The 72,089-nt window shown below is 36.2% G+C and overlaps 2 protein-coding genes and 1 pseudogene across 2 annotated transcripts; 2 read left to right on the top strand and 1 right to left on the bottom strand.

Moving 5' to 3' along the window:
- Window positions 1-21,166: 21,166 nt before the first annotated feature.
- On the bottom strand, window positions 21,167-47,198 carry LOC110691633 (annotated as a pseudogene).
- A 2,403-nt stretch (window positions 47,199-49,601) lies between these two features.
- Window positions 49,602-50,393, top strand: LOC110691631. Its single transcript, XM_021868587.1, has 2 exons — window positions 49,602-49,919; window positions 50,037-50,393. Exons 1-2 carry the CDS (start codon window positions 49,602-49,604, stop codon window positions 50,391-50,393), a joined length of 675 nt encoding a protein of 224 aa, XP_021724279.1.
- A 9,638-nt stretch (window positions 50,394-60,031) lies between these two features.
- LOC110691630 (uncharacterized mitochondrial protein AtMg00810-like) lies at window positions 60,032-61,296 on the top strand. The gene is made up of 3 exons (XM_021868586.1): window positions 60,032-60,533; window positions 60,645-61,039; window positions 61,123-61,296. Exons 1-3 carry the CDS (start codon window positions 60,032-60,034, stop codon window positions 61,294-61,296), a joined length of 1,071 nt encoding a protein of 356 aa, XP_021724278.1.
- The last annotated feature ends 10,793 nt before the right edge of the window (window positions 61,297-72,089 follow it).

The following is a 72,089-nucleotide window of genomic DNA, read 5'->3' as shown; positions in this document are numbered from 1 at the left end:
GTGATATACCGCATGATTGGGATTGTCCACACTTAGCAAAAAAGGTTCAAAATAAAAAAAAAATGCAAGAGCAAAAAAAAACAAAAGAAAGAGCTCAAAATTGAGAAACCTCAAGCATAATAATGCAAAGATTCAAAAGCAAGGTTGCACACCTTGGGGGCTACTCTAGGGTCTTGAGCCTTTATCCCTTTATTCTTCCACATTTAGCCTACCCACGTTACAACCCTTAAAAGACCTCTTTGAGGTATACACATACTTGTGCGAGGTTCGGCTAGAGTTATGTTCGGCCTGATTCCTAACGGATACGTAGGCAAGCTCACAAAGGGGTGCGGCCGTAATAAACATCCATTCATATTCACATTCACACACTTACACCATGATCATATTAAGGGAACCCTTATGCTCATCCCTATCTAGTTAGAGCTAGACTTGGGGGTTTGATCCTTACATTATTAGCCTACCCAACCTAAGAGTGATCACCATTTGACTCTTTTCAATATATTTTTCCATACACTTAACCCTTGTGGCCTAACTTTAGTGTCACTATCACACACATCACATATTCATGACCAAATATACTCCCCTTAGGAACCCTTTGTCATGAAATCTTAACACAACGCTGAAGCATGGCTTGTCATATCAACATCAATAATCATTGCATCACAAAGTATGAAGTACTTAGCCTCCGTGCCTAAGTTACCTAAATACTTTCATTATCAAGTCAACTAGGGTAGTTTAAAACGTTACAATCCTTGTACTGTGAGAGACAACGTTAACAGATTAAGCACATTCAAAAACTCCGGTTCTTTCTTTTTCACGTCCTTCTTTTTTGGGAGAAAGTCGGTACCCTCCACAAAAATGACAGAATTTTTTTTTTCTGCATGAGTCAACACTCCGCACACACGAGTCATATTGAGTCGAGTCAACCTCGAGTCAGTCAATCACAGTGAGTCAAGTTTATAGCTTGAGTCATGCCAAACAATGTATGTCAAAACACCTTGAATCATGTCAAGTCAATGAGTCAAGCAACACTAAGTCTTAGGACAACCCTAAAGAAAGATAAGCAAAGTCCTATAGTCCAAAATATAAATGAAGGTACATTCTAGTGAGAAAGAACATTCCCGGATTTTTTCGAAAAACCGCGAATATAAACTGGATTCCAGCACCAGACGACAAGGTTGTCGCCTGGCGACAGAGCAAGGACGCGGCGATAGCGGTTTCCAGCGTGCGCCGATGCAGCGACGAGATGCGTGGCCCCCATATTAAATTATGAGGACCTCATATAGAAATTTCGGGTTCCTTGGTACACCAGTTAACCCCTATAAGCAAATTGACATGATTATTAGTCGGCTCGATTACAATCGTAGTAAGTGATTGACCTAACAAAAAATCGTCTCACTTAGATTAAGCGCCTAAGTATTGCCTCATTACAAGAACCAAGGCATTGGTTCAAAAGCAAGCACTTATACGACAATTTTTCCAAGATTGAATTGTCATCCCCAATTGACAATATTTCAAAATGTGGATTGTCGCGCATCTTCTTCAACGACAATTTTTCCAAGATTGTATTCATCTGTTTATCCTGATATTTTTTAAAATTCTAATTATCTCTCTATAAGCATCAATAAATGTCCTAAATGACATCTTAAACACAAAATTTGTTCATCAGCTGGGCCAGTAATTATAGATGACTAGATGTTATAAATGGCTAGTGACCACCAGTAGCCTTTTGTTTTTTTTTTGTTTTTACTATATTTGGGTGCTTTATTTTGACAGGAATGATACTCCCTTAAAAAAAAAAAAACTTGACAGAAATGATAGGATTTTCCTTTCTTTTTCAGTGCTTATGGATCAAGTTGTTAATATTGCTCAAATACACAATTGGTTCATCAGCTAGGCAACAGCAAAATCAAGACAAAAACTAGGAAACAACAAAAACAAGACAGCAACCCGGCAACAAAGCTAATTAAATAAAACGAAAGAAAGGAAGTCAAAGTAGAGAGAGAAAGTCTCAAGAACTAGAGAGAGAAAGTTGAAAAATCGATTGAAACCCATAAATCCGAGCTTCGATTTTCAGCCCGATTTCAATGGCAAAGAGGAAGAAGGGTAAGGGAAGCAAGAGCTCAGGATCTAAATCGAAGAAAAAGCAAAAAGAAAGGCAGAATTCTGGGCCCAAAACAAGGAACTATACGAAGAGGAAAGAACAGAGCATTGCTTCTGGGGACGTTTCAGTTGAGAGCTGGCTTAATGAAGTAATGGAGAACTCTAGTCCTATGAAGGAAGTAACTCTAGAAGACTATGGTGAGCATAAGCAGGAGTTTAATAACTGGCTTCAGGTAATTCGTTCATCTTCATCCGCCATTGATGATGAGCTTCGTATTGTTGCTTGCTGTGATAATGTCTTAAGTTTTGATAACCCAACTCCTATTTTGATGCTTGAGAACTCTAGGATAATTTGAATGTATTTTCCCCAATTTTGAGAACCCCGATTTACAATCCCCTGTTTTTCAATCCCCAATTTCTAATAGTGTTGCTCGATTGAATTGGAGGGAGAGTTTGTTCCAAGGGACTAGGGATGAGGGGGTAGACCTATCTGAGGGTGTAAACCTTTCTGAGGGGAGAAATGTGCCTGTAAGATAGTTGTGATAAGGTCCAAATCAATTTTGAAGATGTTCAACGAGAGATTGATTTCTGGAATTCAGCAATTGTTTGCCATGTGATTGGAATCAAGCCACCATTGTCTGTTATTAATGAGTTTGTCAGAAGATTATGGGGTAAATTTGGTGTAGACAAGGTATCATTAATGGCAAATGGAATTTTCCTTGTTCGTTTCAAGACAGGGGATGCAAGGGATCGAGTTTTGGGTCTAGGACCTGTATGGTTTGATAATAAGCTGGTAATAATGAGAAAATGGGTGGAGGGAATGGATTTGTCTGCTGAATCAGTGGATCTAGTCCCTATTTGGGTAAGGATGCCTGGCCTGAATCTGAAATATTGGGGACAAAAGGCTCTTATGAAGCTTGCTTCTCTGATTGGGAAGCCTATTAAGACTGATAAGGCAACTGCTACTAAGGAAAGACTGGAGTATGCCCGGATTATGGTGGAGGTTAAGTTCAATGCTGAGTTACCAGAATGCATTGAATTCCTGGATGAGCTTGGTAACACAGTTAAGCAAGAGGTGAAATATGAATGGAAGCCTAGGGTGTGTAGGGTGTGTGGTGGGATTGGAAATGATGATGTTCAATGTCCTAACCATAAAGTGCAAGCTAAGAAAATGGAGGGGTTGCAGGCTGGGAGGAATCAACAGCTCAATAAACAAAAAAAGAAGCCACAAAGAGTGTGGAAGCCAATTCAAAAGCCTGATATTAAGAGCTAGAATGATGGGAGCAGGACAAACACCTTTACTGGTGGTTTGCAGACTGATGATATTTGTCAAAAACCTCAGTTAATGCAGTCAGGTGTGTTTTTAATTAGTAGTAGTGGTAACAGGTTCAGTGTCCTGGAAGAGGGGGAATGTTCTCACTCTTACCATGGATAAGTTTGGATTCTGGAATATAAGAGGTCTAAATAAAGCCAGCAAGCTCTGTCATCATAGTATTATAAGAAACAGATTCTCCTAGGAATCGGGAAAACAATAAATCAGAGGAAAATTCTTCAACATGATTATTCCTTTCATGTTAAAGAATTTCCCTCTTTTGAAGGGGATAGAAATATTTGATCAGATGAAAAGAACTCACCTTACCAAATAGAGCTATGGAAAAAACCAACACAACAATACAACCATGAAACTACAGTTCAAGTGAAACCCAAGACTTATTACTTCACAACAAAATAAAATCATGAACAATGACCACCAGCATTGTAAGAAAACTATTATTGCCAAAGTATAATTTTAAAACAAAGTCCAGTTTTTGTAGCACATCGAATGCTGTCCAGAAAGTCCAGGTGAAATCTTATTCAAGTTCAATAATCAAGTTCGTTTTTTGGAGCTGCATTACATAATAATGAACCAAAACTGACACTACTAATCAGCTTTATCACCATACAACCCACCATAATCATGTTTACTAACTGGTGAATATAATTTTAAAGATTTTCTATGCGCTCTAATTATTAATATTATTATTAATAATTAATCTAAAAGTTTAGAATAGAACCATATCAAACGAAACCAAGAACATGAAGAAAGAATAATACAATGCTACTTCATAAAACAAAGGTATATATAGAAGAAGATGGCAAGGTACACTAAAAAGGGTTCTTTATTAAAAATTGTGTAAATCCTGAACACAAATGTGCTAAGTAAGACAAGCTCGCACCAAACAAGGAAAGCCTCTCACTGTTCAATGAACAGTTGAGGTATGGGCAAGCCACCCTAGCATTAAGCAGCCACCCTAAATGTACCCTTCACCATATGCTATAATTTAATACCCATTTTACCCGCACAAATTATTCAAACAGGAAATTAGACACTAAACTCCCCTTGTTGCCTAATGAAGCACTTAAACATTTCTAACCTCTACTAATTGTAAATTAAATTAGCCAATCAAAGAAATTATTTATCTAATCAACGAATAAATTCCTTAACAACCATAGGAGAAAACAACTCAAATTTAAACTGATCACTCATAAGTATCACAATTTGATCACTCAAAATTTATACATAAATAATTTATCATTCCAAATTTGATCACATTCATGCGTAATGAATTAATCACTCCTAAGTGAAAATGAAATTGATCATTCCAAATAATGCAATGATCATTCCAAATTTGATCACATTTATGCGTAATGAATTAATCACTCCTAAGTGAAAATGAAATTGATCATTCCAAATTTGATCACATTTACGCGTAAAAATGATCTTGATTAATCAACCTTAATTATCTTGATTATATAAGCAAAAAAGATCTTCAAATTGATATATACAAGCAGAAATGATCATTCCATTAATTTACAGTTCAAGTAGTATATCATTTTATTTCATCAATTTAGATTAAATTTGATCACATTTATGCGTAATGAATAAATCACTCCTAAGTGAAAATGAAATTGATCATTCCAAATTTGATCACATTTATGCGTAAAAATGATCTTGATTAATCAACCCTAATTATCTTGATTATAAGCAAAAATGATCTTCAAATTGTCTTATACAAGCAGCAATGATCATTCCATTAATTTACAATTACAATTCAAGTAGTGTATCATTTTATTTCATCAATTTAGATTAATAATTCATGCTAATAGTGAGTATTAAACTTGATTATAAATCCTTAATAGCAATATCATAAACAAATTAAGCTTAAGCAAGTGGTACGATTTTATTTTAGATTAATAAAATAATTCATGCTAATAGTGAGTATTAAACTTAAGCAATAATTATTAACAGTACCAACCATTGTTCATTGCCAAGCAAGTTGTACAATTTTATTTTAGATTAATAAAATAATTCATGCTAATAGTGAGTATTAAACTTAAGCAATAATTATTAACAGTACTAACCATTGTTCATTGCCAACCAAGTTGATAGCTCTACATAAATTTGCCAACTCTACAAAAATTTGCCAACTCACCAAATGTCACAAAATGAGAATGGAATGACATTGAAATGCAAGTTGGTCAAACTCTTGCAATTTTGCAACTTAGGAATAGTGAATTTCATTGACTTGTGACTCATATCACTATTCCTTTCATTTGGAGAAGTTCCCTCTTTTTAAAGAGTTAGGGATGGAGTAATAGGAAAGTGAGTTTGATAGAAAGGCAAACTACTACTCCTAAACCCACTAAAACTAGATCCTAAACCGACACAATCATCAGCAAACAAAACCAAGTGACCGGCCCAATTGCATAAGACCAAGAAGTAAGACAGCCTAACGTGTTGCTGGACACATCAACCCGATCGGGCCCATCTGTCTGGCAGCAAGATGGCCTTCTTCACACGCGGGCTCGAGTGTTCTCCTTGGTATTGGATCCTCAAGCTTTGAGCCCAATCTCCTCTTTTTAACTAAACTTGATCATGATATTAATTTGGGACCTCTTCACTTAATCGAGCCCTTAATCACCAAATTAAATTCCTCTAACTCGGTCTTGGGCTTAAAATATATATTCATAAAATACATTTCGACTCTAATATCTTCATAGTGGCTCAATAAACTCAGAAATTAGTATAAATATGCAAATTCCTACAAAATAATACCAACTCTACAAAAATACTAGAAAACGTATTTTAGTAATAAAAATAGCTTCGCAGAGCTCAAATAAGCACAAATATGACCATGGGACAGGAAATATATATATATATATATATATATATATATATATATATATATATATATATATATATATATATATATATATATATATATATATATATATATATATATAGACTCATCAAACTCCCCCAATTCAAACATTTGATTGTCCCTAAGCAAAGCAATGAATAAAATAAATCAATACTTCACCTCCAAAATAATTTAAACCAATAGATACAATTAAAGGTAAAGCCGACAAACATGTATCAAAGTCAACCAATGAAATCTATCCAACTACCAATCTTACCTAACAATTGTCAAGTAGAGCAAACCACAAGAGCATATAGAATTCAAGACTAGTGCTCACACACTCAACTCTCATTTATGTGGCGAATAAAAGATGTACTCGATCGCTCTCCAACCAACCCCTTTAATGTGAACAATGCCCTCCCAAACTCACAAACTCGTGTGTTTAAAAGACATACACTCAACCTAGTAGTCGACTCGGAATATGTCAAATCATTCTTTGCATTGATGATAAACAACTAATTTCACATTCACACAACTCTATACACAAAGGTCAGAAAGCCTTCAAAGCTTGTAATGTAAGGCTAGGGTAAAGGGTAGGATAAATTTGGGAAAATGTGAGAATAAAGCCATGCTTAAGGGAGCCAAATCCTAGTAAAACCAAGGTCAAAAGCAAGTAATGACCAAACATCTCCAACATACTCAACTCCAACAAAAGTTCACCAAATAACTCCAAACATATCAAACAATCCCAACACTTACAAATTTCACTCATAAAGATATAATAATGTAACACTTCAGCGAATAACAAACTTTAACTCTTCAAATTTGATTTTTCATTGAAATTTAATTTTTCTTTCTTTCTTTTGATCAACCTTCACTTAGAACACTTGAACATTGAACATTTGTTTTCTTTTTTGCTCTTTTTTTTCTTTTTATCTCACATTGAAATTTTTTTCAACTTTGAACAACAATTTTTCTTTTTTTTTTTCCAATCAACAAATAAGAACAAATAACTCCACATATCCACCCACATTGAGCAAATTATGTGCACACTACAACTCCCTCACCTCACCAACTATTAGCTCCCCCAAGCCAAGCTTGGGACTAGTAACCAATGGGGCTCAAATAGGCTTGTAATGTGGCTAAATAATCAATAAAAGGGCACAAGCAACAACATGAGTAGAAAGAAGGAAACAAATGTATCTAATATCGTTTGAAGGCTACCTAAAAGAATGAAAGCCTTCGTCCTCCACATTGTGTATAATAATGATTCATACAAACATTACTCAAAGTTAAAAACCAATACTCAACTTCATTGACATACCAGGAACTAACACACATTCCTTACCAAATCAACTAGTCAAGCACTATATTCACAAGTAGTTGGACAAAATTGACGAATGTTAATATTTCAAGGTAATTAAACATCAAATCATGACCAACTAATCCACAATGTTCATCATCAATAACCAAGAGTCAAAACAATTTCGAAAAAAATTTCATCAAGGGGCACAGGGAAGCATAATTTATAATTCATTGGAGCATATTTTTGGATTTTTTTTTAAGCAATAAAAACTAACCTATATAAAATCAATAAAATATATACCAAGTACACCAAGAAAAATAAATAAATAAATAAAAATGAGAGAGTGAAAGATATACCATGCGAACACGAGAACCTTCCCCCAAGCTAAATCAGACAATGTCCTCATTGTCTTAAAGGGAAACTAGTAGTCAAGGTGACTACTCCTCAACATCACCACAATAATGTCACCAAATCCTCGAGGATTGCAATGCATCTCTTTGGAACAAATTTGGGCAAGAAAGAAACAAAGTGTTGGTGGGAGAAAGTCCAAATTTGAGTCAGGTGTACTCTTTCGATCATAACTTTTGATATATAAGTGATAATGCAGTGATTTAACTGCATTGGAAAGTAGACTTGAATAAATTTCCAATGATAGGTCACATGCCAAAATCCGATAAGAAACGCAAAAGTTATGACCTATTAAAGTTGACAAATTTGCTGACGCTATGCGCGCCCGATCGGGCGTGCTCTGCCCGATCGAATACGAGTGTTGTTCCAACGTAAATGAAGCCTTATCTAGCTCAAAATATGCACAAAAATAAACTTCCTCAAGCATTAGTTACACTCTCCTTACCTCTCTAAAAAAGAAAAATAAAATAAATAAAATAAAACACACACACAAAATAAATAAGAAAAAACTAAACTAAAAAGAAAAAAAAAAAAGTACGGGTTGCCTCCCGCAAAGCGCTAGTTTATCAAGGTCCCGCTCGACCATACTCCTTCTCTTAATCGAAAGAATTAACGCCTTGAGTAACTTATCAAACGCTCCTGCAAACATTTCATTAAACACTATATAGGGCTTAATTGCAAGCACATTAATCCCTACAAAGAAAAGGTTAGGAGCACATAAAGAGAACTCAAGGTAGAAGGAAAAATCAAAAGATAGAAATGAAAATACACCACAACCTTCTACTTCCTCCGTTAAAAATTTAGAATTAATAGAACGAACATGGAGGTAGTCATTGTCTTTATCATCCAATAATGACTTGAAAATTTCACCCTTACAAATAACCTCATCATCATCAAAGGAATTTTCAACCACCGTTTGTACAACTAATGATTTTTCAATCACCGATTCGTCAACCAATGATTTTTCAACCACAAATTCTATAACTGATGGTTCTTCATCCTCAATAACATTTGTATAATTATAGTGTCCATAGACTTTTTCATCAAGAGCCGTCCAATAACTTTCATTAGCAACTAATCGTTTCCGAATATGATCATATGTATATGGAAAGACTCTAAAATCATCCGGAGCACGCACAAAAAACTCACTATAAGGGCATTCAGGATTTTTATGACAAAGACGATATTAACAAAGACAGTATTTAGGTGCTGCATAAAAATCATATAATTCTTGTAGTGGCGTAAGCATGGATATTTTCAACTCATAAAAAATATAAATAAAAATAAAAATCTAGACTTTAATAATAATTAGAAATAAAAATAAAACCGTTTCCCCGGCAACGGCGCCAAATTTTGACAAGCTAAAGTCGTATCACCTAATTAAAAGTATTACCTAAATTCTCTAACTAATGAAGACAGGGAAGTAGGGTCGAATCCACAGGGAAACAAGTCTTTCTATTCCTAATTAATTAATATAATCTAGATTATCAAGCAACCAAAATTGTTGTTATTAAAAAGGAACTAAACTAAGGAGATTAAGAGTAGGGAGAAATCAATAATAAAAGGCCTAGGGTCACAGGTTCACCAATAATTAATATTCCGGGATAAAACATAACAACCAATAATTAACATTGCACAAATAACATGATTAACAGGCTCTCGCAATTGATTAATCAACATAGATCTAACAGGCTCTCGCAATTTACTAGATCTAAGTTCCTATTGAAAATATCCTTTAATATCAAATTAACATCTGCTCGATTCATCAATTCAATATTGCTATACTTTTACAAGAAAATCACATCTGCTTGATCGATTCATAATCTGGTTGTAAAACGTTAAAACAATTCAATAAGAAATTATCATGCAATATCAATAATCAACAATAACAAATTATCCCTTCATATAAATTATGGATTCCCCAAAACTCTAGAATTAAACTACTCACACATAATTAAATCTAAACTAAACAAAGCAATTAAAGAAAGCATGATTAAAATCAAGGATTAAGATAAAGAGAATAATAGTATTAAAGTAAAAAGAAAACCAAATAATAAATCTTGATATGAAAAGTAGAAAAGAAAAGAAAACTAAACTAAAAGAAAAGAGAATAAAAAACTACCTAATCTCCAGCTTCTCCTACGTACTACTACTCCTTTTATATCTAATGGAGTAACAGGAAAGTGAGTTTGATAGAAAGTCAAACTACTACTCCTAAACCCACTAAAACTAGCTCCTAAATCGACACAATCATCAACAAACGAAACCAAGTGACCGGCCCAAAATTGCATAAGCCCAAGAAGTAAGACAACCTAATGTGTTGCTGGACACATCAGCCTGATCGGGCCCGTCTGTCTGGCAGCGAGATGGCCTTCTTCACGCGCGGGCTCGAGTGTTCTCCTTGGTATTGGATCCTCAAGCTTTGAGCCCAATCTCGTCTTTTAACTAAACTTGATCATGATATTAATTTGGGACCTCTTCACTTAATCGAGCCCTTAATCACCAAATTAAATTCCTCTAACTCGGTCTTGGGCTTAAAATGTATATTCAAAAAATACATTTCGACTCTAATATCTTCATAGTGGCTCAATAAACTCAGAAATTAGTATAAATATGCAAATTCCTACAAAATAATACCAACTCTACAAAAATACTAGAAAACGTATATTAGTAATAAAAATAGTTCCGCAGAGCTCAAATAAGCACAAATATGACCATGGGACAGGGCATATATATATATATAAAATAGACTCATCATGATGATAATGACCATGTCAATAATGAAGGTGAATTCGAAGATTTTGTAAACGAAAATGAAGGTAAATTGCTTAATCGGTTATCTTTTCGTTTGTCATTTCAGCCTTTTTATTGTTCAATTTAGGTTTTATTGCTAATTAAATTTTTTTTATCGATTTATGAAAATATATTTATTTTTACATCAATAATTTTAAAGTTGAAGATGAAGTTCTTTTATCATTTAGTTATGTTCTTTTATGTAACTTATATTTAACTTTAATATATTATTAGTGCTATAAAAAAAGTTGATATTATTTTAAAAACGCATGTACATTTACTAAATATATATGTACTCTGTTTGACTCCTTATTCACTTTGTTGAAATCTAGTTGCTTAAATCACTGTTATATTTACGTCTATACATTTTGATATGTCCATTTTATATAGTATTTTACCCCCGTCCCTTGGTCATAATTGGTAGTGTTTTCTAGTGTTTTTATAGTTTTGGTTGACTTTGTAGGGATTTGCACTTTTGGAGCATTTTCCCGAGATATTATGAAGTGACTACAAGCATTGGAGGAGCACGACCAGTTTTCATAGCCCAGGGCCGGTTAGAGTCGTCAAACCGGCGATTAAGGGCTTAGCATTTTAGATTCTGAGTCATTTGGACCAAGTATTCAAGACCCAAAAGGAAATTCAGATTGGGCTGAAGAGTCGGAGCCCAATCGAGAAGTCCAAGCTTGCCCAAGTGTCCGGGCCCAACCAAAATAGGCACCGCCTGAAGGCGCGCTCATCCGGGCAAGGAAGTTCGTTTCAGAGTTCGCGCCCTACCGGGCGCGAGAGATGCTCATATTGGAAAAAGGCGGGCCCGATCGGGCGGCCCTTCGCCCGATCAAGCGCGAGGTTTTTAGGAGCTAATTTCGGCGATTTATCTTAGTTTTAATTAGGAGTAATTATTTTTGCATAAATAGGATTTTAATGCTTTCGATTAGTACTTCTTCTCTTAGACTTTCTCTCTCTACTTAGTTTTAGATTATTTTCTCTCTCTACAACTTTGTTCTCTACTTTGTTCTTAATTCAAATCCTTAATTCTGATTACTTTGGTAACGATTTCTTCTACTTTAATCTCAGCTATTTACTTTATTTCTTTCATCGTGTTTCCTTTAATTGCTTTGTTTAGTTTATATTTAATTATGTCTGAGAAGTTTTCTTTCTAGAGTTTATGGGGATCCATAAATAATATGAAGGGGTAATTTATTGTTGTTGATTGTCAATGCTAAATTAATTTCCTATTGATTGATTTAATGCTCTCTAACTAGATTAGGACTGATCTTTTATGCATGAGTTTGACAATATTGATTCGAGATTCAAGAGATGAGAATTGATGTTTAGGTCTAGTTTCAATATGCATGTTAATTTATAAATGGTTAAGTCGAGATTCGAGAGATGAGATTTAATACCGGTAGATTAATTCTGTGATTGTAATAAGTAGCGAGAGCCCTTTATGATCTGATTAATTGATGCATTGATGATTGATTGTTATGTTTTACCCTGGAATATTATTTATTGGTGAACATATGCCCTAGGTCTTTTATCCCTTGATTTTCTTCCTACTTTTATTCCTTCCCACTTTTACTCCTAGTAGTTTAGTTCCACTTTTTAATAACAAATTGGTTACTTAATAATTTAGATTGCTTTAATTAATTAGGAATAGAAAGACCAGTTTCCCTGTAGATTCGACCCTACTTCCCTGTCTGCATTACTTAGAGGATTTAGGAATTACTTTTGATTGGGTGATACGACTTTAGCCTGTCACATTTGCTAATCATATATGTACTTTGTTGTACTCTTTATGTACATTGCTGAAATCAATTTGTATATATTAAAGAACATCATTGACATATTAAAGAACATTATTGATGATTAAAGAACATCATTGATATATTAAGGGGAGATGGGTTTGGGACATGGGTGGGTGGGAGTTCACATTTATTACTATTATTATTTTTTTTTATGATCAAACATTTGTTCAAGTGAATATTTATATGAGGAACTCACGTGGCACAAAACATGTTGTGTAATTTGAGTAGAGTAATCTAAAAGTATGAATGCCTAATTGCCTATTGTATCCCATAAGATAAATTTACAAAACATATCCAGAGGCAAAATATGTTCAAAATAAATGTGTATATATTGCTATGTTGATAGATTCATATATTGGTATACTATTTTAGGTTTTACTGAGGCAAGTGAATCAGAATTGTTGACAGAAAAGTTAAGTCCGATGAAGAGGCTTATGAGTTGTATAATAGTTATGCCTTTAAGCATGGTTTTGGTATACGTAAGGATAAGTTGAATCGTAGAGAAGACAAAGTTACAATTCGACAACGCTTTTTTGTATGTTCTTTTGCTGGCTTTAAACACGAGAATAAACCTGGTGAAGAGCCAAAAGTGTACCAAAAGAGGAATTTTCGCACAGGTTGCAAAGCTCATATTCAATTTGATGTTGATAAGAAATCTGGCTTTTTTGTCGTGGTCAATCACACTATGGATCATAATTACAGTAGGGTCCCTGTTTCAACGAGACATTTGATAAGATCTCATAGGAAGGTAAAGAAACGTTCTATCTTTGTTCTTTTTCCATGCAAATAACTTCATACTTTCTTTTTCTAATAACATTATGTTCACTTTTGTAAGTAATATGTTCTTTTTGATACAGGTAACTGAGGAACAAGTCGTCATGCTTAGCAGTTTGACTAAGAGTAGTATACCTGTTGCTGATGCAGTGTGCGTTTTAAAACATCAAGCTGGTGGTGAGGAAAATCTTAGTTTCCTTTGTAGTGATGCTTATGGTGCTTTATCTGCACATAAGAAACTGAAGTTTGATGGATGTGATGCAAAGCAATTGCTTAGCTACTTTAAGGAGAGAAAATGCAACGAATTTCACTTCTATTATGATTTTGATGTTGATGACAAAGGTCATTTGGAGTGGTTATTTACCAATTTTCTAAAATATATGGGGGGGTAAACAACCAGTGACAATAATGACTGACCAATCTCAAGCAATGGCCAAAGCAATAAGGATTGTTTTTCCGAATTCTCGACACCGTTTATGTACTTGGCATATTGGGGAGAATGCAAAGAAAAATATTCAAGGACTAAAGGACAAGGAAGGTTTTAACGATTTGTTTGATATTGTTTTGAAATACACAGATACTATTCAGGAATTTGAGCATTATTGGACAAGGTAATTTTTAGTGTTATTTATATTTAACTATGTTCTTTTTTTAATAACTCAACATGCTCTTTTTTTATAACAATAACATTCTTATTTATAAATCAAGTTCATTTTGTTATTTTATATAGCATTATTTGGCATGAGAAGGGTACATGGCGTTCTTAATACGTTTTACTTATATTTTGATTTTTTCTTAATTAATTTATATACGATCTTTTATTTAACAATAATGTTCTTTGTGTAACCTTTAATGTTCTTTTGCAGCATGCAGAAAAGTACAAATGTTCAGATAACAAATGGCTTCAAAATTTGTATAATATAAGAGAGATGTAGTGTCCTGCTTATTCCAAAGATTACTTTAGTGGTGGTGTTATGTCATCTCAAAGGAGTGAAACTACAAACAAGTCAGTTTCTTATAGACTTCATGCTACTCATGGTCTTTGTGATTTCTACACTACTTTTATTGAGGTGGTTTATGAGTGGAGGAGCAAAGAGGGTAGTAATGATTATAATAGTTTAACTGGTAATCGACATCTAGTATGGGCAAATATTGAAATTTTGGAGCATGCAAGGAGGATTTATACAATCAAAATTTATTTACATTTTGAAGATAATTTTGTGAGTAGTGTTCCTTGCACAGCTAAGATCATAGGAATGCAACCTCCTCTTTATGAATATTATGTGGGCCATCCCAAAAAAGATCTGCTAATGCATACAGTTGCATTTGATGAATCAACTGTCACGGTTGATTGTACTTGTAATTATTTTGGTGAGGTCAGTCTATTATGCAAGCATTCACTTCGTGTCCTACACTTGAACAATGTTACTTATATACCTAAGAAGTACATTAGTAAGAGATGGACAAAAGGTGCTCTATGCACAAGGGTTGATGATAATATTGTTGCTGAAAAGGGTGTCACACCTTCTAGTGTATGGAGATTGCATTTTATTTGAACTTTTATTGGACTTGTCGATAGGGCGCAAAATGACTTAACTGCTCGAACAACCATTGAGGAAGAAATTAATGAGTGTTCTAATAAGATCAATCTTTAAAAAATAAAAGATAAAGATGAACCGCAAGAATCCTTGATAACTGATCAACATGGTGCTGCTTCAGACAAAGGTGAAGGCAACCTTTTAGAAGCACAAAATTTTGATGAAGAAGTTTTTGAAAAAGAGGATGTTGTGGAAGAAGAACCTGTAGTTGATGTTGAAGTGAAAGATCCTATCCAAAAGAGGAAAAGGGATAAAAAAAAAACCCAAGATTGAAGAGTACCCAAGAAAAGATTTGCAACAAGCTAAAGGGTCAAAAGATTAAGTCGTGGAAAAAGAGAAGTGTGAAAGGGGTTTCAAAAATGAGACAAAAGGCTCAGACTACTATTAAGGTAATTTATTCCTTATGTTCTTTATAATATTTGACATGTTTTTTTTATAGGGGTTAAATGTTCTTTTTGTAAAGTTATATTGCTCTTTTTACTAATACAATGCTTTTTCTTTTATTCAAGGATTTTTTGGTTGTCTCTGAAGGAAATAATTTGGCACATTCAACTGAATTTGGAGGTTCTTTGGAGGTTTTTGAGCCTAACGATTATTTTGGAGTAAACGTAATACGTTCATCAAATTAAGAATTCATTTACACTTGTTTACTGCTCAAGATTTATGTATTCACGCAACATCTTTTTTTTTCCTAATAGAACATTTTATTTCAATTTAATTAATGTTGCAAGACATATTGTTTAGAAATTAATATATTAGATTTATTTTTTAATATTTTTGTATGCAAATTTTAATTCAAGCTATAAAGATTCAAATTTACTACAAGTTTTAATAGAATTTCTATTGAATAATAAATTGAGTAGTGTAATAAAAAAAAGGTTAACTTAACCAAAAGAACATAGCATGGATGTTGGACTTCATAGATGTGTGTATACAAGGGATCGTCACTATTCTGCTACAGTAAAGACATGCATTGAAATTTTACTACACCTCGCATGGAACTCACAGAAACAAACAAGAAAATCTATCAATTAGTATAAGTTTAATTGACATGTATTAACTTCTTTTTGTTAACCATTTAATGATTAGATTAGTTGCTGCTAGTTTAAGATTTTTCTAAGTTAATAGGTGATCATTTCTATAGGAAAAGGATCAAGCTTTTTTCTTTTTTCTAAATTCTATTTCTTTAATCAAGCTTAATTAGTTTTTGTGATCCTCAAATCGAGTTCAATAGATTAATAGTCGTATATAATATTATGTGAAGTATGATTTATAATCACTTTGACTCATAGTATATGAACTAGCAGATCTCCAATAACAACAATGAACATCGCATATATTCTAAAAGAACATAGCATATATTTAAAAGAACATCACTTTTTTTAACAAAGAACATATCATATATATAAAAGAACATCACACATATTAAAAAGAACATAGCGGAAAAAAAAAGATTAAAAGAACCAAAATCATCATTTCTCCAAATTTAAAATGCAATTTCAAACTAATAGTTGCAACAACCCAAATTCAAGTACATGAATAAGTTAGAATTGAACCCCAAAAAAAATTATCAATTGTTCAGATGTAAGAAACACGTCACTAGTTTTTGCTTATTATATTACACTGTAATATTTCCTAGCCTTGACGCCAACATCTGGCTTGTATCTATTGAGATCGTCTATAATAAGCTCATATGTATACCGCATCCTTAGACTCTTCAACGCATCAAACTATTACACAAAAATTTAAAAAAAAATATTAGTGTCCATAAATATAATAAAATTGTATGACACATTAATATATATTGTAACACCCCCAAATCTCTCTCTACGGAAATACTAGTATAATACTTATAATTATACCGTAGAGATAGATTTGGGCGTATTACCGCCGCGTGATTACGCAAGGCTACTCAAAGTACTTAACTCAACAACAAAATTTGCAGCGGAAACTCAATTTTATTTTATTAACACTTATAAAAATAGTAACATTGTTATGAGTTTTCAAAAATAAAGACAAGACCAACATTCCTAAATTAGGTGAAGCAATTCTCTGGACTCTCATATGCTCATTCATGACTCCACCTGAAAATAGTCAACACTGCTTACCATTACGGTAAACAGGGCGAACCAAAACAAATAAGAAATACGGATTAGCAAAATATGCTAAGTACGATAAGTGCAATATAGTGTAAACTTAATTTATTTGCAAACATACTTTTAAAACCAATTCCAATAATTAATCCAATAAATTCAAAACTCATTATTCCAAAATCGATTTCAATGATTCAATATTCAAAATAATAGTTAATAAAACCAATTCTTTTATTAAGAACCAATTCATTTTAATCCAATTCCTCACCCAAGTGTGCACACTCCCAAGCTAGTCTCCTTATATTATAAGGCTATTCTTGAGGAAAGATCCGGTCATACAAAGTCCAAGGCCTTATCAATAAACCAAATCCGCATAGTGGGATTACTAACATGCTTATAAAGCATTAATAATAATAATTCAATGGTTCAATAAATCCTTTTAATATCCAATAGTTCCCAATATTATTTAAACACGATAAGTAATCCAAACCATTCAAAACATGATTTAAAAATCAATCATTCAAATACTTTTATTAAAATAAATACCTTCAAACATAATTTATTACAAAATAAATTTAATTCAATCACCAATCAAATAATGTAAAACATGTTATTCAAACCAATTACTTTCAAAGGTATCTAGCCACCTAAATGTACCTTGATCCTTGCTAGAAAAACCACACAAAAAGAACCTTGATTGAACACACCCTACAAATAAATATAACCTTAATCAATATAAGGTTAACAAATAATCACAAATAATTAAATTAAAACCTCCCAACTATATGTAAATGAACCTTTCAACATAAAAATTATTTAAAATCTGATTTTATATAATTAAAACTACTCATAATAATTATTTATAAATCCCCCATAATAATAATAATAATAATAATAATAATAATAATAATAATAATAATAATAATAATAATAATTGAATAAGAGAAGAGAATAAGAAAAGATAAGAAACCAAGAAAAAGAGAAGAATTGGATTTGCGTTAGAAAGAATAGGTAGAACTTGCAGAGGCTATAACTCCTTCGATATAACTCCGAATTGGGTGATCCTTGAGCCTAACCTCAAGCATTTTTCGATAGAAACAATCTTTTGTGACATGTTAATACCCCAAAAACTGATCAGAAGTGCCCGAAAATAGACAATAAATAAATGAAAAATAGACAACCTTTAAATAAAACTGCGGAAACATACACCTAAATCGGAGCTATCACCGCCACACTCTGTCAAGTGTTAAGGCTTACAAAAATCCCAATAATTACAACCATATAAATCTAGGTGAGCTATTTACAACTTTACAAACTCGTTATAGCGTACTAATCGATCACTTGAGTTCCCTTTAGCTACGATCACTTGATTAACCTACTTACACAAACTTGACTGCTCACCATTAAGGAAAAATTCCAAAATAGATCGTCGCAGGGCCACCATAAGAAAAAGACATGGCCGCAAACACAAATAGCACAACAAAGTAACACACACGCCAACAAAAAGCTGAGTAATCACCACTTATCAAAATATAATTAAACAATATAATAATCAATATGACTAGCTCACTTAGCAATGTAGCCCGAAACTACATTAAAAAATATACCAAACTCAAGGGTAAAATTAACTCCATACTCTGAAAGTAACCTCAAATATAATAATACGATAATCTGCTCAATTAACTCATCTAACCAATAAGTGTGTCATGCTCTTTGTTCTATACCTAGTCTTGGACATGGGCAATTCGAATAACAAACCAACAAGTATAAAAACTTGAATACTCTTAACAACCAGAAAAATACCTTGAACCAGACCACATACAGGCTAATTCCCACTGTAGGGGACCATAGAAAAATAATAAATAAAGATTATACCTCATTCTCAACTCATGATTATTAACCTCTTACCAACATGCCAAGGACTAAGGTATATAACGTCGAGCCTTAAACCAAGTACAAAATATAATTCTCAACCTTTTGATCTCATACTTGATCAAATAATCAATCACAAACTAATACATAGTATCTCAATAATGGCACATGTTCCCAAATAACATAACAATTCAATTCAAAAACATCTCAACTCTTAGGGAAATAAAACTAGTTCCTAAAATTAATCAAATCTTAACCCAAAAATAATACTCTGCATTAAAAACCCTAAAACCTCGATAAAACAATACTCCCTATCACAGCAACATTAAAAACCCTAGAAATAACATAATCAATCAATGCGTCAATTAAATCATATAATACCACACACTAATCATATATATATAAATCATGATCATATATAATTCACACATTATAAAATTTACACATAACAATACGGAGTACAATTAATACTAACAATTTATAATCAAACAAATCAAAAAAAAATTAAGATAGTGTGATTACGTATAACAAATAACAAATAACATCGAGTGTGATTACATATAATAAATAATAATTAAACATGAAGTTTGTGTGATTACACATAATAAATAATACAATCAAATTAATCAAACATCTCTAAATTGATATCGTGTGATTACCTTTCGGAAATAAATTGATGTAATAGAAGGGGGAAATGCCGCAATAACACATGAGCTCCGAATTTGCTACTGTTGATCAAAACTATACGCATGACTCAAAGCTTTGGAATAAAAAGTGGTTTGACTAATATATGATCATGAAGATATATACTCATGTTAAAGCTAAAATTAATAGCAGGCTATAAACCTACGAACAGAGTGGAGTGGAGTAAAGAGAAAGAAGAAAAAGCTACGAATAATATTCAAAGGACTACAGAATATTTTTGCATCAAAAATTTAATAGGGTTATAATAGGTTATATACCCTTAAAAATATATAATTCTATTTCAATTAAAATAAGGTTTTAAACCTCTATCAAATAATAAGATATAAAATACAAGATATGAAATAATATCTGATTTTTATCCTTTATAAGATACAAAATTCACGGGTATTACATATATCTTACATTATCAGCTTGAAGGCCACAATTCCATCTTCGTTTCCCAAAGTATGTCTCCATGTGGCGCATTGTGTATATGCCGCAATCAATATCGTTGCTTAAAGTTCTCCATGGCATGTTAACCAATTTCACCGTATATGTCGGCATTTTTTCCCCTATCTTGTTTTTATACTTGTTGAATTACATTGCAAAGGCATCCCTTTATTATCAACAAATAAAGTACACATCAGTTATATAAAAAAACATTACATAAAATGATGAAGAACATAAAGGTTATATTTAAAAACATACTAGTTTCTCTGCAAAGTCATGATACTTTTTTTCAAACTGAACACCCTCTACTAGCGGTCTGTTATCAAGTATTTCAACACACTTTGACTTAGTGTTTATGACCATGACATAAAAGTGATCATATGCATACACGGGGAAAAAGAACTGTAACAATTCAAAAAGAAAAAACAATATGTAAATAACATTGACTACATTAGAAAGAACATGATGTATTAAAATAAAGATCATTGAGAAATTATTATACTCACCTTATGTATGAAAAAAAAAAAACATTAAAACAAATTTAAGACATACCAATTGATATCCTTGAATAGATTCCATTTTGCAATCAAGTAACCAAAATTCGATACTTTTAATGAATTTATTGAGCCTAATATCTTAACTATCATCAACGTATGATTCATTGAAGCATAACAAGTTCTATCATATATATATAAAAAAAAAAAAATAATAATAATAATAATAATATTTTCAAAGATAAAATGACAAAACAGGAGGTTATTATCAAATGAACTACTCTTACGAAAGTTTCGTTCGAGAAGAACAATCTCTTTTTGTCATCAATTGCATTCCTTGCATTTAGGATGAGACTCCAAGCATCAATGATGTTGTAGATGTAGACGTTGTCACCAAGTGTTTTAACATTTTCTCTTGCCATAATTGAGTGTCCATCATCATATAAAGGCTCGCTACATAAAAAGAAACAAAATAAGGAAAGCATAAAGGTAAAAATAGTATAATATATAATCTGAAATATTAACTTGGATAAACGGAAAAAAAATACAAAAAAATAAAATAAATTATCATACTCTTTATCAAGTTCACTTGAATCAACATATTCTAGGAAAACATTCTTAAACTCTTCACTTCCATCTATCAAATGAGAGTACTTCACCAGGAAAGGAGACTTGAAAACCTATCCCACCTTCCTAATTCTCTTTGTATTTTTAGGGGAAACACTGCACATTTGAATATAATAAGAATTATATAACTATAAAAATAAAAACACATATTTCTGCTTAAAAGAACGTAAATCTAATTACAAAAGAACATATAGCTAATTAAAAAAGAACATATAGTTTTAATAAACAAAATTTACCTCTTTTCCTCCATTTTTTTTCCTTTCTTTTTTGTCCTTTTTTCCCATCAAGCTTTTTCACATTTGCAACACTGTAATAACACATATATAATTAAACAAATACATAGTACAAAAATATAAAGAACCATGTCAATATCAAAAATATGCAATAGATAAAATAACAAAAATATGATCATACCCCACATTTTTTTCACTTTCTAATACATCACACCCCCCCCCCCCCCAAATCTTCTTTCTCTAAAACATCCCCATCTTCTTCCTTATCAAGTTTGCTGACTTTTGTACTGTCTACCCAGCCGATAAATCTAAATCATGTTCATATTAATGAACATGAACATGTGGTGGTGTGAGCTCGTGACTGAAAATAAGGGGTTGGATAGGTGAAAAGATGTTGATGGATTGTCTTGAATACCAGACATCACTTTCTTCACGACATCATCAATCATGTCCCCAAACCAATCCGATTCAAAGAAGTCAGTGTCCTGACTAAGTATTGATGCTCCCACGGCTTGTTGACTTTGTGCATATTGTTGTACTACATGAGGCAAATTGACTCCGACACACTTGGACCACATGGCTGTGAGATTGTACATAGTGTTCCCACCAATCAACGGGGTTGTATGGAACCTCTCACCTAATTTCAAGATATTGGAGAGGCTGACAAAATCATTGGCAATCCTTTCGGTTACCTCTCGGAGCATTTGATTATACTCCTGACAAATTAATAATCAATTAAATGAGTATTAATAATATTCACTATATTATAAAATAATATGAACTATATCATTAAAATTCACCAAAATAGAACACATTAAAAAATTAAATGTAAACCATTATTGATATTCATACAGAATATATATAAAAATAACATAATTTAATTACAAAAAGATCATTTCATAATAATCTAAGAACATTGAATTAAATTAAAAAAAGAACATATACAATAATATTTGAAAATTTTAAACAAAAATTAGAGTAAATAATAATTATATATCAAAATGAACATTGTTTTGAACTACGATACATAATATTTTATTAAGAACATAACATATAAAATTAAGTACATTACATCAAATAATACATATAAATAGTACATGTACATTTGATGGGACTTTTTTCTCATGTTTTTGTTGTTCTCCACCATTTTGATGTTCTTTTTGTTGTTGCTCTCCTTGAGATTTTTGATGCTCTCCTGTTTTGTTTTGCACTGAAGATGTGCTTAATCTTGCCCACATTGTTCGTTTACATTACTTTCATCCAGTTGCTCTTCCTCTGGTTGGTCCGGTACCACTACCAACTCTTGGTTTATACCTAATAGATGTTGTGGTATTGGAATGTCCACAACAATTGGTGGTTGCACTCTGTCCAACAAAGTACCAAGACCAAAGCCTAACCTCAATTCAATGTCTATTATATCCTTAATAAGATCAATAGTCCAGACCTTAATGAGAGGGAAGTCCCTTCTTTGCTCCAAAGTCATCTTTTGAAGCCGATCAAAGTAGCACACCTACCACAACATAATAAATTTTTAATTTAAAAAAAAACAGATACCAAGACAATTATATGCACATCAAATATGATAAGATAAATACAAGACTAATTTCAACTTGAGTGAAGCATTCATATCCAAAGAAATGGTAAGGGCCCACAGAAAAACCTAGTAACATCTCTTTTCCAACAAAGAACCCACTCAATCAAGCACTCTATAGTGTAACTACACCTCAGAAATGCGATTTACATCGATCGCTGTGTGTAAAAACCTACGTATAAAAAAATAATAATAATAAAGAACGTTTCATATTAAGATAATGCACACCAAAAGTTACTTAGTAAATAATTTTGTGCAACAAACCTGAAATAAGGTTGTTGATTTTGAATACTCTTTAAGCAACAGTTTACAACCAACACAAAAAAACTTCTCTTCCAATCATCTCTAATTTGCTCACAATTTTGTTCATATTATTTGGGAGTACTCCTCCATGGTATCTCTTATAACTATGTAACACCTCCTTATAATCTGCATTGCCATCCTTTGCATCTGCAATTTCCTTTCCTCCAATTGGATTTCCATATATCATGTGCACATCAGCAGCTTTTACATCAAGTAATCTATTTCTATCCAAATCTATTTTCATTCCTACAGCATCAAAATTCGATACAAGTTGTGCTGAAAATTCAAGATAATTGTGGGGAAAATCCAAATGCAAGAAGCCACCAAAACCCATGTCCTTTATAGCTTAAAGCTTATCAACATGGTTAGCCAATTGCTGGACCAAGTGCATCAACGGCATAACAGTTTGCCTCGTTGTCAGCTTTATTCTAATTCCTTCATCACCACTATCATCATCTACGGGTACTATTTCTTTTTGTGCAACTCCTTTCATGTTTTTCTTTAATCTTTGTTGATTCTTTACTGCAACCACTTGTGGAACCTGAACATTCTGATTCATTAGCTACATCTTCCACATATTTATCTTGAACTTTCCCAACCTTCTTTTTACTAAAAATGAAAATAAATAAATAAATAAATCAACATGCAAATTATATAAAAATAATTTAGAATACTAAATTATAAATGACATTACCCTTTTTTCCTTGCAATTTGCTTAAATCGGTAAGGCGTCTTTTTAGTCCCATCATCTGCCCCATGTTCATTGTCTCGCTTTGTTTCATCCTCAATATAAGGCTCTACTAAACCTGATTGATTTGGTATTTCAAGTTCATCCTCAGATCTTCAATACTAAAATAAAGGAGCATAAAATTAAATGCTTATAAAATGAACAATGAGTCTTTAAAAAATGTACACATATACTACAAAATGGTAAAACAAACCAATGTTTTATTTGAAAAAAGAAACATTGTTATCTAAATGAAAAACATAACCAACTAAATTAGCAGTTGTAAAATAAAATCTGCCTACTATTATTTAATCATAAATAGGGTTATGGAATTGTATTTATGTCTTATGATTTTAAGTGATTGATAAAGATGGATTATTAGTGTACTGGTTGTAAAAAGAGGTTATTTCATAAGGTCTTTGATATGAGGCCAACTAATATTCTTACCAACTCATAACCAAACCCCTAGTCCTTCACTTACTTTAATTAACTAACTAATAACCAAACCCCTAAAAGAGTAGTATCAAAATCAGCTATATAACATTGGAAAAGTGTAGGATTAGTCCAAAATTAGTCTTAAATATTATAAAATGATCCTAACCAAGTAAGGGAAAACTACAACGTTCATAACTTCAAAATTAAGCTAACCTCTAAACTATCCTTACCCTAACAATTACTCTTTTGGAAAAAGAAAATTGTTTTCTATTATAAAGAACAATGAGACTATAAAAAAGAACATTTAAATTTTTTTTTTAAAAAAAAAAAAAAAAAAAAAAAAAAAAAAAAAAAAAAACATTAGACTTTTTAATCAACGAATGAGCCGTTTGCCTACGATTGAGGTTATTTCTCCTTATCATAACAATCACTTAATCATGGAAAGAACATTGTTTTTTATTACAAATAACAACCATACTATAACAAAGAACATTCAAACTATCAAAATGAACACACCCAATTCAGAGTTACTTCAAGGTACAAAGAACATCTACTTATACATAATGAACATTACACTACAATAAAAAGAACAAACTAACATGTTACAATACAAAGGCTCACTATATGAAATAATACTCCTACTATTTTTCACAACTACCAATTCAACAATCAAATAAAATATAGTTAAGATCTCAAATAAAACAAAAACAAAGACAAAAAAAAAAAAAAAAAAAAAAAAAAAAAAAAAAAAAAAACAACAACAAAGCCGACATTTCGTAATGATCAGAGGTTGTACTCACTTGGCAATATCCTTGTTAATAGCTTTCAACATCTCAGGGTCCACAATTTGAACCTCAGTACTACCCTTTTTCTTTTCAAGGTAAGCTATTAATTTCTCATCATCTTGTTCTTCATGTTGCACACTACATCACAAAAAAACAAATTACTCACGGATTTACTCAAAATTAAACTTGAAAACTGATCCTATTGACCGTTATTAGTATAGTGTACACTGTATAATTACATAATTAGAGAACCATTTCATTAATAAATATTCATAATCAACTAAAGATTACAAACATAGATTACATTGGAAACATGTAATATAACTTGTTGAAAAAAGCACAAAGGCATTTCATGATTATTTACTTGCTCTGCTAGCAAATTCATAGACTTTTTAATGCAAAATTTAGTAAACTAATCACGCATAGCTAGACAAATCACACTCAATTCAAGTCAACTAAACCAAATAATTTAGATCCGAAAATAATTCACCATCACCAACACGGGAAAAATAAAAAAAAAAAAGGAAATACGAATTTAAAAGAAAAATACGAAAAAAAAAAAAAAGAAAGAAAAATCCTAACCAGCCACACGAATCAACAGTTAAACATGGTAAAAAGCAAAAATAATACTCACTTTGCTAATTCAATTGATAGATCTTTAGTATTATTGCTGAAATAATACAAAAAAATCCTTAAAAAAATTAAAGATTACGAAATTTAACAATAGTAGTCAATAATATACTTTGCATGATTAAATTACACTTACATATCATCTTCTTTCACCATCTTCACGAATTTTTGAAGCCCAATTGTGGTTTTTTGGCCTTAATATATTAGGGTTTTTAGAGAACTTCAATGTTTTTTCCAGAGAGAATTTCACCGGAAAAATCGTTATGAGAGAGATAAACAAGCTTCAAATTGGAGCAGTTAGAAAGAGGGGAAATGGACCCGTTTAAGCGATTGTTCAAAAGGTCTAGAAGACAAAGTTGATCGAGGGAGGAGAGAGAAGAAATGGGTCCTCGGAGATTGAGGGAAGGAAGAGAGAGAGAGAGGGAAGAAATACACATGATAAATATCATCAAGGACCAAATGGAAACTACTCTCACCCCTCTCATGAGACCGAATTGCATTCACTAAACTCAAGCAATCACTTTCAACCACGAGCCTTCGAGCACCAAAATCCGCAGCCATTCGAAGACCCAGAAGGGCAGCCTTTGCCTCAGCAACCCGCGGCTCCCATCGATCTTCCACCATCCAGGCCCCTGCAAGCTGCGCCTGACCATCCTTATCATGAATAATAGCCCCCGCACTGGACCCCAGTCCCTCCTTAAGGCCACCATCGACGTTCAGCTTCACATAGCCCACCTCCGGAGGCTTCCACCGCTGCTTGCGCCTTCCACCTACCTGCAATGGCTGCTCATCTTCCCCCTTCAACTCCTTCATGAGCTTTTCAAACATATTGCACAGATGATTTGGGATCACACTTTTCCTCTTCAAACACCCATTTGTTCCTGGCTAACCAAACTACCCAACAAATAGTCATGAAAAAGCCGTGCTCAGCTTTTGGAAGCAAATCAAGCCCCGCCCAAGCAAACTCCCCAAAATCTCGAAAATTGTCTTTCAACTTAGCAGCTATATCACACTCCTCCCAAATCAACTTTGCTATCACACATTGGCGCAAACAATGTAGCTCAGTTTATTTGGAAGTAACTTTTTTTTTTTACTTTCTTTTTTTACTCGCTGGGTGAAAAGAACACGCGTTCTTCCTTTATCAGCACAATGTTCTTCCTTTTTTTTCTTTTTTTTAAGGCTTGAATTGGACTTGCGTTTTATTACCAAATGGGTGTCATTTTGGGCCAGGTGTACCATGCTCATGGTATACCCGGGTGTAGGGATCAGGAATTATTATCGGACACATCTAACCGGAGAAGATGCTGTAAACCACCGAATTCCGACGGAATTTAACCGGAAAAATCGTTATGAGAGAGATAAACAAGCTTCAAATTGGAGCAGTTAGAAAGAGGGGAAATGGACCCGTTTAAGCGATTGTTCAAAAGGTCTAGAAGACGAAGTTGATCGAGGGAGGAGAGAGAAGAAATGGGTCCTCGGAGATTGAGGGAAGGAAGAGAGAGAGAGAGAGAGAACTCGACCATCGGAAAAATTGACGCCGACTCAATTGGCGGCGCAAGCGTCGGAGGAAGACCAGTTGGAGAGGAGGTTGTTGTGAGGACGGAATCATGGCGGGATTGGAGGAGTGAAGCGGTGTCGTTTTGGAGGGAAGAAGAAGAATTTTGGAGGAGAGAGAAAATTGCAGTAAAGAGGAGAAGAAGAAGTTCCATTGATGGAGGAAGAGGAAGGAGGAGGATGATGATGGCAGGCGGGAAAGAGGTTTGACAAGGGTGTATGTGTTGGCTTTAAAATAATTTTATTTTTTACACATTTACTATTATTAAGAAATCCACAACAATTAAAAAAAAAGGGTTTTTCTATACAGTGCCCCTGAGGTATTGACTTTTCCAAGCTACGCCCACCCATTTTCAAAATTCCACACTGTACCCCTAAGGTCTCTTTAGTGTCTACGATATAACCTTACCCTAATCCCTCCGTTAACTTAAGTTAACTTTCCGTTAACTTCAAATTAAAGAAAAAAAAAACCCAAACACCTCTATCTCCTCCATCACAACCACCTACCACTACACTACACCTCCAACCACACCACCGCCGCACCCCCCAGCCGCACCACCAAGCTGTGCTCCTCTCTCCTCGACCCACCACTTATGAGGCCGAGTCGGTGAGCAATGAACTCGTCGTTAAGAACGAAGGAATTCACTTCAATTTCGACGAGATCGACGGCGATGGTGGGAACTTCGGCGATCATAACGCGGCGAAGTGCATTGGCGATGTTCGAATCGGTTTTCTTAAGCTCGAATTTCATGAAATCATCTCGATTTTTGGATTTCTGGGACGAATTTCGCCCAAAAACATAGAAAACCCTCGCCCAAATTCAATCGATTATACCATGAGATTAGGAATTCTGAGTTTTGATTTGTACTTGATGGATTATTTGATTTAAAATTCTCAGACTTTGATTTGGAATTTGGATTTTTGTAGGATGAGGCGTGGCTGGCGGGAGGGCTGGCAGGAACGGCTGAAAGAGAGGGGAAGGAGTGGCCGGAAAAGGGCGGTCAGGGCGAAGGGGGAGGGAGTGGCCGGAAATGGGGACTGCGGTGGAGGTGTAGTGGTGGGAGGTTGTGAGGGAGGAGAGAGAGGTGGGGTGGTGGTGCGGTTGGAGGTGTAGTGGTGGGTGGTTGTGATGGAGGAGAGAGAGGTGTTTGGTTTTTTTTTTTTTGTTTTTTTTTTAATTTCTTTATTTTGAAGTTAACGGATAGTTAACTTAAGTTAATGGAGGGATTAGGCTATGGTTACATCGTAGTCACTAAAGAGACTTTAGGGGTACAGTGTGGAATTTTGAAAATGGGTGGGCACAGCTTGAAAAAGTCAATACCTCAGGGGCACTGTATAGAAAAACCCAAAAAAAAAAATGAAAGAAACAACCAAGCATTCTTTTCTCGGATTGAATCCATGTCAATCTGTAAAAATGACCCCAAAAAAGTCAACAAGAATACAGGAAAAAGCTCACCTGCTGCTTCTCCTCATCGAGTTTCTCCTGCTCACGATCAGTTAAAACCTCGCGTTTGCTTAATTCTCTAGTCACCAATCAAACTGTCTTGTCTTTGACTCCAAATCATAATTCATCTTTTCTTGTTCTGCCAATATTCTTTGACCATGATCCCCGGGAATGTGCTGCATCTTACAGGGTTCAACAATAACTACAAAAGGTAAGCAAGTTGGAAATTTCTTGTTTGTTCAACCACACATCTCCTTAAAGAGAGAAGATACTGAATAAAATTCAAAATGTGAGCCAAGAACAAAAAAGAAATAATCATGTCCTCTGAATACATCCTCAAATAACAGAAATATAACCATCAAAAGGGTTCATTGTAAACAAGTAGACCTACTGGAAACCTAACAGCAAGCACGAATTAATAAGGTGAACAAAGAGAAGGTAAGGTATATATGTATATTTCCCCTAAAAAAAAGGTATATGTGTATATACTCCCTCCATGTTTTTTTAGTGTTACATTTTGACCGGCACATAGTTTTAGACAATTTAATTGTCTTAAATAAAATAAGAGGTAAAATGGGTAGTTGGAGTATTAAAAAATTGTAAAAGAAAGATAGTAGGGTTAATAGTTTATTGAAAAGTAATGAATGTGAGATGAAAGATATAATAAAAAAACTAATAGTGGGTTTGGGTGGGGACCATGAGAGGAGAAAGATATAATATTTTAATGTAGTTTTTTGCCCAAAAAAAGGAAGTGTAACTGTAATAGACCGGCTTTAGGGGGGTCAGCCGCATATACGGGTCTACGCTAGAAGAGTCAAATACGGGTATCAACAACACACACCACAAAGAGCAAGGGACAAAATCAATTAAGAAGAGGAGAAGGAAAGGAAGCAACCTTAGTCCTAAGATGTTTATTTATGTTTTTTTATATTAGCTAAGTTTCACATGTTAAGCCTTAAGGTCATCCTTGACCATCTTAGTATAAGTAGTATGGGTAGTGTTAGTGGAAAAGGCAGGCAGAAAATTGGTAAGGAAAACTTGGAGAGTTGCAACCTCAAGTTGCTAGGAGATTTGTAGCCTCAAGCTACTACTTGTATCCCTTAACCGTTCAGTTAATGAAGAAGCAATCCTTCACTTAATAATGAGCATTATTGAGTGAAATCAGCCTTAGTCTATTACAATTGGTATCAGAGCGGTAGTCCTGCGGCCGCCGGTACCGAAAACCATCACTCCCTACTATCATTAAAAAAAATAAAAATTAAAATTATAAAAAAAAAAAGAGAGAGAGAGAGCAGACAGTCATGGAAGCTAACACATCGCAACGGCTGTCATCCATAGAAGAGACACTTGCCATCCTCAAAGGGTGATGAACGCCACGGTCGACAAAGCTATGGCGGCTGAGAGAAAGAGGGTTGAGGAGATTCAAGCACCCACAAAGGAATAGCAAGCTGACCAGAGTTCCTTATCCAATCTAGTGGAAATTGAGAACCGTTGGTGTGAATTGAATTCTGGGATACGGGCGCCGACGAAGAGTCGAGTTCAAGCTGAAGGTTTTACACACAAATCAACCGGAGTGCTCAAGTCATACTGTGTAAGAGGCACCGGTGGGGAACGTGGTGATTATTCCGAAAACTTTGACAGCAAGTTGGGTTGCGTAGTTGGAGTATTCGCAGGAAAATTTGATTTGGGTGGAAGGTTTGGTGATTATGGAGCGGGATTTAAGGGTGGTGGTCAAGGTAACTCTGCCGGTGAATCTAGTGGTGGGTTCCGTGGTCTTGCTGGTGGTGTTTGCAACGAATTTGGGGGGGTAGATGGAGAAGGAAACTTAGAGGTGGCCTCAGGTGGTTCACCGGGGGGAAATTCGAGAGAGGGGGGATGCCGGTGAAAGTGGATCCGGCGGTGGCCCAGGATTACTTGGCGGAAAGGGTGATCATGGTTGTAAGGCCACCGCTAGGGGTGGACAGAACAGAGAAGGCCCAAGTTTTGTGATGGGCAGATCCGGTGGTGGACTGGGTTGTTTGGTCGCCGGAGAAAAAGATGGTGCAAGGTTCAAGAGCAGCGATGGCAGAAGCGGCGTAGGTGGAGGCGAAATTATCGTTGAGTCGTCACCATGGATGGTAGCAAGAAGGGGCGGAGACTTTTGTAGTGGTTTTACCGGCGGTGGTTTCTTGGTTGGAGGTGGCTTGTTCGAAAGTGGACTGGAGTACTTTGCAGGGGGTGGAGAGCTTCATGAATGGTGGATACTTGGTGGGTTCCAGAAGCATCATGAAAAAGAGATGAAAGGGAATTTGACTAAGTCAAAATTTAGCTTGGAGAGAAAGTCAGTGATAAAATATGTTAGTAAGGGTATTATGGTAATATGCCTTGAAAATATAATACAAGAATTAAGTCAGCTGCTAGAGTCACGTGCAGCTAAAAGAGAGGAAAGGCTTGAGAGTTTAATTACTACATTGCTAGTGCAAACCCATTTACAGCCCAATCCTTTTTATGAGAGGAATCTTCACTTTGGGCTTAGAAAACTCAGGCCCATTTCTCTACACTTAGTTGCAAAATACAAACTCATTACCCAATTTTCTCACTATCAATCTGCTAACCGTAAGCCCACAAACTTATCAATCTGTAGACCCACTTTGAGGACTTGCTTTTCCTTAGATACTGTCATTTTATTAGTTAATAGTGTCCCACCCATCCCAGTGATACCACCCAATATATTCCAACCCCATTTCTTCAGCCAATTGTTAGACCAAAATGTTCATTGCAATTCCCACAACCCACAGCCTACACATCCCAAGCCCAAGTCAACGAAGTCCAACTCCACCCACAATTCGACCCTCTCTCATGACAAATTGGTGCATTATTCACAACTTTCTGCCATATTAAGGCTACGAAGGGGAGCTCTAAGGCCTCTAACTTTCAACAATGAGCAGAAGTTTTCACTACAGCTCTCTCTGAGTTTCGGCCAATTCAAGAGTGGGATTAGATATCAATGTTGCCGAGGCCGGGATCCACGTGCCGATTATCAACCACCTTGAGGACAAGGTGGAACTTTAGGGGGCCGGTAATGTAATAGACCGGCTTTAGGGGGGGTCAGCCACATATACGGGTCTACGCTAGAAGAGTCAAACACGGGTATCAACAACACAAACCACAAAGAGCAAGGGACAAAATCAATTAAGAAGAGGAGAAGGAAAGGAAGCAACCTTAGTCCTAAGACGTTTATTTATGTTTTTCTATATTAGCTAAGTTTCCCATGTTAAGCCTTAAGGTCATCCTTGACCATCTTAGTATAAGTAGTATGGGTAGTGTTAGTGGAAAAGGCAGGCAGAAAATTGGTAAGGAAAACTTGGAGAGTTGCAACCTCAAGTTGCTAGGAGATTTGTAGCCTCAAGCTACTACTTGTATCCCTTAATCGTTCAGTTAATGAAGAAGCAGTCCTTCACTTAATAATGAGCATTATTGAGTGAAATCAGCCTTAGTCTATTACAGTACACTTTAAAAAACACGGCCGGAAATGGAAAGTGTAACACTTAAAAAAACACAGAGGGAGTAGTAAAACCTAAAGAAGACCTTGTATCAAAGACAAGACTCCATAACAAATATTTGAGAATCAGCTCATGCACTCATGCAAGTCAAGCATTTCTACAATTAGTTCTTAATGGGTTGTTTTAGCTAGGTAAACTAGCTAAAAATATTAGCTTTTTGAATAAAGTATCTGGCAAACAATTATTAACTTATAAGTAATAATAGTGGATAATTTATAGCGAAATGATTTTTAAGCACGTTTTGTCAAGGGTAATAAATTTGACTAACTTAAGGATAGAATAGTCGGTCCACAAATCACAACTATATATACAAACCTCTTTTCCAAAAAATCTTCACCAACCAACTTCTTCGAAATTAGGTAATTGGACTCAAACCTCTACTCTCTTAGCCAAATACTCTTAGAGGTTTAAATTAGTCAAACCTCTCGTTTCCCATGAGAAACCAAACATGTTTTTCATACCCCACTTTTAGTCCACAAGGGCAAATAGAAATGAACCAAGCATACTATAACATAGCAAAAATCCAAACATATGTATCAACAACAGCAACATGGCGTATAATTGAATAAAAACACGTTTTGTGGTTTTGAAAAAATGACCTTTATAAATGCTTGGTGGAGCTTACCTTTCTCTTTGACAATCTAACTCGAGAACATAGCTTTCTCATTGACTTTGAATTGCATTTCATCCAGCATCTAGTTCTTCATGTCAATCTCATTAGCCAGGGTGACGACCATATTTTCAGGATCCTGCAGCTCCAAAATGTACGTTATTACGATTAGAGGCATTTGAACTGGCACTGGAAGAAGCTGGCCCACACGGTATAATTGCATTTCATCCAGCATCTAGTTCTTCATGTTAATCTCATTAGCCAGGGTGACAACCATATCTTCAGGATCCTGCAGCTCCAAAATGTACGTTATTACGATCAGAGGCATTTGAACTGGCACTGGCAGAAGCTGGCCCACACGGTACAATTGCTTCAAGAGATCAGAGTCCCCCAAATCTTCAGCAAAGCCACCAGAAACAAAAGCACACCATATTTCATCCTGTAGTTTCCTTTCAGCTGCCACGGCAGCAGCTTGAACAGGGCTTAATGCAGACATTTTATTATTATCACCACCAAGCCGTAAAGGTCCAGATGGTAGAAGGAAATTGAAATGTTTTCTATTTTCAGCAGAAGCAAGGGTTGTTTTGTGGAGGGAAGCTAGAGGTTGCCACGAAAAAACCCAATTAAACATTTTCCAGAAAAATCAAAGCCTTCTCCTGTGCCAGATATTCCCTTGGACATCGATTCCTCACATTCCTGCGTTTGATGGAGAAAACGTAAATGACAAGGAAAAGATCCTACACAACCTGCTTATGTAATGGCTTATATTACAGCTTTGGGTAAACTATGTAAAACTATTCTGCACAAAATACACAGAAGAAAATTGTATTGAAGATTTGAAGGGTTCCCAAGTAACAACTCATGAAGTCATGAGTTTAACTGCACTAAGGGGATCGGCAATTCCTTTGATGATATCTGGTAACTAAATAGAGAGCAAATATTGTTTGAACGACAAGATTTTGATGCCCAAAAGAACCTCAACTTATGATGGTGAACCATATATTTGAATTTAAATATATAACTAAAGAAACAATTAACGAACTCATGTTGTATGAACTTGAGTTGCTTGGAGTAAAATAATACTGCTCACAGACTCAATATCAAACACTTTTATTTTACAAGCTCATATAGACTGTCACATAACTCAAACTATGAATTTAATCTTGATGCTGACCTTTATAAGTCGATCCCATAGCTGATGGAAACTCGCATTATGAGGACCACGGGCATTATGGCAAAGCTCCTGAAGCATTGTATCCAACACTTCATGAAATGAGTTGAACTCTAACTCCCTGCCAGGCCTCCAAAGCCTCAACTTCACTTCTACCCCACGATTAACATTCAATCCAAGAAGTTCATTCCTCTTGGGACTGCAAGGCCAGCAAGTAAATTTCTATAACTCGATGAGATGCAATATAGAAATTAAACATCCAGGTAAACCTGAAAATAAGCATTGTGTGTGTGTGTGTGTGTGTGCTGCAATACTCATATTTCTATTCAACCCAAGGAACCCATGCTTTTCCCTAGTATAACATTATACACAAAATAATAGGGTACTAAAACCTGAAATGTTCCACTCTGTATACATCATTCTTTTTTGAACCTAGGTACAATGGAACAAGGTTCAGCAGTGCGGACAAGGCTCAAGAGTGCTATAAAATGTACAGGTCTGCAATCTACAATTCAATTCTATAAAGAGTCCATTGTTTATACATCAAAAACAACAGCACAATGTAATGAACTGGTGTTTACTGCCAACTTACTCGTGCAAATAACAGTAAATTATAGAGAAAGATTTATTCTTTGAATAATGTAGATAACCTTATTTTTGTAAGTTGCAAGAAATAATAAGGATGGAAGCTTTAAGATTGATTGATAATGGTGGAAGGGTTACAAACCATAAATTAATAGCTTAAGGCTATCAATCTTCGATAGTGAGTTTAGCTCACAAGTCTCCAATAATGGCTTTAGGATATAACTCTCCAGAAGGTTCTCACTAAATTTTTGCCTACCTATTTCCTTCCCTTCCCTCTCTATTACTATTAACCTAGTGAACTAATATTAGTAGAATACATATACTACCCCTCCTTAGGTTGATCTATTACACACAACAAATCAATACCAACAGATTTTAAAATCATGCCACAATCACCTAACAAAGTCTCATAGCAACAACAATCTAACATCTACACTTTCCTACCAAACTCTATTAAAATCGAAAGTTCAAATAACAATCACCTACAAACACAACCATGCTTCAACAATCAATATTCATTAATATGAAGAAAAAAAAATGAAATATTAACCTAACTAAGTCTCATAGCAACAACAATCTAACATCTACACTTTCCTACCAAACTCTATCAAACTCGAAAGTAAATCGAAAGTTCAAATAACAATCACCTACAAACACAACCATGCTTCAACAATCAACAATATGAAAAAAAAAAAATGAAATTTAACTCCAATCCTTGGACAACCAACAAATTTGGAATTTTAATAATGTGAAAACCAAACCAACAAAATTCACACTTACACTAATCAAAATGAATGAAAACAAAAAAATCAGGGAAAAAAACAAAAACGGGAGGGAGACATACTACATTTCACAAAGAACTTTAACCCACCAATTATGTTTGCGCATAATGGGTTGAACCTGTTTGGCGATGCGCTCCAAAATTTGGTTTGCTTCATCTTGTCGCGATGTTCTTTTCAAAGCTCTAATTTCCTAAACTTTGTTAAGATCACCTAAAATAATCAAAATAAGCTTAAATTATTCTTCAAAAGTAGTAAACACATTGCTCAAATGAAGAACATATCAGTCAAATTAAGTCAATAAATAGTAAATCAATTAATCAACAATAATTAAAACAAATCAAAAAAATCACAAAAACTCTAAAATTACTATAAACCCAATAATTAAAACGATTAAAAAAATTAAGAATACCCTTTAATAATCCCAACTATATCCTTTTTCAAGCATAATTGACTTCTATTAGTCAGAAACTAGACAAAATTATTAATTCTAATTATCTTTCGTTGCTAATGTTTCTGCTATTGCTATTGCTATTGCTATTGGTACTAACTCTGCAATATTTTGTGAAAATTGTGGTCTTGTAGGTCATTGGGTTGAAAAATAACTAAAATATGTCGTAAAATAGTACGAATGTGCTTAACCCCTACCACAAGTACTACCAACCTCCATATCAGAGACCACAACAGGTTGTTACTCCCCCATCTGATTCTGGTCTACCAGAAATCAAAACGATGTTAGCAAGTATGCAGAAGCACATGCCAAGTAGAGATGCGCAAATTGATTCGATCCTAGCACATAACAGCGAGTACAACCAACAAACTACGCGAATGTAATCACCCTGAGAAGTGGTTCAAGATACGATGGGCCCTCTATGCCCAAAGATGATGAATCTGTTATAATAAAAAATGCTAATCTTAATTCTATTATACCAAATGATGTTGTTACTAGTACTGTACAACTCCAGAGAGGGTAATAACTCAAGATAAGATCAGAGATGTACATAAACAAGTTATCAAACTTCCATTCCAAAAAAGACATCTTAAGAGTAAGTTAGTTAAGCAGTTTGGTAAGTTTCTAGAGGTTGTCAAAAATTTGCAGGTCACAGTTCCTTTCACAAACTTAATTACTCAAGTTTCTGCATATTCTAAATTTATGATGGATATATTGACTAGGAAGAAAACCTTTAATGAGGTAGAGATTGTAGCTTTGACAATGAATGTAGTGCTTTATTGCAAAATAAATCTCCACCAAAATTAAAGGATCCTGGTAGTTTTTCTATTCCTTGTCATCTCGGTAATGTCCTTGTTGATAAAGTTTTATGTGATTTGGGTGCTAGTGTAAGTGTTATATCATAATCTGTGAGCTCTAACTTAAATATGGTTAAATTAGTTTGAGGTTTGTCATAAGATGACTAAGAACTTACATCTAGGTTGAGCTTACTTTTCAATACCTCATAAAGTGAAATTTAGGGAATGCTTATCCTACCAGACAATTTCTTCCAGTGAGACGCCCAGTTGTTCCAGGGCGGCTGCTCAGGCAACTAATACTTGTTAATGATTCTATCCTAACTCTAAGAATTTATTAGATTATACTTGCTAACATTACTACAAGATATGCTTCCTATCGATAGCAAGGTTGTATAAAACAAACCCAACATTAAGAGGCCATTGCAGTATAAAAAAAAGTTCTGAGCACATGCAACCTTATCAGCTAAAAAAAAATCTTCAACATTTACCAATTGTAAACACTCATTTATAGAGTACTAGCCGAGCAGAGGGCATGGAAGAATTATGCAAAAACAATTACACTATAGAATGTGTAAGATTTAACAGACAAAATTGAGAAGAGATATTCAACAGAATAGGTAGCTGATTCGACTGCAGAAGAGGAGCGATTATTAATGATGTTCATCAACTCAGCTTTAGGTAGCTGATACTCTTTGAATTTCTCTACAAAATTATTGATACTTTCTCTAGTATCAAAAGCAGCACTCTCAACCAAATAATCATAAAACTAAATCACAAATTGTAAGAAAAACAGCAACAGTAGGCATAATTGTCTCCATATAACGCAATCGAAAACACTGGCATTCAGCTTAAAAAATTGGAAACAAACAAAGTTAAAGTACCAACCTTGAATTCAGACAATGTTAACAAAGACATGGCCTGGGTAGGATCCTTGGCAGCCCCTCTCGTACAAAAAAATCGAGCACTTCGAAATTAGTAAGAATACCAGCACTGATCTTTAAGCTGCAACAATTCCATACCAAGTACTAATTATAATTACTACCTCCGTTTCAAATTATTTGCAACGATTTGACATTTTATAAGCATATAAATAAACCAAATTTAAGATTTAGAATAAATAAATGAATGAGTAATTAAGAGTGAGAATATGTACATTTTCATGTGAGCTCAATTGAAGAAAACCCCAATTACAGAAACTGATGGCTTCTGCACATGTACCAAATACAATTCAACACAAAATAAGCGCAAGTTTCACATTAAACCAACAACTGGAATTAAGCCCCTAAATTTGAAAGTCTAATTAAGCATGCTTGCTAATGTAAAAATCAACCAAAAATAAATTCGAAAACGTTTAATTACCTCGCGAATGATTGAGTTTGATTTTTGGGAAAGTTTGAATATGCCCCCAAATCTTGTTTTCAATTTTTTTGATTTTTGAGTTAGGGTTTAAGGGTTTTATTACATTAATAAATTTTGGGAATGATTGGAAGGTTTTGGAAAATAGGAGCACAGGGCGCAGTGGTCAGTGCAGGGAGAGAAATGAGTGTGATTTTGAGTCCTGGCTTTGTTGTTGGGCCGTCAAATTATAATGATTTTTTAAAGAGCTGTTATGAGTTTGTACGAAGTAAAATTGTTACTCCTATACAAGGTACCGACTTTACTAGGTAAATTTGCTACTCTATATCATAAATAAAGAGTTATATAAGCAAATCGCTGCTCAAATAGTTTTGCAGCTAGAGCAGAGGCTTGCTATGATTAACGTCAAAGTCAATGAGAATACCATATTAACCAGGAGGTACCCTTCAGAGAAAACCATCTTTATTAAGTTGCATTTGTGAACGAACTACACTCCAGTCATCTTTTTGTACTTGGAAAAAGGTGGCATGCAGATTGGTTTCCAAATTCTACATTATCTTTTTAAATCTTTCCTCCTTGGTTTCTTTCCAAACTCAAAACCAAGCCAATTACTTTAGGATTTCTGAATTAAGACGAGCCACAATTTGCTTAATGTTGGATTGAGGGGTGCAATGAATAAATTTCACGAGCTCAAGTCCAAGATCATTATCTTGTAAGGTGCGGGATTCTGGGATGAAGATGAGAATTTGTTGAACAAGCTCAGTGGGAAGGAATGTTGAGGACTTACAGAAATAATTAAAAATCAGTCTTCATACAATTCATCCTCGCCATGATAAATCATGAAAAGTTGAAATCCAGCTCATATGGAGCCTCAAAGAAACTATAGGCTCCACAACTGAACTAAACTTTATTATTGGAAATAATTTCAACTGCAGTTGGTGGTCGGAGAGAATCAAGTACAGCTTGTTTCTCATTGCATAGAGCTAAAGTTGGACCAAGGAAACAACTACCACTAGGTTCAATTTCAATAGAGAAGGAAAGAAAAGAAAAGCTGGGAGAAAGAGAAATAAAAATTTAAATTTGATTTGATGAGGTGTTTATTCCAGCGAAAAAAAGATATGTCAAAACTTGAATTGAGAGCTAACTTATCTATAATTCTTTACCTCGTGAAAATTACAACTAAAGGGTCTCTGTGAGGCATACATCATAGACTCTAGAGAGAATCGGGACCAGGCCACCTCACTCTCTAAGGCACTTTTGAAGTATAAATCATCAAAGGATATACAAATGCCACAACCTCATGAATTAGTCTTCCCTCATTCATCAACAACTCATTTGAAAAGAGATATTACTGTTCCGGACACATTCAGTAATTTTTCCAAGTTAAATTTGAAAAGAAAAATTATTGTTCTGAGCACATTCAGTGAAATATAAATATCTTCCATTAGTGACCATTTTACGTCTTCCTTCAATTCATCAACAGTTCATTTGACTGGGAACAAGTCAGGGTGTACAATGTATGTGAATATTTAGCAGTAAATTATAGGAAAACAAAACATCTTTGTTTGAGGTCTATCATAAGATGACTAAGAAGTTACGTCTAGGTTGAGCTTACTTTTCAATATCTCAGAAAGTGAAATTTAGGGAATGCTTATACTACCAGAAGGATTTCTTCCAGCGAGAAGCCCTGTGGTTCCAGGGGCGGCTGCTCAGGCAACTAATACTTGTTAATGATTCTATCCTAACTCTAAGCATTTATTAGATTATACTTGCTAACATTTACTACATAATATGCTTCCTATCGATAGCAAGGTTGTATAAAACAAAACCTAACATGAAGAGTCCATTGCAGTATAAAAAAAGTTCTGAGCACATGCAACCTTATCAGGTAGAAAACATCAACTAAAAATCACCAACTTTCACCAATTGCAAACACTCATTTACAGAGTACTAGCCGAGCAAAGGGTATGGAAGAATTATGCAAAAACAATTACAACTATAGAACGTATAAGATTTAAAAGACAAAATTGAGAAGAGATATTCAACAGAATAGTACCGGAGCCAATTCGACTGCAGAAGAGGAGCGATTGTTAATGATGTTGATCAACTCAGCTTTAGGTAGCTGATACTTTTTTAATTACTCTATAAAATCATTGATACTTTCTCTAGTCTGATCACAAGCAGCACTCTCAACCAAACAATCATAAACCTAAATACATATTGTAAGAAAAATAGCAACTGTAGGTACAATTGTCTCCATATAACACAATCGAAAACACTGGCATCCAGCTTAAAAAATGGAAATGAACAAAGCTAAAGTATCAACCTTGAATTCAGACGATTTTAACGAAGACATGGCCCGGGTAGTATCCTTGGAAGCCTCTCTGGTACGAAATAAATCGAGCACTTCGAAATAAGTAAGAATACCAGCATTGATCTTTAAGCTGCAACAATTCCATAACAAGTACTAAATATAATTACTACCGCCGTTGCAAATCAACGATTCGACATTTTATAAGCACATTAATAAACCAAATTTAAGATTTAGAATAAATAAATGAATGAGTAATTAAGAGTGAGAAAATGTACATTTTCATGTGAGCTCAATCGAAGAAAACCGCAATGACAGAAACTGATGGCTTCTGCACATGTACCAAATACAATTCAATACAAAATTAGCACAAATTTCACATGAAATAATAAATAAACAACTAGAATTAAAGCCCTAAATTCGAAAGTTTTATTGAGCTTGCTTGCTAATGTAAAAACCAACCAAAAATAAATTCGAAAACGGTTAATTATCTCGCGAATGATTGAGTTCAATTTCTGGGAAAATTTAATTATGCCCCCAAATCTTGTTTTCAATTTTTTTGATCTTTGAGCTAGGGTTTTACAACATTAATTTTGGGAATGACGGGGAGGTTTTGGAAGACAAGGCGACAGGCGCACAGGACGCAGAGGTCAGTGGAGGGAGAGAAATGAGCATGATTTTGAGTCCTGGACTCCTGGCTTATTGGCACATACACTTAGGGGTGTACAAAAATTGGCCCGGACCTGAAACCGGACCTGAACCGACCTGAACCGGACCGGACCTGACCCGGACCTGTTGATTCAGGTCCGGTCCCGGTTCTTAAAAATCCAGGTTCCCGGTCCCGGTCCGGACCCGGTCCAAACCCGGGGTTTTCAGGTCCGGACCTGAAACCCGGGAAAATCGTAGTTAAAAAAAAAAAAAAAAAAAAAAAGAAGAAAACCAAACTTGAAAAATTGAAACTGAGTTTTCGTGGACTTATTTGTATTTTCGGTGGACTCATTTGTATTTTTGGTGTTTGAGAATCGGGACTTTATAGACTTTATGTAGTTTTGTAATTGATAATTTTGGTTTGTATGTAATTATTAAATTATGCAACAGGTCTAAAAATCACAAAACAGGTCCATATGCAGGTCCATATGCAGGTGCAACAGGTTTTGTATTAAAAAAAACGAAAAAGACACAAAACAGGTCCATTCAGGTCCAAACCCGGACCGGACCTGATTTTTCAGGTCTGGCCCGGAACCGGACCTGTTAATTCAGGTCCGGTCCCCGGTCCTCATAATTACCCAATTCAGGTCCCCGGTCCAAACAGGTCCGGTCCGGTTTTGGACCGGTGTACACCCCTACATACACTATTTTAAAACAAGATTTGGGCCGTCAAATTATAAAATCTTTTACCACTCTATAAAATTATTACTCCTATTCAAGGTACCGACTTTACTGGGTAAATCTGCTAATCTATAACATAAATAAAATCTTTTATCGCGCTATAAAATTGTAAAATCTTTTATCGCGCTATAAAATTGTAAAATCTTTTATCGCGCTATAAAATTGTAAAATCTTTTATCGCGCTATAAAATTATAAAATCTTTGTTTGTTTGGTTTTATTCCTCTTGGTCATTGTACTTCTTTTGAATCAAAAAAAATATAATCAAATCGCTGCTTAGTTTTTTATTTTGTCAATTTAGGCCCTGTTCAATTTTTGCCTAGATCCTAGTGTTGGCAAAAATACTTGTACCCCCATCCTAATAACCATATGATACGCGTCTCAGTCCGCAACTCCGCATCACCGCACATCACACACACACCCTCTACGCGCCCTGCTGCTCCTGCCAACGAACACCACCCCTTGCCCCTACAACAATCACAACACCAGCTGCAAATCAGAGCAATTTAGAGAATTGAAGATGTCAAGTATATGCGCACCTCAATTGAGTTCATCCAAATTGATCACAGACATTCACTTATGTATTATATTCAACAAGCAAACTACAAATCCTAATCAAAGCAATAACAAGCAAATATCACAAGAATATTAAAGAGAATTTAAGCCAAAATTCCTTAATTTTATTGGTTGGGAGGAAGATTTGCACAAAGGTTGTAACGATCATGATTTTTAATTGTTGTTGTTGTGGCGACAATAAGACAATGACGAGGCAACAACAGGAGTTGAAGTTGCGTGACTTGCATCAAACAAAGTGACTAAGTCTTGGCGCATAGCGCCTATTGATTTTAGCGCATATAGGATGACAATTTTGCAATTAAAAAGTAATATTAAGATAACTTATAATTTAGTGGTACATTATCCATGCATAATTATAATGATACATAATGATACATTATAATGTACCACTAGAGAGTCAGCTTTTTCCAGAAGTTGAAATTTACAGGATGGTAAAAAGTAGCACTACACTCGTAATAGTCCACAAAAAGTACTATTAAGACAACTTATACTTTAATGGTACATTATACACGCATAATGGTACATAATGATACATTATAATGTACTACTAGAGAGTCAGCTTTTTCTAGAAGCAAAAATTGAATAAGCGGAAATTACTTCCTTACCCTCCTATTTACATAGCTTGCCCATAGGCGCTATGCGCTCAGACTTACTCGCTGCAGATCAGAGGATTGATGAGGAGGAGAGACAAAGAGACGAGTAAACCTCAAACCACCAATCCACCATATATATTTATTTTCAACTTGTGACCTTGAAAATGAACATATGTAGCTTCTAAAATGTACAAATATGACTCTTATAATGAGCATATTCATTATGCTTTGTATACAAAGTATAATAATTATAATGCATAATTGCATATAAACCATTCATTAAACTGAATATTTAACATGAGTGATATGTAGATTATCTGGAGTATGTTATTGTGTTTTTGGATCTCTAATTAGAGATGTGGCAGCATTACTCCAAAGAAATTAGGTGGTTATTGTGCTTCATATTATAAAACACTACTCTTTATAACGTGTTTTATGTGCGGGTAGCTATATGATATGTCTATTTTATATAGTGTTTTATCCCCGTCCCGTGGTCGTTATTAGTAGTGTTTTTGGCTCTTTCGGGCCACTTTTATTACTAATTTGTGTGTTCTAGTGTTTTCGTAGTTTTAGTTGTACTTTACAGGAAATTGCACTCTTGGAGCATTTTCCCGGGCTTTATTGGATCGACTACGGAAGCTAGAAGGACACGACCACTTTTGGAGCCCAAGATCGGTGAGAGCCGGTGATTAAGGGCTCGGTAATTTGGATCACGAGGCATTTGGACCAAGTATTCGAGACCCGAGAGGAAATCCGAATTGGGCCGAGAAATCTAGCCCAATCAAAGTTCAAGCCTCGAAGATGAAGATCGGGCCCGATCGGGCAAGCATACGCCCGATCGGGCGGCTGCGCGCATAAGTGCCCTCAAGGAAAAGGCGCGCCCGATCGGGTGAGCTTAGCTCGATCGGGCGCGGCACATCAGTGAAGGCGTTGTAAAAAAGGCGGGCCCGATCGGGCGCGTGTTTTCTTAGGACTTGATTAAGTTTAGTTTTAATTCTTGTTTTAGGAGAGGTTTATATACGTTTTTTTGTACGGAATTATTACTTACCTCTTTTCTTAGACTTTCTCTCTTTACTTAGTATTTTTCTCTCTCTTAAATTCTCTCTAAACTCTTGTTCTTAATACTCCCTTTAATTCCAGATTATTTTTGGTACAATTTCTTCCCTTTTTAATTTCAGCTATTTTAATTGTTTTCTTGATTATGCTTTTAATTATTTACTTGATTGGTTTAGTTATGATGATTAGTGAGTAGTTCCATTCTAGGGTTTATGGGGATCCATAATTAATATGAAGGGATAGTTTGTTATTATTGATTGTTGATATTGCATGATAATTTCCTATTGAATTGTTTTAATTCTTTGCAATTAGATTATGAATCGAGCAGATGTAATTTGATTGTGGATGTTTAGCAATATTGAATTGATGAATCAAGCAGATGTTGATTTAATATTAAAGGCTATTTTTAATAGGAACTTAGGTCTAGTAAATTGCGAGAGCCTGTTAGATCTATGTTGATTAATAAATTGCGAGAGCCTGTTAATCATATTATCTGTGCGTTGTTAATTATTAATTACTTCGTTCTATCACGGTATATTAATTATTGGTGAACCTGTGACCCTAGGTTTCCTTATTATTGATTCTTTTCTCCCTAAACTTATTCTTCGTAGTATAGAATTCATACTTAAAAACATTGGTTACTTAGATAATTTAGAGTATAATAATTAATTAGAATTAAAAAGACATGTTTCCCTGTGGAGTTCGACCCTACTTCCCTATCTACCTTAGTTAGTGATTTAGGTAATTATTTTTGAATAGGGGATACGACTTTACCCTGTCAAAATTTGGCGTTGTTGCCGGGGAAACGGTTTTATTTTTATTTTCTGATTATATTTTTGTAGTCTAGATTATCCCCCCTTTTTGCCTCAGAGAACATTAGTTCTTTGAGACAAATCTCATATTTTTCTTTAGTTCTTTGTTTATGCCCAGGTGTTCCAGATCAGGTGACATCTCTTTTGATCCTGAGATCGAGCGTTCTTTTCATAGGCAAAGGAGACTCTATAGACAAATTCTGGCGGGTTCTGAGGAGGACAACGATAAAAGAGATCCTCCCCCTAATTCTAGTGATACAGATATTCCTTCAGATTCAGAATCAGAGATGACGGCCCAGAAGAAACTTAGTGACTATTCGCAACTGAAGCTCACAAATTTCCCGCATCTTACTCCCACTCCGGCTCTAGATGGAGTTCAATTTGAGATCAAGCCCCAATTTATCACTATGATGGAAAGGAAGTAGTTCAGCGGAGCTAAGGGTGAAGATCCCAATCTTCACATCGCAAATTTCTGCCAATATTGTAACACCATTAGACAAGCCGGGGTCACGCAAGACCAAATCAGGGAGATTCTTTTTCCCTTTTCATTATGTGGAAAAGCAAAATTATGGTTTAATGGTTTGAATAGAACCGCACTTGGTATTACTGACTGGGAAACTCTTGCTTTGAATTTCTATAATAAATATTATCCTGCAGAGAGAACAGCGGTGCTAAGGAGTGCTATTCAGAACTTCGCTCAAGAGGCCGACGAAACACTATATGAGGCTTGGGAGAGGTTCAAGGATCTACAGAGAGAGTGCCCCCACCACAATCTAGCACAATGGCAATTGATCCAAGCATTTTATAATGGACTTGGAAATTCTTCTAGATCAGTACTAGATTCGGCAGCTAGTGGGAGGTTTATGAATTTAAATGTGGATGATGCAGGACAGGTTATCAAAGACATGGCAATACACAATTCCCAATATGGGAATCCGAGGGGGTTTGCAAATAAGGGAAAACATAATGTCGATTCTGTATCCTTTTTGCAAGCTCAATTAACATCTATTTGTCAAAAATTAGATAATCTTACTGCTGCTCCTAACTCTGTAGCTAATGTTTCTGCTGTTGCTAACCATGAAGCTTTTTGTGAAAATTGTGGAATTGTAGGTCATTGGGAGCAAGATTGTAAGAGCTCTATGGAACAAGTTAATTCCTTTCAAACCTATAGGCAAAATAACCCCTATTCCAATTCCTACAATGCCGGTTATAAAAATCATCCTTATCTTTCATACCGGAGTACCAATGTAAAAAACCCTCCACCTTCATAACAACCACAACAGCAAACACCACCACAGCAAAAATATTATCATCCTAGTGCCGGCCAGAAAAGCCAAGCATCACCCTCATCATCTTCCGACCCTGCCATGACAGAAATTAGAGCAATGCTTGCCAATATGCAAAAGCATATGGAGAGTAGGGATGCACAAATTGATTCTATTCTAGCCCATAATAAAATCATGGACAATCAAATTGCACAACTTTCATCTACCCTACAATCCCGTCAGCAGGGAGCTCTACCATCACAACCTATCCATCCTACAAATCATGCTAATGCAATCACTCTAAGGAGTGGTTCACATTATGATGGACCTCCTATGCCAAAGGAAGATAAACCAGTTCCTGATCTAGATTCCTCTATACCAAACGGTAATCCTGCTAGCCCTGCAGGGCTACAAATAGATACTAACCCTACTAATGTTTCTGTGCAGGGTAAATCGCAGGATAAGGGAGGAGATGTGCAGAGCCCAGTTATCAAGCTTCCATTCCCTAATAGACAACTGAAGACTAAGCTTGATAAACAATTCGGTAAGTTTTTAGAGGTTGTGAAAAACCTGCAGGTAATAGTTCCTTTCATTGATTTAATCACTCAAGTACCTGCTTATGCTAAATTCATGAAAGACATTCTGACTAGGAAAAGGGCCTTTAATGAAGTAGAAATTGTAGCTTTCACGGAGGAGTGTAGAGCTTATTTGAAAAATAAATCCCCTCCTAAATTAAAGGATCCCGGTAGTTTTTCTATCCCTTGTCACATTGGGAATGTTTTTTATTGATAAAGCTCTGTGTGATTTGGGTGCTAGTGTCAATGTCATGCCATCATCTATCTGCGCTAAATTAAATATGGGAGAATTAAAAATTACTAATATAACTTTGCAAATGGCAGATCGTTCGGTAAAATACCCCTTAGGTATTTTAGAGGACGTACCTGTCAGAGTTGGTAAATTTTTTATTCCTGTTGATTTTGTTGTTTTAGATATGGCAGAGGACACACAAATACCCATTATATTAGGTAGGCCATTCCTCCACACTGCAGGAGCGATTATTGATGTGAAAAATGGTAAACTAACCCTTTCTGTAGGTGACGATAATGTTACCTTTAATTTAGGGAAGGTTTTGAAAGGGCCTATGTTAGAGGAAAATTGTTGCTTTATTGATACAATTGATATAATGGACGATATTTGTGATGATAGCTTGCCACATGTTCTTGCGAAGGATCCCTTAGAGGAAGTTCTCTGCGGGAATTTATCTAGCGACAATGCAAGCGTTTGGGTAATGAGGTACAGGATATTGAAAAGGCTCTTTCCTTAGAAGAGTTAAGCCCCAAGGAGATAATGAAGGTAGTAAATTTAGTTCAGGAATCAAAACCTGCAGAGGACAAGAAACCTGAGCTAAAACCTCTCCCTTCTCATTTAAAATATGTTTTTCTCGATGAACAGGAACTACACCCCGTGATCATCAGTACTGCACTCACTGACCTACAATCTTCCCAACTTCTAGGGGTCCTCAAAACCAATAAGAAGGCTATAGGGTACAGTATTGATGATCTCAAGGGTATTAGCCCTGATTTTTGCATGCACAGGATTCATCTAGAGGAAAATTACAAGCCTTGCATTCAACCCCAACGAAGATTAAATCCCAACATGCAGGAAGTAGTCAAGAAGGAGGTGATGAAATTACTTGATGCAGGTATTATCTATCCTATTTCTGACTCCAAGTGGGTAAGTCCTGTGCAGGTAGTACCGAAGAAGGGTGGGATGACTGTGATAACAAATGAAAAAAATGAATTAATTCCCACTAGAAATGTAACAGGGTGGCGTATGTGCATAGACTATCGTAGATTAAATATCGCCACTAAAAAGGATCACTTCCCTCTTCCCTTTATTGATCAAATGCTTGAGAGGTTAGCCAATCACAAATTCTTTTGCTATTTGGGCGGGTATTCGAGATTTTTCCAAATTCCGATTCACCCTGAAGATCAGGAAAAGACCACCTTTACATGCCCTTATGGCACTTTTGCATATCGTAGAATGCCCTTTGGTTTATGTAATGCACCCGCTACCTTTCAACGTTGCATGATGAGCATTTTTTTTTATTTCATAGAGTCTATTATGGAGGTCTTTATGGAAGATTTTAGTGTATATGGTTCTTCATTTGATTCATGTCTAATTAATCTCGCTAAAATTTTGAAAAGATGTGAAGAGTGCAACTTAGTACTTAATTGGGAGAAATGTCACTTTATGGTGACAGAGGGAGTAGTCCTTGGCCATATTGTATCTGATAAGGGCATACAAGTAGACAAGGCTAAAATATCAGTGATTGAGCAATTACCTCCCCCAGTCAATGTTAAGGGAGTTAGAAGCTTCTTGGGTCATGCGGGGTTTTATCGCCGCTTTATCAAAGATTTTTCAAAAATTGCTAAACCACTGACACAACTTTTTCTCAAGGATGCCCCATTTATTTTTACTGACGAGTGTCTTGAGGCTTTTAACAAGATTAAGCAGGCTTTGATATCGGCACCCATCATATGTGCCCCCGATTGGAACCTTCCTTTCGAGATCATGTGTGATGCAAGTGACTTTGCACTAGGAGCCGTGCTCGGACAGAGGAAAAACAAGGTTTTGCATGCTATTTATTATGCTAGCAAAACCTTGGATGAAGCCCAAGTCAACTATGCCACCACAGAAAAGGAGTTTCTTGCTGTTATTTATGCTTTAGAAAAATTTAGATCATATCTAGTTGGTTCTAAAGTTATTGTTTTTACAGATCATGCAGCACTAAAATACTTGATAGCCAAGGCGGAATCAAAGCCAAGGCTACTCCGGTGGGTTCTCCTGCTCCAAGATTTCAACATAGAAATAAAAGATAAAAAGGGAGCAGAGAACGTAGTGGCAGACCACTTGTCACGTATCAGGTATGATGAGGGTAAGGATTCTTTACCTATAGATGATTCTTTCCCTGATGACAACCTGTATGCAGTTGTAGAGCATCACCCTTGGTATGATGATTTTTCTAATTATATAGTGGGTGGTACTCTACCTCCTGACGTGTCCTACCAACAGAAAAAGAAATTCCTTTATGATGTCAAAAATTATTTTTGGGATGATCCTTTTTTGTTTCGTGAGTGTGCAGATGGATTATTTCGCAGGTGTGTTCCTGAATGGGAGGTTCACGGCGTCCTTACCAGTTGTCATACTTCGCCCTATGGTGGACATCATGGCCCCGCTAAAACGGTGGCTAAGATTAATGAGTCAGACTTCTTTTGGCCTACTATGTTTAAAGATGCTAACACCTTTGTGCAGGCTTGTGACTCTTGCCAGAGGACTGACAACATTTCGCGGAGGCATGAGATGCCCCAAACTGGGATTCTCGAAGTTGAAATATTTGATGTTTGAGGTATCGATTATATGGGGTCGTTCCCATCTTCCAATGGGAATTGTTACATACTTGTAGCCGTCGATTATATGTCCAAGTGGGTAGAAACCATAGCTTCACCAACAAACGATTCTAAGGTAGTCATCAAGCTTTTCAAGAAGATCATATTTCCCAGGTTTGGTGTTCCACGAGCTATTATTAGTGATGGGGGTACCCACTTCCATGAAAAACAATTGGATAACCTCCTTAAGAAGTATGGTGTATATCATAGAACAGGGCTTAGTTACCACCCTCAAACTAGTGGTCAAGTTGAGGTCTCTAATAGGGAAATCAAGGCGATCCTAGAAATGGTAGTAGCCAAATCAAGGAAAGATTGGAGCATGAAGCTTGATGACACACTTTGGGCATACCAAACAGCATTTAAGACACCGATTGGTACTTCACCTTATAGATTGGTTTATGGTAAGGCATGTCATCTTCCTGTAGAATTGGAGTACAAAGCCTTTTGGGCGATCAAAGAGCTTAATATGGATTCTAAGGCCGCGGGTAAGAAGAGACTTCTTCAACTCAATGAGTTGGATGAGTTTAGATTGTCGGCATATGATAGTGCGCGGATCTACAAGGAGAAGACCAAGAAGTGGCATGACAAGAGGATCTTACCAAGAGAGTTTGCACCGGGTGATAAGGTTCTTCTCTTTAATTCTAGATTGAAGATTTTCCCAGGAAAGTTGAAGTCTAGGTGTTCCGGTCTCTTCACTGTCACAAAGGTGAACAAATTAGGTTCGGTGGAGTTGGTGAATGACAAAGGTGAAGATTCAAGGTAAATGGCCAAAGGTTGAAAGTGTATCATGAAGGTGCTACCATTAGAGATGTGGAGAAGACTCTCCTAACTCCACTTCCAACATAAGCTTCAAGGTGGTAAGAAGGTCGTGCGGGACCTAGATAAACCAGCGCTTTGCGGGAGGCAACCCGTATTTCATGCTTTCTAGGCTAGTTTTCCTTTTCCTTATTTTTGTTTTTTTAGAGAGGCGAGGAGAGTGATATTTCACCAGTTTTAAGTGTTGTTGTACAGGTATGAATTTGACAGGTATTAAGACTTAGAAAAAATTCGAAGAAGAAAAGAAATCGGAGAAAAAGGGCTGCTCGGGCCCGATCGGGCGCGCAAGCAACCCAGAATTCAGCAGCAAATTCGCCCGATCAGGCGACGCAGCCCGATCGGGCGCGCAAGCAAGCTAGAAATCGGAACCATTTTCGCCCGATCGGGCGAAGCAGCCCGATCGGGCGCGCAAGCAAGGTTGAATTCAGAGGCTATTTTTGCCCGATCGGGCGCTTTTTTTGGAAAATCGAGTGAGAAGGAAAAGATATGATCGGGCGAAGCAGCCCGATCGGGCGCGCAACTTGAGTTCTGGAAATTCCCACTTTCGCCCGATTTGGCGAGGCTCGCCCGATCGGGCGCGCCATCAGCCCGTCCCCCTTTTACTTCCTGTTCTCTTCTTTCTTTCCTCACTTTCTCCTTATTTCATCTTCTTCATTTCACTCTCTCTCTAAAACCTCTATTTTCAAACCAAAATGCTTCACTTCAATCCAAGATCTCCTCTAATCCTTCCATCCAAACTCAAAAATTCTTACATATTCCATCTCCCCTCATCCTCCTTTACAATCTACACTAATTTTCCCCTATTTTCTCTCAAATTTTCTCAAACCCTAAGAGAGAGAAACCTCCAATTTGCCACTATTTTACAAGAAAATGGCCTCAAAGCGTTCAAGGAACCAAAGGGGTGAGAGCTCAAGTGCACCACAACCAACAATCAACACGGATCTTCAAATTCCGGGATAGGAGGAGGTTGTCATTACCTCGGAGGAGCAACGGGTTAGGATGGTCAACCTCATCGATCGTCAGGTAATCTCTACCCGTTTTATTCATCATCCCACATTAGTTAGGTTAGGCCTAGATAAATATGTGGAAAAATTATTCAAAGGTATAGGCATGAGTGGTTTTTTTCAAATGTGCCATGATACATATGATTATTTAACATTGGAATTTATCTCAAGTTTTAATGTTATTAAAATGAATGCACTAATCACTCATATACAATTCCGATTATTAAACAACGATGTGAGACTAACTCTTAAAGAATTTGGAAAGTTGTTTGACTTAAAATCGGATAAACCTATTGAGCCCTCTCAAGACCACACCGCCGTGGTCTATAAGAGGCTAACTGGGGAGGATTTAGTGAACCTCCAGCATGCCAAAGGGACGTGGATTCAACATCCCTTCTCAAAACTTTGGCAAAGATTTGCCGGCCTTACTATTTTTGGGAGGCATGAACCGCCAAATGTTAGGAGAGATAAATTGGAACTATTGTCATCCTATATCATTCCCACTGCTGAAAAATTGAACATACCCCATAGGATAGCCAATCACTTCCAAAGGGCGGCCAATGCGGTCGAGGCTAGTAGGTCTAGAGCACCTATTTACTTTGAGGGGTTAGTGACCCATATTTCTAGGAAACACCTAGGTTGGAACCCCGATGGGCATAGGAAATTTGTGGGATCGAACCTCATGGACCTACCCTATTTAGGGAGCTTGAACTGGGTGCAACCGGTGGGGAGTGATACTTGGTGGATAGTCCACCGGCAATCAGGTAGGAAAGATCAAGCCTTTACCTTACCCAACCCCGCTTTGACCAAATTTGAGAGGGGGAAGCCCTCTTATACTTTCGAGATAAATGGTCAAGGTGAGGTTCAACCACCTCACCCCTCACCACAACCCCACTATTCCCCCATTCACCACTCACCACACTACCAACCACCTCCACCCTTCACCTATGGCATGCCTGCTTCCTTGGTCGATTACAACGTCGACCCCAATGCCCCATATGATTTTTCGGCTTTTAGGAGCCAATTAGACCGCATTGAGATGGGGCAAGGGAGAGTTGAGGGTATGATGCAAAACCTAGACTCTAGGTTAAGCACCTTAGATGGGCGGGTTGGTCATATAGAGAGGAACCTAGGGATGGGCCTTTATCCCATGTATGATGATTACGCCCGTCGGGGGGCTATTCCTCCCGATTCACTTACTCCCGATTGGTTCCAATACCCCCAAGGAGGGTATTCTCACCCCGGTGCGTATGGTACTTACGTGGACTACTCTTCGGTCCACGGATATGGGGGTGATGCTCCTTTTGGGGGTATGGGTGGGAATGTGGAACCTAACTACTATGCAGGTGGTTCGGGGTATGGAGGTGGTGGCTCTAGCCATGGAGGAGCCGGTTGTAGCCACGGCGGGGGCTATTCGAGGATGGATGAGGATGAGGAGTAGGCTACTCTCCCAAGTCAATGAGGGCATTGCTTGATTTGGCTTGGGGGGGTGTTCTTTCACTTGGTAATTCTCTTCCTTTTCTCTCTTTATTTGCTTTCTAGTATAGTTTTTATTTGCTTTCCTAGTGTAGTTTTTATTGCTTTCTTATATATGAAAAATACAAAAAAATTGAAAAATAAAAAAATTCAAAAATACGTTCCAATGAATTATGAATCATACTTCCCTGTGCCCCATACTTGAGAAAAATTGTTTTGATTCTTGGTATTTGATGATGAATATTGTGGATTTGTTGGTCATGATTTGAAGTCTAATTATTTGGATTCCTAAACATGCGTCAATTTTGCCCAACTACTTGTGAATATAGTGCTTGACTAGTTGATTTGGTTAGGAAGTGTGTGATAGTTCCATAATTCCTGGTATGTCAATGAATTTGAGTATTGATTTGCAACTATGAGTAGTGTTTCATGACTTATTATTATGATGCACATGAGGAGGACGAAGGCATTCATTCTTTTAGGTAGCCTTCAGAGTATTTAGATATATTTGTTCCCTTCTTGTTACCCATGTTGTTGCTTGTGCCCTTTTATTGTTTATTTAGCCACTTTACAAGCCTATATGTGCCCCATTGGTTACTAGTCCCAAGCTTGGCTTGGGGGAGCTATTAGTTGGTGAGGTGAGGGAGTTGTGGTGTGCATATTATTTGCACAATGTGGGAATAAAAGAAGAGTTATTGTTCTTTGATTTTTGATTGGAAAATATTGATGTTGTGTTTCAAAGTTGAAATTTCCAATATGAGTTGAAAAGAAAAAAAACAAAGAGCAAAAGAAAAAAATGTTTGATGTTTAAATGTTCTATTTGAAGGTTGTTCTAAAGAAAAAAAAAGGAAAAAAAAGAATGAGTTCAAAGTTTGTTTTTCACTCAAAGTTCTATATTATCATATTTTTATGAGTGAAATTGTAAGTGTTGAGATTGTTTATATTGTTTGGAGTATATTGGGTGGATTGTTGTTTGGAGTTGGTTATGTTGGAGATGTGTATGATCATTATTTTTGATCATGGGTTTATTAGGATTTGACTCCCTTTAGCATAGCTTTTCTCTCACGTAATCCCAAAATTTTCCTACCTTTACCTCAGCCTTACATTACAAGCTTAAAAGACCTTCTGACCTTGTGCATAGAAGTTATGTAAATGTGAAAGTGTTGTTTATCAATGCAAGTTATGACTTGGCATATTTTGAGTCGACTAGTAGGATGAGCGTTCAATGTTTTTATACTTACGAGAGTGTGAGTTGGGAGGCATTGTTCACATTAAAGGGGTTGGTTGGAGAGCGATCGAGTACATTCTTTACTCGCCACATAAATGAGAGTTGAGTGTGTGAGCACTAGTCTTGAATTCTATATGCTCTTGTGGTTTGCTCTACTTGACAATTGTTGGGGAGGAAGGGTGATTAGATGAATAAGATTGATTGATGTTGAAGCATGTTCACTAGATATGCCTTGAATCGTTGGTTTTTGATTTGATTATTGGGGTGAAGTATGTTTTATGTGTTCATTGATGAGCTCTTTGCTTAGGGACAAGCAAAGGTTTGGCTTGGGGGAGTTTGATATGTCTATTTTATATAGTGTTTTATCCCCGTTCCGTGGTCGTTATTAGTAGTGTTTTTGGCTCTTTCGGGCCACTTTTATTACTAATTTGTGTGTTCTAGTGTTTTCGTAGTTTTAGTTGTACTTTACAGGAAATTGCACTCTTGGAGCATTTTTCCGGGCTTTATTGGATCGACTACGGAAGCTAGAAGGACACGACCACCTTTGGAGCCCAAGATCGGTGAGAGCCGATGATTAAGGGCTCGGTAATTTGGATCACGAGGCATTTGGACCAAGTATTCGAGACCCGAGAGGAAATCCGAATTGGGCCGAGAAATCTAGCCCAATCAAAGTTCAAGCCTCGAAGATGAAGACCGGGCCCGATCAGGCAAGCATATACCTGATCGGGCGGCTGCGCGCATAAGTGCCCTCAAGGAAAAGGCGCGCCCGATCGGGCGCGGCACATCAGTGAAGGCGTTGTAAAAAAGGCGTGCCCGATCGGGCGGCCCTTCGCCCGATCGGGCGCGTGTTTTCTTAGGACCTGATTAAGTTTAGTTTTAATTCTTGTTTTAGGAGAGATTTATATACGTTTTTTTGTACGGAATTATTACTTACCTCTTTTCTTAGACTTTCTCTCTCTACTTAGTATTTTTCTCTCTCTTAAATTCTCTCTAAACTCTTGTTCTTAATACTCCCTTTAATTCCAGATTATTTTTGGTACAATTTCTTCCCTTTTTAATTTCAGCTATTTTAATTGTTTTCTTGATTATGCTTTTAATTATTTACTTGATTGGTTTAGTTATGATGATTAGTGAGTAGTTCCATTCTAGGGTTTATGGGGATCCATAATTAATATGAAGGGATAGTTTGTTATTATTGATTGTTGATATTGCATGATAATTTCCTATTGAATTGTTTTAATTATTTGCAATTAGATTATGAATCGAGCAGATGTAATTTGATTGTGGATGTTTAGCAATATTGAATTGATGAATCGAGCAGATGTTGATTTAATATTAAAGGCTATTTTTAATAGGAACTTAGGTCTAGTAAATTGCGAGAGCCTGTTAGATCTATGTTGATTAATAAATTGCGATAGCCTGTTAATCATATTATCTGTGTGTTGTTAATTATTAATTACTTCATTCTATCCCGGAATATTAATTGGTGAACCTGTGACCCTAGGTTTCCTTATTATTGATTCTTTTCTCCCTAAACTTATTCTTCGTAGTATAGAATTCATACTTAAAAACATTGGTTACTTAGATAATTTAGAGTATAATAATTAATTAGAATTAAAAAGACCTGTTTTCCTGTGGAGTTCGACCCTACTTCCCTATCTACCTTATTTAGTGATTTAGGTAATTATTTTTTATTAGGGGATACGACTTTACCCTGTCACTATATCATATCATGTGGCTGCTTGTAAAATAAGGAGTAAGCGATGAATTTATTTTATAAATTAAAAAAATTCCTATGATTTTATAGAAATGAACATTTATTTCTCTGGGAAATGAACATAAATTTACATAAATCTAAATAACATATACTACGTGTAATTGAACAATTTAAATAAATTAAACATACTACTATTTTTGTCACTTTATAAATAATTGTAATCCAGTATTATAAAAACATGTATTTCGTATTAAAAATTAACAAACATCTTGTTAAGTGATAATTAATTGTGTTAAACTAATGAACATGTACAAATGAACATATAGTTCATCTAAAATGAACATTTACCATAGATTGCAAATAAATGAACATTTTTAATACGATCATGAACAAATATTAAATTTTAAATGAATATCTTTCAATATGAAAATGAACATTTAATAATGTAAAGAGTTTAAATATGTATCAATGAGGTTTGATGTTGATTAAACATGTAATATACTACAGTACTTAATTATTTTCATTTGAGAATCGCTACAAGTCTACTCTCTCCTTTTTCTTGATAATGGGAAAGAAAAAACTAAGGTAGTATTAAGCATGGGCTAAGCAGGGTTATCTTAGTCATTTCTCCTAAGGGAATCAAGTTTGTTATGAGGTTGTTATGTCAACTATTTGTGACAGCTACTGTGAGCATATGATTAGCTGATTTCTTCTAGAAAGATTCTCAAGCCGTTATATGATTAGCTGTGTAATAAAGCTTTAGTTTGTCTTATTGTATATAAGGTGCAATGCATCATAACAACAGCAATGAGAAATGATTTGATATTTTCCTCTGCTATTTCCTTCTCCATTTTCTTCTGTTTTCCCCTTGCATCATTTATTCTTCATGGTATTAGAGCCATAGATGCGAAATCGGGTTTAATTTCTTAGATTGGAAATCATTCTCATTTTTTATACTTTTCTCAGCTGCTTTGCTCTCTCTTCTTGCTTCTGCTCATATCTGTCACTCTTCCTTCTATTTCTATGCTCTCTTATCTCTCTTCTTCTTTTCTATATCAATCATGGCAGCTGATACAAGCAGTGTTTTATATCTGCATCCTAATGATGGTTCTTACTCCATCAGTGTTAACAAACTCACTAACTTTGCTGATTAGAGATCCTGGAAGAGATCCATGGAAATAGCTTTGAAAGCTAAGAAAAAGGCTGGTTTTGTGCTAGGAACGGTGCTCAGATCCACTTATGTTGCTGATCCAGTAAAGGCAGGACAGTGGGATACCAACAATTCAATGGTAATTTCTTGGATTCATAGTTGTTTGGTTGATACTATTAATTAAGAAGTCTGTGTTGTATGTTAGTACAGCTAGAGAGACTTGGGTTCAGCTTGAGAAAAGATTTTCTATGTCTAATGGTTCTAGAAAATATAAGATGAATAAAGATCTGTACAATCTTAAACAAAACAATAGCTCTATCAATGATTATTACACTGGCATGACTAGCTTGTGGGAGGAAATAGATGCTATGAATGTTTTGCCTGTTATCACTTAATTTAATGCTGAGATTAGAAATCTGATGAATGCTATTACTAAGTATCAAGAAGAAATAGGTTGTTTCAGTTCTTAAATGATTTAGATGAGCATTTTGGTCCTATGAGGAGCCAATTGCTCATGCTCACCCCATTGCCAACTGTAGAGTTAGCTTATTCAATGCTGCAACAAGAGGAGAATCAGAGAGAAGTGTTACACATGACTAAACCTGAGCCTGATATTTCAGCTATGTATAGCAAAAATCCTGGAAACCCTGGTCATTCAGGTAATCCTGGTTCATATGGTGCAAACTCAGGTGGTCATATACAAACCTACTATGTGCAGTGTGTGTAAAGGGTCATGGTCCTGATAGATGCTGGAAGATAGTAGGGTATCCTAGTTGGCATCACAAATATAAATCTAGTTCTGTCAAACCAGGGGTGAGAACTCAGGATCAGAAATAAAACAAATCAGCACCAAAATTGGTTGCTGTTGCTCAGAATACAACATCTGCAGGGCATAACTATGGTAACATCACCCTATCTCAGCAATAGTTTGAACAACTATTGAAGCAATTTCCTGTGAATCTCAAGGGCAGTGACACTGATGATGAGCTAGATAACGGCTTCTCTAGCATGGTTTCCTGTAACACTACTATGACTAGTAGTATGGAATGGATTGTAGACTCTGGGGCATCTGATCACATGACATCTTGTTTGGAGTCTCTTACTAGTCCTAGGGAATACATTGATCATCTTAAGGTCAATCTTCCAACTGGTGCTACTGCTCAAGTCTCTCATATAGGCACTTTGGAGCTTTCTAACTCTCTTTATTTGCAGAATGTTCTGGTAGTTCCAAACTTCAAACATAATTTGTTGTCTGTTCATAAGCCCATGAAAGACTCTTAGTGTGAGGTTTATTTTAGCAAAACACACTGTGTTATTTAAGACATTGTGGCAAAAAAGGTTAAAGGGATAGGGAAAGCTATAAATGGCCTGTATTACTTGGTGAACACATCTTTTGCTGACTCTTCTGCTGTACAGTCATCCAATAACATCAATCATTCCTCTAAGGCTTGTCTCACTGCTCACCCTTCTGCTGATAAAGCTTCATTTACCATATGGCACCATAGATTGGGCCATGCTTCTCTTTGTAAACTTCAACATATTCAGTGTGTGAAAGATGTATTTACCTCAAACAGTCAAGTATGTATTACTTGTCCCATGGCAAATTTTACAAAATTGCAATATGATATCAGTGTTGCTCATGCTTCTCTGCCATTTGAATTAATTCATATGGACATTTGGGGGCCTTATAAGGTCTGCACTAGAGGTAAATACAGGTATTTCCTCACAATAGCAGATGACTACTCAAGATCAACTCGGATATATCTTTTGTAGCAGAAATCTGAATCTCTTGATAAGCTCAAGGAATTTTCAAACTATGCTCAAACCCATTTCAATCACAAGATTAAGTTTCTGAGGTCTAATAATGCTTTGGAGTTTCATGATCAATATTGCCAAGATTTCTTTCACAATCTTGGTATAATACATCAAACATCTTGTGTGGATAGACCACAACAAAATGCTAGGGTGGAGAGAAAGCATAGACATATTTTGGAGATAGCAAGAGCACTCAGATTTCAAGCAGGGCTATCTTTGAGTTATTAGGGTGAGTGTGTCATGACATTTGTTCACTTAATCAATAGACTGCCCACACCAATACTGAAAAACAAGTCACCACATGAAGTGTTGTTCAAATCTGTTCCTAATTACTCTCATCTAAGGGTTTTTGGCTATGTAGCTTTTACAGCAAATCCTTCTCTCATGACTGATAAAATTTCAACCTAGGGGGATACCTTGTGTCTTCCTGGGATATCCAGCTACTCCGAAAGGATATAGGTTGCTGGATATACAAGCAAAGAAAATTTTTGTTTCCAGGGATGTGATTTTTCATGAGACTATATTTCCCTTTCAGCTTTCTTCCCAGGAATCTTACATGAATCCTGTTCCCTCAGCCCTCACACAAAAATCCAATTTCAACACTACTTATCTTTATGAAATTATTGATTCTGATCCTAACTCTCTCCCTATAAACAATACAGAACAGACAAACATTTTTCCACCTTCACCCTCTTCTTCTTTTCCTCATTCTTCTACCTCTTCTTCTTCTGATAATCAAATTTCTTTTCCACATTAAATTCTTGTTGCTGAAACCTTGCATAGACAGAGTTTTAGACCTTCTAGGCCACCATCCTGGATGAAAGACTATATTGAACCATGAAAGACTTTAAACAGACAAATTTCAAATTTGGCTTTTCAAGAAGTTGCTTATGATTTCAACTGTTTCATGACAACTTTGGAAAAATCTCAAGATCCTATTTTTTACAAGCATGCTATTACTAAGAAGCATTGGGTAGATGCAATGAATCAAGAATTGGAGCAGTGTGAAAAAAATGGAACATGGACAGTCACTTTTGTTCCTGATGGAAAGAGGATAATAGGATGCAAATGGATTTTTAAAACTAAATACAAATCCAATGGTGATATTGAAAGACACAAATCTAGAATTGTTGTCTTGGGTTGCAGACAGTAGTATGGTCTAGATTATGGAGAAACTTTTGCTCCAGTAGCTAAGATGACAACTGTAAGTGCTCTTTTAGCAGTTGCTGCAATATATAGTTGGATGACTTTTCAAATGGATGCCACTAATGCATTTCTGCATGGTGAATTAGATGAGGATGTCTATATGTCTCTTCCTCAAGGATACACTACTTATGGAAGCAGAATACAGGTTGATTCTCAGGGAAAAACTCCTATAAAAAATTCACATCTTGTTTGCAGAATGAACAAATCATTATATGGCCTTCAACAGGCTCCCACACAGTGGTTTGTTAAACTTTCTACTTCTCTCCTTTCTTTTGGCTACACTCAGTCCAAATCTGATTATAGCCTGTTCACTAAATCACATGGTGATTCAATAACTGCTGTTCTGGTATATGTTGATGATTTTCTCATCACAGGAAATGACACAAATGAAATCATCAAGCTTAAACAGATTCTATCCTCTCACTTTCATATGAAAGACTTTGGTACTTTAAGGTATTTTTTGGGATTAGAAATTGATCACACTGATCAAGGTATCTTTGTGTCACAGAGAAAATATGTTACTAATCTCTTAAAAGAGTAAGGAATGCTTCATGTTAAACCTGTAAAGCTGCCTATTGACTCTCATCTACAACTGTCTGTAGACAAAGGCACTCTTTTGCCTAATTTTGTTGTCTATCAACAACTCCTTGGGAAACTAATTTATTTGACTGTTACTAGGCTTGATATATCCTTTACAGTCCAACTTCTGAGTAAATTCATGCATTCTCCAACATCCACTCACTTACAAGCTGTAAAAAGACTCCTGAGATATCTTGCTGGAACCAGAACTCAGGGAATTATTTTAGCTTCTTCTTCTGTAGCTCATTTGACTGCATTCTGTGACAGTGATTGGGCAAGTTGTCTAAATTCAAGGAGATCCACCACTGGCTACTGTATTTTACTTAGTAAATCACCAATTTCATGGAAAGCAAAGAAGCAGTCAGTGGTTGCAAAGTCCTCTGCTGAAGCAGAATATAGAGCTATGGCTCTACAGCATGTGAGGTTACTTGGCTGAAGGCTTTACTCAAGGATCTAGGCATAGATCACCTTGGTCCAACTATACTCAACTGTGATAATCAGGAAGCTCTTGCTATTGCTGCCAATCCAGTCTTACATGAAAGAACAAAACACATAGAAATTGATTATCATCACTATGTGAGGGATATGGTGAAAACTGGTGATCTTATTCCTTCTCATTTTTCTTCCAAGGATCAACTTGCTGATATTCTTACTAAGGGTCTCTTTGTCAAGTAGCATCAAGATATACTTTGCAAGCTTGTTGCTAGATCACCTTCCCCTAGCACTCATCTTGAAGGGGGGTATTAAGCAGGGATAAGCAGGGTTATCTTAGTCATTTCTCCTAAGGGAATCAAGTTTGTTATGAGGTTGTTATGTGAGCTATTTGTGACAGCTATTGTGAGCATATGATTAGTTGATTTCTTCTGGAAAGATTCTCAAGCCGTTATATGATTAGATGTGTAATAAAGCTTTAGTTTGTCTTATTGTATATAAGGTGCAATGCATCATAACAACATCAATGAGAAATGATCTGATATTTTCCTCTGCTATTTCCTTCTCCATTTTCTTCTATTTTCCCCTTGCATCATTTGGTTTGTTTTAGTCTTCAGGTAGTTATGCTTATGATAGCATTTAATTACGAAAGAGAGTATTTAGGCATATAAAATTGTACAGGGACAAAGATTCATGGGAAATTTCAATGAGGTTTGACGTTGATTAAATTTCTCATGGAAATGACTGGTAGAAATTAAATTACACACTTTTAAGTCAAGCAAACATCATTCATCTGCGTCACTGCTGGCAGTGGCGGCTTTAGAGTACCCCTGACGTCTGGAGGAGCGAAAAACATGTATCTCAATGATAAGTGGTTTATTTGACCACTTATAGTGTTGATTTAAACCCGATTTTGTAATCTTTTCCCCTCTTTCTAACCCGTTTTTGAATGAAAATGTTGTATCACGGCCTCGCCCCTTCTTTGCTTGTGTTTGTCCATGTTTTGCAGGTATTATATTTCAATTTGACAAGCACTCAAATCATGGAGTAACTTTCAAGGCTCGAAGACAAAGAAGGGAAAGCCCGCTCCAGTGGGAGCGGGCGTGCACCTCCCCTAGAGCAGGCGCTCCCCAACTTTAGCAACATTCTGCCCAAATCTAGAGTCTGTGAGGAGCGGGCGTGCACCTAGCCAGGAGCGAGTGCTCCTTCCTTTGAACTTGAAAACTGCCTATGCTGTAGAACAGGGGAGCGGGCGTGCACTTGACTAGGAGCGGACGCTCCTCCTTGTTACTTTCAAGTCTGACTTTCCACTGAAGCAGGAGGAGCGGGCGTGCATCAAAACGGAGCGGGCGCTCCAAGCCTAGGAGCGGGCGCTCCTCTTTGTGGAGTGAGCGCTCCTCGCTGGGAATCCGTTTTCTTTTGACGGATTTCTCTATGTTGTTCGGGGAGTATAAATACTTCCCCTTTAGCTCATTTGTGATACAGAAAACAGTAGCCTAGTTTTCAGATATCTCTCTTAGTTTGAAACATTCGTTTTAATTAATTTAGCTTAGTTTTCATCAAATTAATCATTGTAATAGTTGGTTTCAAGATTCATCCTCAAGAATTGGCACTTTGTATTCAAAATTTCCAAGCTTCAATTAGTAACTTCCTTCTACTTTTCTCCATTCAATTTCTGGTTTTATTTGTTCTTGCATGATATTTAAATCTTCTTAATTCTTGATAATTTGTTATTGGATGATAGTTATTTCAATTGCTAATCACTTTTCCCCAATTATTGAAGAAGTTAGAACCCTAATACTTGTTTGCATGTTGATAAACATGAGTTGTGAGTAGTCTTCTTGCTAGGGGTTGGGTGATGAAGCTCATTTTTTTGGGTTAATTATGCAAATGTGGGAGAAGCATTGATGTTTGTATTGCAATTAAATTGATTATATAAGATTGCTTGTTAGTTCTTCATGATAGGATTAGCTACCCTTGACTTAGGAGCTTGATAGCATGATATGCTTAGTTTGACATGGGAATGTAAATTGAGTATGTCATTACTTATTGCAATTTGATTATTGTAGGCGTCGTTTGAAGTGCGCCTACGTTAAAGCATGTGTGAATATGCTTGGCACTCTTAGGAAGTGGGAATTGACATATTCGATTAGGGACAAGGAAAGTAGGGAGCCGCCAACAAGTTTTAAGGAACTTGTAAACCGTTCACGGATCATAAAAGGAAACCACGATAAAGGGACAATGATAGGCAACAACCATTGACCCGTGAAGGTTACGAAGTGAGTCATGGAGTCACATTCGCCTGTATTGGCGGGTTAATGTTGCTAGTTTATGGGTGTTCTAGGACCAAATGAATGAATTAGCAAACTCCTAGTTCATAGGATTTGTTATTAATATTGTTAGTATCATGCCTATGATCTTTGATGTTTAGGGACATACTCTTTTTTCTCTATTCTATGCTCTAGCCTAAACATTAGCCTATCTTATTCTTTCAAAATTCCTTCCTTAAGCACTCCAAGGAGTCTGTACTTTACTCGAGGTTCTATTCTTAAACCAAGGCGTGAAAGGTAGAACTGTTTGAGGGTTTGGCCCCAAATCAACTCTATTTAATTTAATTTAATTTTTTTTTATTAAATGTCCTTAAAGTTACTAACTCGTTTATTGTTTTATTGTTGCAAGCAAAAAAAATCAAAGTAAGAACTATGTTCCTTTTATTTCTATTATTTTTTTAACAATTTCATATTGTTTGATTTATAATTAAATTGCTTCCAACATTAATGTTTATTCTATTATTATTTATGATCACCATATAGAATGTTTAACAGGAATATATAATTAAAATCACGCCTAATAAGACAATTTGGACGACCGTTTTAGGTTTCTTTTTAATCTTGTTATTAATTTAAGTGATCACTAATATTTTAGAATTATGTGTTGCACTAATATTCAACCTATTTAGCATAATAATAGTTTGGAGCAAATTGAATATTTTGTTTGCATGCCTTTGAGATTGCAGGAATCACTTTTTACTATAAGAATCGAGTAGAGGCTAATACGGGCGAATGTGACTCCATGACTCACTTCGTACCGTCATACCCTATCCTACTTTCGTGGTTCCGAACCATATGGTGTTAGTAATGAATGGGGTGTAACCTTCATGGGTCAATCGTTGTTGCCTATCGTTGTCCCTTATCGTGGTTGCCTTTTTATGATCCGTGAACGGTTTACAAGTTCCTTAAAAACTTGTTGGCGGCTCCCTACTTTCCTTGTCCCTAATCGTATTATGTCAATTCTAACTTCCTAAAAGTGCCAAGCATATTCACACATGCTTTAACGTAGTCGCACTTCGAATGACGCCCACAATTTAGCGACTCCACTGGGGAGGATTCTTGGTTATTTATCGATTTGAGTGATTGGTATTTAATTAAGATGAGTGGATGGGACTTGAATGATTCCTGAAAAGTATTCTTGTGATTAATTTGGCATTTTTTTCATATGCATATAAGTTCTAACGTCACAATTAGGTCTGTCGCGTAGGAAAATTTGAATAACAAGATTGCGAACGAAGGAAAAAAGGGCACTTGTCAGATTTTTTGACTGCCGCGCCACAGCAGATGCTGCCATGCCACGACACTAGGCACTGTCACACGGTGTACAGCACCGTGACACGGTACGTTCTTCCGTGTCACAATAGTCATAAAATCTGTCTAGTGGCTTATTTTCTCTTCTCATAGTCAACTTCCTTCGGTTTTTCTTAAAAAACATGTGTGTTCAACATACGTGTTAGCCTCGGGGGTTTTAAGCTCCATCAACCTAAAAACTCTCATGGCAATAAGGGTTCATCCAAGTTACCAAATCCGCCCAAATCATGGAGTTGAGTTCGATTTCATCACAAACTCGTGAAGCCGCCCGTTGGCATACACCCTCACGGGAGGCTACCTTGCTAACGCGTCCAAAATCTAAACCATGGTACCCTTTTTGACAACCAAAGCTTGACCAATCGTTGAGCATAGATCTTGACATTAGGTTGCGAACTTTTTTACATCATCGTGACTTAATGCTACGTGGTTTCTTTGGTGCTAACCCACATGTGTTTGCTAATTTTATTTATCCTATGACCAAGGGACAAAATTAGCCTTGGAATTGTTAACCGTGTCATGGCAGCTCTGCCGCGCCACGGTGTGCAGTGCCGTGACACGGTTCTTTGTACCATCTAACGGTGCATTGTACCGTGTCACGACCGTCAGCACCATGACACGGTGCCAAGGAGTTTGGTCCAGTCAAGTTTTTATTTGTCTTTGTGCGTGCTTATGTAGTTCTTATGTCCGGTTTGATGTCATGACTAGTTGTACGGTCATAACACGCGTCCGTAACCTCACTTAATCACTCACATGTCGTGTCAAGTTCCCACACTTCTCCTTAAGTTGTGCACCATTTTATAACCGTACTTTAGGACGGTCTTGTGTCGTTCATTTGTTTTTGGAGTAAGTCGGATGGTATCCTCCCATACATACTTTTTCTTTTTCTAAAAAAATAAATTTCTTGCCTTTTCTTTTCTGGATGGATCAAGGTTAAGTCTAGTCATTAAAGGTGTGTTTTTTTCGATGTCACAGCACTTGGTCAAGAAGCAGGGGTAGATTGTTACAGTTTGAATCAATACCTCAACAACCTCTTATACCAAAGAGGCGTTCAAGGAAACCACCACAATCATCTCCACAAAGTCCATCTCCAGTTTACTTTCAACCAATGGCTTCTAAGGAGGATATTGAGAACATTAACAGGTTCATTGATAGGTTATATACCATGATGCAAGCGCTTACTACCATAGTCAACACGGTAGATCAAGACAATCAAAACAATGTCACTGTGGCTGCAATAGACAAGATTAAAGAGCAAATGAGTAAGATCTCTGAAGAGTTCACCTATTTAGAGCAACTTGTTATCTCTTCATCCATAAGGGACAAGCTTCCTGAGAAGTTTTCCACTGCTTACATTCCCAAGTTCAAGCCTACTAATAATCCGATGTTCCACTTGAAGGCTTTTTTCTGCAACCATAGATCTTAAGGGATTATGACACTTTTCCCTACTATTTTCCCTCTTTCCTTGGAGCATGCCTGTCAACAATGGTTCTACTCTCTGGAATCCAAGCATGTTGCGACTTGGGAGGATGTTACTGAAAGTTTCATGGACCGTTACAAATGTAACATCCAAGCCAAGAATTCTGAACGTGAACTCTCCATTCTCAAACAGAAGGAGAATGAAGTCTTCACTACTTATGTAAGCAGGTGGAGTGAAACAACTGCATTCTTGGTGGATCCTCCCAATGAGAAGGAGATGGTTCGCCCCTTTATTGCAAATCTGAATCATAAGTACAAGTAGCACTTGAAGTTTTCGCTTTTGAACACCTTTGAATCTGTGTACGATATTGGGATCAATATCGAAGATGAGTTCATGAAGGCTGCTGGTAGCAACAACAACAAGAACAATACTTAGAAAAACAAGAAAAAGGACACTCCTTCTTCTTCGTCTTCCTAGCCCAATAATGCTACCAATAACATCAACGTCAATGATGTGTTAACTCTTAATGCTCCCACTCAGAGATTCCAAAGGCAAAGGAGGGTTTACACGCCTTTAGGAATGAGCTATGATGCTGCTTTTGATTGCTTGCATAGTTAAGGATTGATAATGCCAATTATACCCTTTCTAGAACCTCGACCAAAGAATAGAACTGCTAGGTATGACCCCAATGCTCATTGCAAGTTTCATCAAGGCAAAGGTCATATTACTGAGAAAAATGTTGGAGGTTGAAGGATGCGATCCAAGACCTGATTGATGCTAATCAACTTCCTGTCCCTCCAGAAGACAAGAATCCCAATATTCAAACAGGTCCCCGTTCTGATGCTTTGGATATCATGGGAGATGAAGTCTCCTTTGATTCGTCATTACTTATTCAACCTGTGAATGAACCTCTACTAGAAGTTGCCTTTGTTTCAAGCTTTGAAGTAGTGAATGGAATTTGGGATAGTGACGATGAAGACGTCTTTTTCAAAGAAATAGTCTGTTCATCTCTTGGCACTAGTGAAGATGTTTGGGGATAACTTGAGATTAAGGTTCTCAACAGAAATGGACGGTTGAAACAACCTAGTCCACCTCCACCTCCACCGCAATCACAACCAATAGTTGATCCCATTGACCCTGTAAACAACGATGTGATCAAATAATTACAAAATACTAAGGTGGAAATGAATGTATGGAAGCTTTTGGCCACCTCCCACGAGCATCGAAAGGATGTGATGAATTCTTTGGTGAAAATAGGAGTTGATAGTGATATGACTCCTCAAGGACCGGTTAGCTTTCTCACTACCGAATTTCCATGTACCAGTAATCTGATTTCCTTTTCTGATAAGGATCTGCCCCCGGAAGGGGATAAACATAACAAGGCCTTACTACTACAAGAAAATAACCTTTTTGTAGCGATTATTTTAACCTTTAGTATTGATTGTAATTGCAACAAAAAGCTTTCCCAACGAATGATCATTCGATACAATATCGCCCGTTGCCTTAGCCTTTAGTAGTGGTTTTTAATATCGCTGGGGTTGGCCTCAATAATCGATACGAAAAACTACATCCATTCGTGGTGATTATTGTAGCGATTACAATCGCTATAAATGTTTAACTCATTTTCTTAAAAAAAAAACATGCGTATGATCTTTACAAGATTCGAACATGCAACCTCAAACTCTTATATTAAATGTTTCACCAATAAGCTATGACATATTTTATATATTCTTTGTCAAACAATATTTATATATCTAGTGTTGAAAAGGCTTTTCGTATCGATTTTTAGGATTTAGTAGCGATTGTAAATGTTAAGATTTCTCAAAATTATATAAATGTGTAAAAATAGTGTTAATATGTATTATTTTATTTTTCGTATCGATTTAATATGGGAAAACCATGGCGATTGTAAAAATGATACGACATCCTTAAATATTTCATAAACATACTTGCATATTGTAGCGAATGTACAATTGCTACGAAATAATCGCTACGAAAAGAGATTTTTCTTGTAGTGTACACCTCACTGTGGTGTGTAGGCAGATGAATGTTCCTATAAGCCTGGTTGATAATGGATCAGCAATCAATGTATTCCCACTGTGCACTACAATGAAGTTGGGCATAAAAAATGAAGAATTGATTCCCTCAACTCAAGGAATTCGTGCTTACGATAATACTCACTGTCAAGCCGTGGGTACTATCATGTTAAATATAACTACTGGAGCCATTGAACGTCGCACCAAGTTTCAGGTGATGGACATTAAGGCTTCTTTCAATCTGCTGTTAGGTAGTCCTTGGCTTCATGAGCTAAAGGTGATTCTGTCGTCGTTGCACCAAAAGGTGAAAGCTATAGGTTGAGGGATTCCAATTACCATTGATGCTTCCCCCATGCGCATTCAAGTTATTGATACTCCCATTGTCCATGTCGGACATGATAACGAAGATGAGGAGGGGGATTTCGCTAGATGATGTTCTCATTATCAAAGAAGAGGAGAAGTATCACCTCAACTTTGATCCTTATTCGAATACCAATGTTAATGCCATTATAAAGAAGCAAGGGCATTTCCCTAGAATGACCCTTGGACTCAAAAAGAAAATAGCTGAACTTTGGGGCCATCCTGGTGTGCCCAAGAAAGATACCTTTGGCTAGGGATTCAAGCTAACAAACAATGATATGAACAAGCTCTTCTTAAGATGAAGGCTCGCAAAAATTCTCGAATCATGAAAATAGAAATGGCCATGGATCCATATCCCTTCACTCTGAACGACTAGTACATAAAAGAAGGGGAAGACTTCTCATGCTATGAATTCCCCGAACCTTTCGTCCTTGATGGGAAGCGTGAGCCAGGTTTCGAGATGTTCCTTGATTGTGACTTCATCGACGAAGGCTATGAGTTCTTCATAGCCGAGAAACCAGCTAATCCAAGCTTTGATGATATGAACATTAATCTTCTTTTTGACCTAGAAAAAAATGAACCCAAGCCTGTCCGCAATGAAGATTTTAAGCTCATTCAAGATGTGTAATATCAAACAAAGATTTTGACCCCTCTGAATTAATTCTCCCGGCTGATGGTGTTTTAAAGGGATAGCATAAGACGGTGAAGATCACTACGCAAATGGGGAGAAGTTGGAAGTGACCACTGGCAAAGGTCCTATGTTTGATGAATCTGAATCATCTAGGTCTGAGTCCGAGTCTTAGTCTGTAGACGAGTCTTTAGGATCTAAGGCCGACCCCCTTTCTGCTATTGAGTATAATGTAGTTCTTCCTACTGTTGAGTCTCTTATTTAGTCTCCTCCCTCTACCCCAAATAATTCTGGCGAGGTTGCAGCTTACCTTGCCCTCCTTGATATAATGACCAATAAATTCAATGAAATGAGTACCTTTGCTTACGATGCGTGTCATTCCCCTAACACTGAGCAATATTGCTTTGCTAATGATTAAATTGACAAAGAAATAATAAAAGAAATGGAAGAACATGAAAATAAAACAACAATCATTGTAGATAAAAAAACAGTTAATATTTCCAATGATACGACAATCAAAGAAGTTAAAATTAGATTAACAGTAAGTCAAGACGAACGCAAAGAGCTAATTAACTAGCTCATTGAATTTTTTGATGTATTTCCCTGGTCATACCAAGATATGCTAGGGATTGATGAGTGTCATTTATGGCACTCATAGGGTAGTCTTTTAGGGTTATTTCTTTCCCTTTTTCATGCTTTCTTCTCTTATTTTTGGTCCTTTTTCCTTAGGTTTCTCTTTCTCCTCTTTTCTTTATGGTTCTCGTGTTTTCCTCGTGTTTTCCTTTTATTTGGCTCTTTTTCCTTTTATTTCCTCTCTTTGTTTGCTTGTGTAGGTATTTGGAGAATCACCTTTGCAAAGGAATCGAGTGTGGGCCTTAATGATCAAGTAAGGAAGAAGCATTTGGCTAGAGAGGGCTTAGAGAGGCCTTGGAGAGGCCTCGGAGAGGTCTCCAAGGTATTTCCAGCAGGCCGCGGGTGCGGGTCAGTGGAGCCGCGGGCGCGAGCTTAAGAAGAGCAAATTGCAAGATTTTGGTAGGAGCTTCCCGCGGTTGCCCCGCGGGCTCTCCGCGGGCGCGGGAAATCTAGAGAGGGCGCTCCACCTCAGAGAGACCGCGACCCCCTTATTGAGTTTTGGGAGCAGGGGATTAGCCGCGGGCGCGGCATCTTTGGCCGCGGGCGCGGGTGCTGCCCAGAAAGCCCGCGGAGGGTTCCATACCCATTTCTTCGCGGCCGCGGATTCATCGAGAGAGACCGCGGGATTTGCCGGTTTCTTCTTTACCTATAAATAGAATTGTAATTCCTTTTTGAAACCAACTTTTTGATAATATTTTCATTAACTTAGTTTTAGAGAGAGAATTTAGAGAGAAGTTAGAGAGAAGTTATTGGTTTTTGATTTGTAACTCAACATTTGATCAATCAAGTTTGGATTTCTTCATTTTCAATCATCAATATTAGTGAGAATCTCTTCCTTCTTTCATTTCTTACTTACTTGCTATTTGATTTATGCTTGTTGCTTGTTTTTCTTTGGATTTGAATTTGATTTATTTTGATTTCTCTTAGATTTTGATATAGAATAAAGAGTAATGCAATTTCTAGTTATTTGTTCTTGAATTCCACCATGATTAGTGAGTAGATTAGTTGCTAGGGAAAAGGGGAAGCATGTTTGATTAATGAAATTACTAGTTGATGCTCTTTGATTGATTGATTTGTTGCAATTAAATTGGTTGACATAGTTTTGCATGTGATTGATTAGACTAGGAGTGATCAACCTATAAGATTAATCTAGATTGCATTGCAACTCTTAATGACATGAACAATTGAATTGAAAGTTGCTCTAATTGATTGGGTTTGCTTGTAATTCTTCTTTATTTGACTTTCATAGTGACACCTAGATTGGCCTATAGGAGATAGCATTTTAACTCTCTTGATTGCTACTATTGTTTGTCCATTGTAATACTTGAATTAATTGATTGAGCTCTAAACTAGCATTATCATTGAACTTGCATGTGGAACCCATATCCCTAGTGTTTAGACCTTTGATTTACTTGATTAGACTTGTTTTAGTTTACCATAGTGCCAACCATAATCTAAACTCCATCTTTGAGGTAGCTTGACTTAGACTCTAGTTTTCATCATTGCATTCCCTAGGGATCGACCCTTAACTTACCCTATATTCATATAAGGTTGGTTAGGTGTTTACAAATTTGGTTTGACTTGGGGGAAGGGTAGATAACGACATAAATTTTCCTCTTATCAAAATGGCGCCGTTGCCGGGGAGTGCTATTGGTGCTTAGCTTTTGTTGTTGAGTCTACTTCATTTTAATTGCAAAAAAAATACAAAAAGATTTTATTTCTTTAGGCTACACTTGTAGCCGTGCTACTAATATTTTCTTTGAAGTTTTGCATGCATAGAGCTCGTGATCGATCCATTGTGCCTTTTGACCCGGAAATCGAAAGTAGAGTGGCTAGATAAAGAAGTGAAGCCCAACTCCTTGAGAACATGGGATGATTTTACAAAGGCTTTCTTGTCCCGATTCTACCCTCAAAAGAAGACGGCGGAGGCAAGAGCCTTGATTCAAGGGTTCAAGCAAAGGCCAAATGAGAGCCTTTACGAAGCATGGGAGAGATACAAAGAGTATCAAAGGGAGTGCCCTCACCACGGAATCCTAACATACCAAGTGGTCCAAATCTTCTATGGCGGTTTAAGTCCCCAAGGCAAGTCATGCCTTGATGGGGGGGGGGGGGCCGGGGGTCCTATCATGAACAAGACCGAAGAAGAAGTGGTGGACATTATTGAGGACGTGGTGACATACTATAGAGATTGGCAAGATGGGGAGAGAGACTCTTCAAGCAAGCAATCTTCATTGTACTCGGCGGACCATCTAAATGCGATCAACAACCTTTCCTCCCAAATGACAAACTTGGGAAAGGAGATGACCGCAATCAAAGCCAAG

The sequence above is a fragment of the Chenopodium quinoa genome, unplaced genomic scaffold, assembly GCF_001683475.1.
Source record: "Chenopodium quinoa cultivar QQ74 unplaced genomic scaffold, ASM168347v1, whole genome shotgun sequence".
Classification (NCBI taxonomy): domain Eukaryota; kingdom Viridiplantae; phylum Streptophyta; class Magnoliopsida; order Caryophyllales; family Amaranthaceae; genus Chenopodium; species Chenopodium quinoa.
This window is presented reverse-complemented; position numbering and strand designations above follow the sequence as displayed.

Excerpts from the sequence above, each read along its gene's own strand:
- LOC110691631 (XM_021868587.1), top strand. The coding sequence starts at position 49,602 with ATGGGGTCGTTCCCATCTTCCAATGGGAATTGTTACATACTTGTAGCC. Across the intron at positions 49,920-50,036 it reads TCAAGGCGATCCTAGAAATG|GCATGTCATCTTCCTGTAGA; the intron begins GTAGTAGCCAAA and ends GTTTATGGTAAG.
- LOC110691630 (XM_021868586.1), top strand. The coding sequence starts at position 60,032 with ATGACAACTGTAAGTGCTCTTTTAGCAGTTGCTGCAATATATAGTTGG. Across the intron at positions 60,534-60,644 it reads AATTGATCACACTGATCAAG|ACAAAGGCACTCTTTTGCCT; the intron begins GTATCTTTGTGT and ends AACTGTCTGTAG. Across the intron at positions 61,040-61,122 it reads GAGCTATGGCTCTACAGCAT|GAAGCTCTTGCTATTGCTGC; the intron begins GTGAGGTTACTT and ends TGTGATAATCAG.